This window comes from Papaver somniferum, chromosome 11 (genome assembly GCF_003573695.1).
Source record: "Papaver somniferum cultivar HN1 chromosome 11, ASM357369v1, whole genome shotgun sequence".
Lineage (NCBI taxonomy): Eukaryota > Viridiplantae > Streptophyta > Magnoliopsida > Ranunculales > Papaveraceae > Papaver > Papaver somniferum.
This window is the reverse complement of record NC_039368.1, coordinates 118,889,675-118,961,763: the sequence shown is the minus strand read 5'-3', so window position 1 is coordinate 118,961,763 and position 72,089 is coordinate 118,889,675. Positions and strand designations below refer to the sequence as shown.

The 72,089-nt window shown below is 36.4% G+C and overlaps 3 protein-coding genes and 3 pseudogenes across 10 annotated transcripts; 2 read left to right on the top strand and 4 right to left on the bottom strand.

Annotated features, from left to right (window-relative positions):
* Positions 1-24,660: 24,660 nt before the first annotated feature.
* Positions 24,661-31,727, bottom strand: LOC113325006 (annotated as a pseudogene).
* LOC113322838 (DNA-binding protein BIN4-like) lies at positions 31,677-37,332 on the top strand. Of its 6 annotated transcripts, XR_003347306.1 has the most exons (13): positions 31,677-31,859; positions 32,384-32,823; positions 32,924-32,985; positions 33,092-33,142; positions 33,610-33,727; positions 34,226-34,272; positions 34,636-34,662; positions 35,185-35,260; positions 35,428-35,555; positions 35,673-35,782; positions 36,306-36,370; positions 36,503-36,572; positions 37,007-37,332. XR_003347306.1 is itself a non-coding variant. In XM_026571000.1 (12 exons), exons 5-11 carry the CDS (start codon positions 33,113-33,115, stop codon positions 35,769-35,771), a joined length of 525 nt encoding a protein of 174 aa, XP_026426785.1. In that variant the 5' UTR covers positions 31,677-31,859; positions 32,384-32,612; positions 32,712-32,823; positions 32,924-32,985; positions 33,092-33,112; the 3' UTR covers positions 35,772-35,782; positions 37,007-37,332. The 6 variants fall into 6 exon arrangements, 3 of the variants coding, with proteins under 3 accessions (XP_026426785.1, XP_026426783.1, XP_026426786.1); XR_003347305.1 differs by lacking the exon at positions 36,503-36,572; XR_003347304.1 differs by having other exon boundaries at positions 36,503-37,332.
* A 15-nt stretch (positions 37,333-37,347) lies between these two features.
* LOC113325005 lies at positions 37,348-43,397 on the bottom strand (annotated as a pseudogene).
* Positions 43,398-43,644: 247 nt separating this feature from the next.
* LOC113320748 (DNA-binding protein BIN4-like) lies at positions 43,645-49,761 on the top strand. Of its 3 annotated transcripts, XM_026568640.1 has the most exons (14): positions 43,645-43,822; positions 44,347-44,575; positions 44,664-44,786; positions 44,887-44,948; positions 45,055-45,105; positions 45,573-45,690; positions 46,188-46,234; positions 46,598-46,624; positions 47,148-47,223; positions 47,391-47,518; positions 47,636-47,745; positions 48,268-48,332; positions 48,466-48,535; positions 48,990-49,208. In XM_026568640.1, the coding sequence occupies exons 1-11, from the start codon at positions 43,664-43,666 to the stop codon at positions 47,732-47,734; spliced, it is 1,119 nt and encodes a 372-aa protein (XP_026424425.1). In that variant the 5' UTR covers positions 43,645-43,663; the 3' UTR covers positions 47,735-47,745; positions 48,268-48,332; positions 48,466-48,535; positions 48,990-49,208. The 3 variants fall into 3 exon arrangements, with proteins under 3 accessions (XP_026424425.1, XP_026424426.1, XP_026424424.1); XM_026568641.1 differs by lacking the exons at positions 48,268-48,332; positions 48,466-48,535 and adding an exon at positions 49,329-49,761 and having other exon boundaries at positions 48,990-49,214; XM_026568639.1 differs by lacking the exon at positions 48,466-48,535.
* Positions 49,310-50,719, bottom strand: LOC113320750 (annotated as a pseudogene).
* On the bottom strand, positions 50,530-52,868 carry LOC113320751 (30S ribosomal protein S16-2, chloroplastic/mitochondrial-like). Its single transcript, XM_026568642.1, has 4 exons — positions 52,496-52,868; positions 52,281-52,326; positions 51,175-51,317; positions 50,530-50,968 (listed from the first exon to the last, which is right to left on the bottom strand). Exons 1-4 carry the CDS (start codon positions 52,626-52,628, stop codon positions 50,958-50,960), a joined length of 333 nt encoding a protein of 110 aa, XP_026424427.1. The 5' UTR covers positions 52,629-52,868; the 3' UTR covers positions 50,530-50,957.
* Between the last annotated feature and the right edge of the window lie 19,221 nt (positions 52,869-72,089).

The following is a 72,089-nucleotide window of genomic DNA, read 5'->3' as shown; positions in this document are numbered from 1 at the left end:
AAGCAAAGGGAAGAAAATATTATGTGTTGAAGTAAAATAGGTTTGCCCATTATGTTTCATGGATAACCATAGTCTGATGCAGTGCCCTTGGATGTATTCAAAATGTCCATAAGAAGGTTGTTCATGCATCATAATGGTCATTGAATCACAACCAGAAAATCTCAGGTATTTGCAATTTCAAGATCCCAACTGTCCACGAGGAACCACATATGCCAGATGATGCTATGAAGGTTAAAGAAGAAGAAGAAAAGTTTGCAAAATTGTGCAGAAACTTCAAACTTAAACCTACACTGAAAAGGAGATTACAAATTCAAAGATTGACCACAGAGAATTAGTGGATGATCAAAGCCCGGTTGCATGACTTTTATGCATTTTTACACTTCTACAGAAAAAGATAGAAAGCACTTTTGGAAATGTCCTAGGTGTTTCTTGGTGGAGTTGACTGATTAAAGTGTTTCTTGGCCAACCCTGTTTTGGCTAATCGAATCAACGCGCTGGGCGCTGATTTGAATAAGCCGTTCATCCATGTGCAAAGACGGGCCACTCGTGAGCACGCTGACATCTCCTGAACCATCTAAAATTAGATCTAAGCCACTCGATTCGGCTGGCAAAGATGGGTGGTCATGATCGATTTACGACAGTAGTGTGTTTCCGCAAAGCATTTTTAGGGTTTTCAAGCAGCACGTTCACCCTACTTTGGGCCGGCGATTTGATGCGCTCTGGTCTTGCTATGAGCAAGTCGATCAACCAAGTGTGGAGTTGGGTCGACGGTGAACACGTTAGCACTTTTTTAATCATTCGAAAGAAGATCTAAGCCGTCCAACTAGGATAGCTAAGTGGACGGTCGTGATGTTTCTGAGACCGTTTTGGCCGGTCTTAGCTCGTTTGAGATTTCTTCTTCAACAACGCGATTACCCATGTTTGGGGTTAGCGTTCGATGACGTTAGAGTTTGCTAGGTAGATTCCGACCAGTTGGGGGTATTAATGGGCCCGCAGGTGGTCATCCTGGTGATCCCCTAGTTCCGCTAGGAGTAGACTAGGCATATTGAATTGTGCGGCCAAATCGTGCGGCCTTGATCGTTTTTTAAGACTGATATACAGTCTAGATTTCCCTTAAGGAATCTAAACGCGTTCGATTACGCTAACTTTCAATTAAAAGGTGTGTGAACACGCTGATCTCTTTGTCAGAGGGTGATGTAGCCTATGTGAGTGTTTTCATGCAGGTCTCAATATTGACACTCAGGGAGATTTATGCTACTCCGTTGCGAGTGAACATTATTCGTCATGTCATGTAAATATTGAGAGTTCAACTGAGAACATAACATAGGAAAATACTGCAGGCTCCGGCATTAGTGAGTAATGCAACTAGGAGCTTAAATACTCATTAGGCTCTATACTAGTGAACCATTCATCTAGGAGCTTGAGTTTCAATATAATGTGAAGAGAGACATAGGCACTCATCAGATTCTGATATATTCTCCAAATTATTCCTTGTGAAATATAGATATATCAAGGTCTACTACTTCTGATGTCGGGTCAGGTAGACATACTTTTACAGTTTTCGTCCTAAGCTAAAAACCACCATCAACAACAAAGTTGATTTATATTTTGTATAGCGGCTTAATCCGGAGAGTATTCAATTATGTACAAGGTCCCTGGGTTTTTCTGCATTTTCTGTTTCCACGTTAACAAAATCTTGCTGTGCCTTTTACTTTTCTATTTCCGCAATTATAATTAGAAGTAAAATACACAAACGTTAATTCATAATTACTTGATAGCAATCCTATTGTGTTTGGTTAATTTCGAACCTATTATCAAGTAATCATACTTCGTTGTTTGATGTAATTTGTAGTGGTAAGTAAAGTGTTCGTTTCTCGGACTTGTTGAAATTCGATTTTAGACTTAATATAATATGTACAAGGAAAGCTGTCACAGTATCGAGAGGTACTGAGATTCAGGATTCCACCAAATTCCATTCATGTGACTCAATTAATAACTCCAATCAATTATAGCTCAAATATTAAAAATATGGACTTATTCTTTGCCAAAAATAGATTTTTAAAACTTTAGATGTAAATCACAAGCATGGTGTATCAAAAGCTCTTACGTCTAAGCATACACCATCAAACGAAATCACAACTAATTAGTGAAAATCATGAATCAATTAAAATAAGTGCAAAAAGTCATAAAGAATTATTAAAATTACCAGATGCGTGAAATAGGGTTTCCTCCGTCATCCCAGTGTTGGGGTTTAGCTCCTCATATTAATCATGATCTCAAAATACATGTATAAAGCTCAAAAGTTGATTAAAAGGGAGTAAAACAATTGAACAGAAAAATCGTAACAGAAATAACTGTTGCAAAGGCGTTGTTCACTGTTACAAGAAGAACGATATATACGAAGTGCTGTTGAGACTGCAGCTGCGACCCCCAAAACTTTGTCGTAAACACTGTTGAAGAACGACTGTCTTCGGACGTCCGTTCTTCGTGTTCTTCAGCAGCAGCAGCAGCAGAAACAGAGTTTGATCGAACTCTGATTTCTTCTTCTCTGGCTCTCCTCAGGTTCCCAAACTCTCGACACCCCTTCTATATGATCCAGCCAATCTATTTATATCAAAAAGGCCGATTAAATCTCTCCAAAATCTTCCAAAATCTCTTCCTTTCTCTTCACGGCAAAGTTGCGGCAATTTCTTGTTTTAGAATTTATACGCGTTTCTGAGCTTTCCTTTTGATCCTAAACTCTTCCTTAGATATATACAAATCTTTGGGAAGGTTTATAGCACTTTAATCTCTCTAAAATTCCCCAAAAAAGGTCACACACGCGACTTTTCATATTTTGTTGTTGTGATAAAAATCCGTTGATTTAGCCCAGTATAATCGATTTCAACACCCGTATTAGATTCCTAGACCCATAAGGAGTCTATCCTATGAAAATCAGAGGTTTAATCGACCTCAAACTCCTCCAAATCACGATTTCCAAAACTTCCAGGAGAGTTTCTATTTTCCCGCCCAAATTCAGAATTTGAACTGAAGGGGAAAGGTTACCCCTTATCCAGTGGTCGCCCCTTATCCGCTTCTGGAGTCCGTATAACACTTGTCCCTTTGGTGCGTTTAGTAATTTTTCTGGGATGTTTTCAACACTTTTCTCGGGGTTCCTCCGGGGTATTTCTGGGATGTCACTGGTACGTCTGCTACGGAGGTTCAAATGCCACGTTTTGAGCCAATTTCGCCGCAAAAGCTTATTTCTCCAAAAACACCTACAAAGAGATAAAATACCAAAATAAATACAAGAATGAGAACTATCAATGTATAGAATCGAGACAAATTAGACACAAAAATGTGTCTATCATTGTTATATTGTCTCGATCTTGTATCCATAGTCAATCACACAAGTTATCTTGTTGTCATATTGTCTCGATCTCGATCCATAGACGATCATACGAAATGTGAACCGATTAGTTGTATTTCCTCGACTCAGTCCATAGACAATCACTTTCGGATAAAGGACTTATAGGTGGAAAAGTTTTAGATTGAGGTATATTTGGGTACCCTCGTCTTTTCAATTGGTATCAGAGCAGGCAAACACGAAAAGATCTAACAATCTGTGTTTGGTGCGATCCAACCTATAAGATATGAGTCAAAATAAGAAAAGCAAAGCTAAACTTATGAAAAACTCAGTTATCGTATGTAAAGATAATGAGAATAAGATCTCAGAGAAGGTCAATGGAAATTGGTCTCGTAAGTCTTTTCGAAAATCCAGGAAAAAAGTCTATGACTAATAACTTGATCGAGATTCAGGTTCCTGATCAGAAAGGAATGTGAAAAAGCGGGGGTCTAACAATACCACCCAATAATTCGATTAGAAATCTTTATGGACCAACTCCTAAATACTTTGATAGAGAATCAACTAGACAATAAGACTCAATCTAGATTAAAGTATCTCAAGGAGTTAATATCTCTCACTTGTTTTGATTTACTCAAGCTAAAACAATAGCGAGTCTTTAATCAAACACAAGGAATAACTTGGACGGTACCAAAGACCAATGTCCAAGGATCAATCAATATTAATCAACAACCAAAGGTTGGATTCCCAATTGATGATCTTGACGCACAACCTGTATAATTTCAATTATATAAAATATAATGCGGAAAAGAAATAACACAGACACCAGAAGTTTTGTTAACGAGAAACTGCAAATGCAGAAAAACCCAGGGACCTAGTCCAGATTGAATACACACTGTATTAAGCCGCTACAGACACTAGCCTACTACAAATTAACTTAGGACTGGACTATAGTTGAACCCCAATCAGTCTCCCACCGATCCAAGGTACAGTTGCACTCCCTACTCCTCTGATCCCAGCAGGATACTGCGTACTTGATTCCCTTAGCTAATCTCACTCACAACTAAGAGTTGCTACGACCCAAAATCGCAGGCTTTGATAATAAACAAATTTGTCTCACACAGAGAAGTCTATCAAAAGATAAATCTGTCTCCCACAGATAAACCCTAGGTTTTGTTCCGTCTTATGATATGAAATCAAGGTGAACAGGAACCAATTGATAATCCGATCTTATATTCCCTAAGAACAGCCTAGATTAGTCAATCACCTCACAAAAAACTTAATCGACTAGCGAAAGAAGATGTTGCGGAATCACAAACGATGAGACGAAGGCGTTTGTGATTACTTTTATATCTTGCCTATCGGATAACTCTCACGATCTCAATCCAATCAATATGATTGTACTCGTATGATAGAAGATACAAGATCAGATCACACAACTACGATAAAAGTAGTATCGTTCTGGCTTCACAATCCCAATGAAGTCTTTAAGTCGTTAACCTGGTTTTAGAAGAAGAAAACCAAAGGTTAAAGGAGAATCGACTCTAGCGAGCGTACTAGTATCACACAGACGTGTGGGGATTAGTTTTGCTCAATGTTAGATGTCTCCTTTATATTGTCTTCAAATCAGGGTTTTTCCTTAGTTACAAAGCAATCCATATTCACCGTTAGATGAAAACCTGATTTTGATTCAAGCTAATATTTCTCAACCGTTAGATCGAAAACGTAGCTTGTCACACACACTTAAGGTATACGTTTACTGGGTTCGTGAAAACCATGCCCAAACGTTACGTGTATGTTGGTTAAACATAGTAACCCAAAAGGTTAACCATATGAGATTTTCATATTAACCTTGTTCTTCTTCACAATAACTAGTTCAATTGACTTCAAATGAACTAGTTAGAGAGTTATTCAATTTCTATGAGATCTAATGTAACTACACAAGACAGAATTGAAACAAAGATGATTCGATTCGATTGAATCGGCTCATGGAGAAATTCTGCTGGAGTTGACAAACTAGTTGCGTGAATGCCAGTCCGCGAACCCATACCAGGAACCCAGTCCGCGAACCGGCGGAATGTCTTTGCCGAAATTTTCTACTGGAGTTTGTAACTCTGCCCGGTTACTTAAGTCCGCGAACCTAGTGTGTGAACTTAAAAAGGTTATATATCTGAAGATGATTTCTGAACTTAAACTTATAAAGACTAAGGAATGCAGTATCCAAACCGTGGCTATAAATTTCATGAACTGATTCAAGTGAATCAAATCATCTTTGCTTCAATTGTGTCTTGTGTAGTTACATAAGATTTCCTTGCAATTGAACAACTCTCTAACTAGTTCATATTGAAGTCATTTGAACTAGTTATGGTGAAGAAGAACATGTATGATATGAAATGCTCATATGGATAACCTTTAGTTAACTATTGTTTAACCAACAATGTACACGTTTGAGTACGGTTACACAAACCTAGAAGCGTACATATCAAGTGTGTGTAACAAGCTAAGTTTTCGATCTAACGGTTGAGAAATATTAGCTTGAATCTAAATCAGGTTTTCATCTTCTGAACTGTCTGATTACTTTAATAAGATTCTGTGTACAATCGGCGAATTCAGGTACCCAATCCTCCTTATTATTATGAGATTTTGCTTCGGTGTAATCTTTGAATATTTGCATGAAGGATATCTCGAGTTCATCTGGTGTTTTAGCTTTAGGAGGATATGTAGTTGCAGGAAATCCTACAACCACACCCTTGATGAAATTTATAGAACAATTCAAGTAATCATCATAACATTCATAAGAACATCTACTGGATCTTTATTTGAATACAAAATAACAAGAAAACTCCAACTTGGAGAACAAAAAATCTTTCTCTCTCCTAAATTTCTTGTCTAAATTCTCCAAAAAGATCCCTCTCACTACGAGGTCGCCCGGTCCCTTATATATGGTTTTACATAGTGGATGACAGGTAATAAATCCTTCATTTTCGGATCTGGTGTGCGTCATTAACGCACGCTTACATTGACTCTTTTCTCACGTGCTCTATAACATCGCATGGCTCTTCACACTTTTCTCGTGACTAGGTTGACGTCATCTGCTGCGTCATTCTGGATACACTGTATGTGGTTGCCTTCACTCAGTCTTGATGGTCGTTACTTCGCATGACTAATAGGTGTAGTATTTTACTCCTACATTTTGCCTATTCTCATGTCGTTTCTTTGAAAAAGAGTGCGATATGAGAAATTTCAATTTATTCTATCGCACCCATTCACCCTTTCATATTCTTGTCTACTGACATATCTCCGTGATTTCAGTATAATCGTCTACACATGCTAATTTTATCTCCTTTTTACTGGCACGTTCGAATTTAACCGGTCACCTTTTTCATCTATTTATTAACCAAGCTTGAAGAGATATAATTTTTTCCTTTTTATTTCGTCTTCCCTTTTCGTTTCTGTGATTCCTCTGCAAATCTTCATCTTCTTTAAATTTCTTCATCTTCAACTTTTGATATCTCAGATTTGATTTTGTTGTTGTTTCTATGGATTCTCATGAAAGGTTTGATTTTGATTTTACTGATCTTATCTCTCTTTCTGTTCTGATTCTGCTGAAACTGATCTTATCTTTCTTTCTATTAAAATCATAGTGCTAAGAGCAACCACAGTCACGACCAAATTTGGGGACTAAACCCAAATTTGGTCTCAAAATGTGCCGCAACGGAAGGGACCAAACCCAAAATTGGTCGCCAAAATTAGGGTTTGAGACCAAATGTGGTCGTCAACCCAGACTAAACGAAGATATAGTGGGACGGAAGTATTAATATCGTATGAAAGCAGGCGAGATTTTAGTGACCGTATGAAATCAGACGAGAGTATAATTACCGTTTGAAGATGGTGCGTTGATACAATTAGCGTATGAATCAGGCGCATCTATAAACTCCGCCTAACCGAACGCATGTAATACATACGTCCCAACATAGGCGTAGTTATATTGTACGCCCCAATGGGACGTTGGTATATTGTACGCCCCAATGGGACGTTTTTTTAATGTACGCCCCAATGGAACGTTGGTATATTCACTCGTTTAGTGGGATAATACGTTATTAGAAGAAGATTAATGGGCTAATGCGTTATTAGAAGAAGATTAGTGGGCTAATATTTCTGTAAATTCACTAATCAGGCGGTCATTAAAGTGCGCCTGAATCAGGCGGTCATTAAAAGTGCGCCTGAAATTAGGCGGTCATTAAAAGTGCGCCTGAACTGGGGCGTTTGTTATACTTCCGCCTGAATAAAAAATAGTCTTCTATGACTGTGCTTGCACACTATAAATGCCAATTTTTTTTATCTTTTGGTCTGCTATTTGGCATTTGGTCGACTTTATGACTGTGGATGCTCTAATATGTTATATTAATTCCATATTGGTTTTGTTTCAGCAAAATTTCTTCCTCTGGCCATACCAAATTTACAATTCCCAATCCTAATTCTTCTTCAACTTTGAAAGACAAAGAGTCTCTCAAGATAAAATCATTGCATAACAAAGGAGTAAGAAATACTTTTTCTTCTATGAAACAATATTGTTTCCTCTGTTTCTTATCTGCGTTGTTATTCACAGGATTCCGAATGTGAGACGGTTGGCGGTAAGAAGTTGAAGATTAAAAGAGTTTGCAAATCCCCCACGCTCAACAAGAGTCTCATCATTCTGAGTTTGGCCATAAGAAAATCAAGGTCCCTTCTCGCGTTAATATTGACACTCGTCCACAAGGCTTGATTGCCTCTGCTACTTTACATATAACTGCTTCTCCAAACGAAGTTTTCGCTGCCAAGGAAAACGTGTCGATTGATCATGTGTTGAAGGAAATTTCTGCTCCTTCAGCTATGACCGCACCATCAGTTAATCAAGCTTTCTCTACCTTTGTGAAGGTTTCGTTGTTTTCGAACATTCCCGCTTCTGTGGAGAACATCACACCTGTGGAAAATATTACTCTTGTGAAGAGTATTACTGCCCCTGCATCTATGAGTATCGCTTCCTTTGCTTATATTTCTTGTTCTTATAAATTTATCTCCCCTTCGCTTGAGTCCATCTTTATTTATAAGGGATTCTTGGAGGGAGTAGATCCTGCTTATCAAGCTTTGTCTGATATTATCAATGTCGCTCAGTTGTCCATTACCGACCCATTTAAACTTCATATATGTGATGCTCTGAGTAAGTTATTATGCGGTTTTCCGCCTAACAAGGAAACAAGGAGCGGGATCTTCTCTTATTGACCCAAGTGTCCATATCGCTCTTGGACTCCTGGTGAATGTTCTTGTCCATATATATATATATATATTTATTTATTTTGCTTAGATCGTTTTACTACATATTCACGTTTGACTTGTTTCCCTTCCAAGAATCTCATGGTCAGATGATCTTAACTGGGGGATATTTTGAATCTAACAATTCTGCGCTACAACTCGCTTTAGAGAAAGAAGTTAATAAGTTGAAAGGGGAACTCCATACTGTAACTATAGAATGTGAAAGTCTTCATAGAAAGAATCAAGAACTTATAAGTGCAATTCTCTTCACTCTTACATCCTCTTTAAAAGTAATTTATATTTTTTGTCTATGTTTTTTGAATTTCCTCGTTCGCACTTTAAGATTTAAATCAGAAGCGCGTTTTGAAGAGATATGATTTTCAGTCTTCCGCTGAAGATGCTTGTGCTGATAATGAGAAGTTGCTGAACCAAATAAACCAGTTAAATAACGAGCATTCATATTCGCTTGACCATATTGAAAATCTAACAAATGAGGATGTCCATTTATCTCAACAGTGTGAGACATTGAGTTTCCAGATTTCCCATCTATCTAAATTGTTGTGTACCGCTGATTTAAGGCATCAAACTTTGTTAAATGAAAAGGTCTATCCATGGAGAAGCGGTCTTTCTTAAAGAAAGAAGCGATGTTTTCGCATCAATATATTGTTCTTCAGAAAATTTGTGATAACCAAGAGAAATCTCTTCATACATTAAGGAATCAGCTCGATAAATCAACAAAGACATTGACCGTTCAAAATGAAAAAAATTATTCAAAGTAAGATAAATTTGATGTGAAGATGAACCAACTTCAAGATTAGCATGCCCAGTTAAAAAATTCTCATGATTTCCTTATGAAAGAGAAGGCTCTTCTTTCTTTGGATTAGAAGAAAATTCGGTCTCGTCTTAAAGGTTTAGATGGTGATGATTTTCATAAGGCTATGGAAAATATGAAGAATAATGGTTTTGCATTAGCTCAATATCTCATTTCGCAGAGGGAAGGTAGTCACATGGAGATGGATGCCTCAATTTATTTGCCCTTTATTATTTAAATATTTTCTTTACGAAAACTTCGTTATGGTTATAATTCTGAAAACTTCGCTCTTGCAGAGTCTGAGAAGTTGCATCAATATACCATCTCTCGGTTGAGATCCGTTAAGGCTAAGTCTCGCAAAGAACGTACGAAATTCTCAACTGCTGTTACTTATTCTCGTGATCGATCAGAGAGGAGATGCTCGTATCTTCAAAGCTTCATGGAAATTGGTACAAGAAATTGTGAGAAGGCTATCGCTCGTGACGCTCATATTACGGCTCAAACTATTATGAACAATATTCTTCTTGAGAAATCACTTCCTTTGGTGACTGTTCCACCTCTTGATAGAAGCGATGACGAGCAGCTTCTTGATCTGACAGTGATTATGAGCATGTGAGCGATGAGGAGGAAGATCTTGAAGTTCCCCTTCAAGAAAATCAACTTGAAAAGGATGGATATGATGAAGGTTTTTCAAAGATCCTAACAACGAGATCCACGCTGAAGCTTTTGTGGTTTATCAAGGTGTGCCTTCCAATGATGCTTAAGTTTTTCTTTTACGTCTTTACAAGTGTATTTTGGTGCGCTCGAAACATGTCCCCTTTTTTATCGTTCATTTATTAATAAGGAAGATAATATATTATTTAAGTTAATTCCCATACTTTCCTCTTATTATATTCCTTGCAAGAAATGTGTAAGTGATTCTGTGCGTCTTACTTATTTTTTAATTTGTCCTGCAAAACAATGTTAGTGCGAAATATAATTTTCTCATGAGGTCTTATCTTGCCTTCCTAATTAAAGGTCTTATCTTGCCATCCTAATTTGTCCTGCAGGTTTTATTCCCGCATGGAGGGTGTCGTCCTTATATTTCCCCTGATTCCCTTTCAAGGAGGCTTACCCCTACCGGGTTAGGGTGGACTCCTCTCATCCAGTGATGCAACAACCAATTGTGTTCGTGGCCTCTTATCCATCTTCCAATATGAATTATGGTTACAAGACCGCACCCTAAGTGGGTTTTCTTCGGACCGATTGCATCATAGTCAAGAGTTGTCAAGAGCGGCCAAGTACGCTCCAGACGCCCCAGGCACTCTTGACTCAACCGTGTACCTCGCCGCCTTGACCGAGTTTATGCACTCCTTAGAAGAGACCTTATCACCTTAATATTTCAACTTAGGAACCTCTCCTGGATGGGCTTTTATTTCATCCCAAATCTCCATGACTCAAGCTCCAGGGTCGATGTAGCTTTCACTTGAGCCATGCTAACTAGGTTTTCCCAATTGTTATGCGCGTTAGGTCTTATTATTGCCTCTTGATGTATGCGAACTAAGGTGCACGCCACAATTGGATACCTAGCCTCCCTAATTGGAGTCTTTACTTCTGATGCCTTCTATTAAGGTCTTATTTTTTCCTTTTTGAGAATTATATTTAAAAGAACGAAATCTTCAAATTTATTCATATGTTTGAATATCATAATTCTGTAGAATCTTTATAAATTCGCATCTTTCATTTCGTACACTCTACTCTCAGTTACATTGGATTGCTTTCTGCTTGTGTGCGACCATTACCGCATGATTTATGGATAGTATTTCTTTAAATATAATGTGTTCCATGGATGTTCAAGCTTGAGACAAGTATTCTTCCCTTCAGGGTCCATCAATTCGTACGCTCCATTCCCAACTATTCTTTTTATTATTACGGTCCATCCCATCTTTTTTCCATCTTTCCATCTCTTCCTTTCTGATAAGGCGGTATTTCTCGCAACACTAGCTCTCCTGGTTGAAATTCTCTTTCTTTAACGCGCTTGTTATATTCTCGAGCTATCCTTTGATAATTTTCCATATGTTGCAAAGCAATTTCTCTACTTTCTTCTAGATCATCAAGTTTTGTTAAGATCAAATCCGCACTTAAAATCTTTTCCCATGCTTTTTTCTTAGTTGTAGGAATGATAACCTCAGTTGGTAAAACCGCCTCAACTCCATATGTCAGGCAAAAGGGTGACATTCTTGTATCTTCTCTCCTGGTTGTTCTGTATGCCCATGCTACATTATGCACTTGTTTGCACCACCCTTTGCTGTGTCCTTCCAATTTCTTCTTCAGTGTATCAGCGATTGTCTTGTTGGTTGTCTCTGCTTGTCCATCACTCTGTGGATACAAAAGGGCGGATTTTCCGCTTTTTATTTTGAATTCATTAAGTAGCATTTCTATGTTTTCTCCTTCAAACTTTTTTCCATTATCGGAAACTAGTTGTGCGGGGATGCCGAATCTACAAATGATATTCTCAAATATGAATGTGAATATATCTTTATCTCGAATATGCTGCACCGCTTTCACCTCTACCCATTTTGTAAAATAATCTGTTACTACTATCAAATATCTCCTCTGCCATGTTCCTATTATGAATTGACCTACAATGTATAAGCCCCATTTTCCAAATAGCCACACATTTGTTGATGAGATCAGCGCCGCTCCTGGTGCGTGCATGTATTTTCTTTCCATGACGTTGACATTCTTCGCATAGTCTTGATACTTCTTTCGCGTCTTCGTGCATGTAGGACCAGTAATATCCTTGTATTTTTGTTCTGTATGCCAAAGATATGCCTCCACTATGGTTCCCAACATCGCCATAGTGTAATGTATTCAAAATTTCCATCACCTCTTTTCGCGTTAAACACCTAAGCGATGGTCCATGGAATGATCTTCGATGTAATACACCATCTCTTAGTTCATAGTTTGTCGCTCGACTCTTTGGCCTACGTGCCTCCAATCTATTTCTTGGGACTTCTCCCTTTTCTAAGTATAAGTGGAGTTCGGTTCTCCAATCTGCGACTTTGTCCGCTTGCTCTTCTTCTGCATTTTCTATTATCATGACATATGCATCATTTTCTTCTTCTTTTTTTGATAGAGGGTGAAAAGAGCGTTTGTAATTATACACCTTGCGGTTGGATCTACCATCATAGATGGAATAAAATGCATATGCTAATCTATTATCTTTCCTTGATATGTGTCTCCAAGTTATTTTTGGAATTTGTGTTGATAGCTCTGCGACAAGTTTCTTGTACTTCTATAAGGATGGATCATTGGTGTTATATATTCCTTCTATTTGGCGGATAACTAATTGTGAGTCACTAGTTATCCGCGCATCTTCTAACTTTATTTCAATTTCCAACTGCAGCGCGTGCACCACCGCTTCATATTCGGTTTCATTATTGGTGGACGCGAACTCCAACCTAAATGAGTTGCCATTCTCACTCCCGCTGGTGAGATAAAAACTATTCCAATTCCATGCCTTCTCCATTGGATGACCCATCTACTAATATCTCCCACCTTCTATGATCTGTCAACAGGTATTTAGGATTCCCATGCCCTTCATCTACATCCATCATTTCTTCCACACCTTCGTCCTCTTCTAATAAGAATTCTGCCAAGAAATCTGCGATAACTTGCGACTTTGGTGAAGATAATATTTCATACTTGATCTCAAAGGGCCCTACTTGTGCATTCCATCTTTCGATTCTTCCTGATCTTTTTGAGTTTTTCATTACTGACTCAATTGGTACTCTCGTTAATACCTTAATCTTGTGGGCTTGAAAATAGATACGAAGCTTTTATGTTGCATAGACCAGTGCGAGGATTAACTTTTCAATCTTTGAATAATTTTTCTCTGCTGCATTATATGTTTTACTTATGTAGTATATCATCTTTTCCACTCCTTGGTCAAAACGTAGCAGTATATCACTTAATGCGTGTGATGTTGATGCCAAATATATCAGTAATTCTTCTCCTGTCTCCGCTTTCTGCAAGATAGATAAATTCATTAAGTGGTTCTTTATATTTTACAGCGCTTCATCACATTCATCTGTCCATTTGAACTTAGTCCCCTTCTTTAGGATGTTGAAGAAGTGTTTGCAGTTATCTGATGAACGCGAAATAAACCGCCCCAATGAAGCTAGGAGTCCATTCAATTTTTGTACATCTTTCACAGTTGCAGGTGTTGGCATATCACGAACCTCTTGTACCTTTTCTGGGTCGACTTCTGTTCCTTCTTTAGATACAATATATCCTAAGAATTTCCCTGATGCGACTCCAAAAATACACTTCTATGGATTTATCTTTATGTTGAATTGTCGCATCTGCTCAAAGATTTCTCTCAAATTGTCAACATGATCTTCGGCTTTTTTGCTTTTCACCAACATGTCATCAACGTATACTTCTAATGTTGTATGTATCCACTTTGCAAAAACTTTTTCTACCATTCTTTGATATGTTTCACCAGCCAAAAGGCATTTTCTTATAACAATATAATCCTCTGGGTGCGAAAAAAGAAGAATAATCTTGATTTTCTTCCGCCAGAGGAATTTGATTGTAACCTTTATATCCGTCCATCAGTGATAATCTGTCATTTCCTGACGCCGCTTCAACCATCTATGGTATATCTGGTAATGGAAAACTGTCCTTTGGACATGCCTTGTTTAAGTCACGGAAGTCGATGCAAATCCTTATGCCATCATTGTTCTTCGGCACCATCACTGATGTAGTTTTTAAAGTGGAAGTAAGAATTCGTTACTCGGACTTTTATAAAGATTTGGTTTAAGAAAATACTAAGAAAAGGAAAAATACTAAACACAAATTGGTAAAATAGACCAAAAGATTGATATGGTGATTTTGTATTCAAATAGGGTGCTAGGACTTCGAGATTCCACCGCTATTATGTATACTATAATGTTAAATAATTTTCTACCAATAATCTCGAGACGATTTAGGACACAAAATACGTCTCGGAAATTTATCTTTTAAATCAATGAAAATTCTTAAATGGCTAATAATTATCTTCACTTAAATGATGGTCTCCAAATTAGATAGATAAATTGTTATTCAAGCACGAGGACACATAAAGATTAATTATTATTGTTAATGCACAAGAATGTAAAGGCAATGGAGAATTGCTAATATAGAAAATAATTTAAAGCAATCTGTCATACATAATAAAGCTTCCTCTTTAATCATAGAAAAAGATTTAGCTACTCATAATCGAAAAAAAAAGACACATAAAAAATTATGGAATTGTTATTCAACTCAAAAGGACTTACAGAGCTCAGGACTTTGTTCACAATTTCTTGTTTCTTCTCTTTCAATTACACCAAACAATAAAGTGGACAGCCAAAATTAATAAAACGGAATACAATGTTCTCTGGACCCAAAACAAAAAGATCCCCCTTCCACGAACACCACACCCCTTTATATACTCACCACTTCCTCATACTTCCCTGATTAGAAAAGTATGCATTTAACTCCAAATCTTGCGTACACAGCAAAATAATTCTTATGATGTCGACGTACTAATCTTCATACCCCATAGAAATGATGTTAATATTATATTCTTTCCTTACAAAAAAGGTTATGCCTTGGGTGTAAATGAATTTGGACAATTGTGATTGGCATCTCCATTCAAAACTTGACTTAATTATTTAATCCACCGAATATTTAATTCAATGCAAATAATTGAGTATGTATAGCCTTCCAAATTTGTCTGGCTTTGGATTGCATGTCTTTGTAGATTTGAGAAGAATATATTCTCACTTGACTGTCCAATATACTATTTCTTTAATTAGTTTTCTCATTTCATTCTTTAGCTGCATGATCAAGCTGGTGGACCACAATTGGCTGTGAGAGCTCAAGCTTTGAACGATGGTTGCACACGTTCGCATCTTTCTACATTAATCTCATACGGGTGCCCGTAGTAATTCCAATTTTTCCATTCTTATTATGCAATTCTGCAAAATTCAAATAAAACCATCAAAGTGTACGAAATAAAGAACTAAACAAATATAAATTAATATGTAAAAATGACCTGTTTGCACATTCATCAAATACCCCCAGACCTATATTTTGTTAGTCCCGAACAAACCTTTCGGGAGGGTTTAACAGAGGTGTACCCACAAAACCATTTACTCCAAATTGGTCATAAGTATTCAAAGAGCTATGATGACATACATATTCTCAACCTATCGCCAAATAACTAAAATGCTAGAGAAATCAAAAATATCCGCTTTAAAGCTAAATAAAGAAAAGGGGAGACACATCCGATACACAACTAGATAAAGAGATATCCGCTACACAGCTAGATAAACATTGTAAGATGCATCCGCTTTACAGCTGGATAAGATTAGGAGAGAGATAAAGATGAGAGGGACATCCGTTACACAGCTGGACAAATTACGTTGATGAATTGAACCAGTGCTATAAAGATCTTGTGCCAGATGGAAAGCGGACTAACAGAGAAACCAATATGCATCTTTTCGAATCTTTCATAGTGCTCAGTAGAAATTCTTCGGCTTCAACTGTTGATGATAAACTCTCGAACCTTGTAGAACCTTGACAATTAACTCTTCTCTTTAATTCTTCAATTTCTTGCTCGAAACTTCCTTAAATATTTCTACTTCCCTATGGCCTTTTTGGAAAAAAAAAACTAACAATATATATATCTTTTCATCATTTTTTCTTCTTTTTCATACAATAATAACAAGACTAAAATTTACATGGCCAGGAGAGAAGGACTTTAGCACTTGGATCTTTTCGACTTGTAATGTCTTGGTATCATGTACTTCAACAACTTTCATCGTTTGATTTTCTTTGCTCTTGTAACTAAGTCTTCAACTTTGATTTTTGAATTCTTCTTCCTATTGTTTCTTCTAAACCATTAACTCTTCAACTTTCTTCATATATTTTGATGTCGCTCCGCTTGTTGATGATGATAAGTTTCTACTGAGAGAGAGTCGTAATCCAGTAACTACGATTACACGGGAGGTTGCTTTGTCTTTCTGGCACTTCTTTCTGGTTTATTGTATTTCCATCATGGATGGTTAAGTACATCACGATTACCCTCTAAAAGGTACATGTTCTCTCCTGAGTGTCAATGATCTCAATGTCTTTTTCTCTAATGTCTCAATAGAATGTTATCCCTAGCAATTCGAATTTCCATATTTTCGGTGAGAAACAATATGTAAACTTAGCTAACTGAATACTATGTGACTCTAAATGTTGGAGATTCTTGGTACAACTAAATTTTTTCTCCCTTACCCCTAAACCTAAATTGAACATAGTCCCCGATGTTCCAGATATAAATATATGAATGCATGAACAAAAAGAAATGATAATCAAAAGGAAAGAGATAGGGAAAGATGTTATCAGGACCATGTACCACAAAGATGGGTTTCCTCCCAGAAAGCGCTAAGTTTAATGTCTTCAGCCAGACATGAATGTACCTGCAGAATATTAGTCGTGATAAACGGGATCTTGTAAATTTGTATTTTCCACTTCAGGGTTGGTCAATTCGATGAATGGTTTCAACCACTGACCGTTGACTTTAAAAGTCTCTCCACTATCATGGTTCCTAACTTCAATAGCACCGTGCGGATACACGGTCTTGATATAAAATGGGCAAGTCCAACGAGATCTAAGCTTACCAGGAAAAAGGTGAAGACGAGAATTATACAAGAGAACTTTCTGTCCGTGTAAACGACTTTCGAGGAATCGATTTATCGTGACAAACTTTAGTTATCTCCTTGTAAATTTTCGCATTTTGGTAAGAATCATTACAAATTTCTTATAACTCATTGAGTTGAAGTTCTATGGTTATCACCAGCAGTAGGTAGGTCAAAGTTTAGCCTTTTAATGACCCAATAAGCTCGGTGTTCTAATTCTATACGGAGACATCCCAAGTGGAGTCTTAAAAGCGGTTCGGTAAGCCCACAAAGCTTCTATTAAGCGCAAAGACCAATCCTTTCGGGTAGGGTTTACGGTCTTCTCTAAATTTGTTTGATCTGCCTATTAAACACTTCTACTTGGCCAAAAGTTTGTGGGTGGTAAGGTGTAAAAACCTTATGGGTAATGAAGTAGTTCTTCATGAGCGTCTCGAAAGATCGGCTACAAAGATGGGATCCTCTATCACTAATGATTGCTCTAGGCATACCAAATCGAGAGAAAATATTGTCTCTAAAAAACTTCATCACAACGTGGCGATCGTTTGTCTTGGTAGCTATTTCTTCAACCCACTTAGACACATAGTCAACAACTACTAAGATGTAAAAGTTTCCGTAGGAATTGAAAAAAGGACCCATAAATTCTATATACACACTACTGTATCAACAACTCTTGTTGATCCCTTCTGTCTTCTTCATAGTATCTTGGTTTATTCTTCAACATCCTCCCTTAAACCAAGATACTCTTTGCTAATCATCCCCAACTTTCCACGCAAGTAAATGAAAGTGTTAGACTTCAAAAACTTGGTGAAAATATCTGTCACTTGCTCTTCACTCTCAACAAACTCAACATCTATCTCCTTATTGCTTACAAGATCTATGATGTAATGATATGTGTTATCAATATGCTTACTTCTTCCATGAAGTACTGGATTATTAGTTAGTGAAATTGTTGTTGGTGTCTTTTGTTCTTGAAACAATGACTTCAGCATCATTCTCAACCATACAGCTTGTATAGCACAGTTGTAGCATCTATATACTCAGCTTCCGTTGTTGATAATGCAACAACATGTTGCTTCTTAGATGACCAAGAGAAAAAACCAGTTCCCAACTGAAAACCATAACCTGATGTACTTTTTCTACCTTCTGTATCTCCATCCCAATCACTATCAGTGAAACCAACCGACTTTGGATATTCTGAAACAGTATAAAATATTTCCATGCTTGTTGTTCCTTTTATGTACTTCAGAATACGTTTTGCAGCTTGTAAATGTGATTGTCTAGGAGATTCCATAAACCTACTAACCAACCCAAGTGCATACATGATATCAGGTCTTGTAGCAGTCAAATATATTAAACATCCAACAAGACCTTTAAAGTCTGTTGAATTCACAAGCTCTCCTGATCCATCTTTTGTGAACTTCAGTCCCTCTTATACTAGTGTTAAAATTGTATTACAATTATCCATCTTGAAACGCTTTAAAATTCCTTCAGCATACCTTTGTTGATTAATAAAAATTCCTCTCTCAGTTTGTTGTACTTCAATACCTAGAAAGTAAGACATCAAACCAAGATTTGTCATCTCAAACTCCTTCTCCATATCCTCCCTGAATTAATTGATCATCTCAGAACTGTTTCCAGTAAATATGAGATCATCCACATATAAACATACTATAATATGATTGCCAAGACCATCAACTTTCAAATACAAAGTATGCTCATGTGGAAATCTTGTAAAACCTTTCTTGAGAAAATAAGAATCTATTCTTGTATGCCAAGCTCTTGGTGCTTGTTTCAAACAATACAAAGTTTTTTTTAGCTTGTATACTTCATTCTCCTTCCCCTCCATAATGTATCCAGATGGTTGCTTTACATAAACATCTTCTTCCAATACTCCATTCAAGAATACTGACTTTACATCCATCTGAAATATCTTCCAATGCTTTTGTGCAGCTAAAGTAATGATCATACTTACTGTATCAAGTCTTGCAACTGGTGCAAATACTTCTGAATAATCAACTCCTTGTCTCTGTCTATAACCCTTAGCAACTAACCTTGCTTTCAGTCTATTTCATCATTTGACTTGTATTTTGTTTTGTAAACCCACTTAACACCAATAGGCTTCTTACCTAGTGGAAGTGTTGTTAGTTTCCAAGTATTATTCTTATCAATTGACTCCAATTCTTCATTCATGGCTTGAATCCAACCTTGTTCTTTAGAAGCTTCTTCATAAGCTACAAAATCACAATCTCCAAATAGTGCAAAATTCACCACTTCATCATCAATATCTTTATCATATCTTGATACAACATAATCATTTAACTAGAAGGTATGATATATTTTCTTCTTGGTCTTGTAATTTCTTGTTGTGTTATTGCTTCTGCTCTGCTTCTTCATATTGTTCTTAAACATTATCTCGAGCATGTACTTCTTCTTCAACCACAATTGGAATAGTTCTGATAGTAGTAGATGGATCAACATTCCTTGTTGAACCAATATTATGAGGATCAACATCCATTGTTGATCCATTATTCCAATTCTATTGTGAATCTTCATCAAATATCACATCTCTACTTATAACTATCTTTCTAGTTTCTGGGTTATATAGCTTGTATTCTTTAGTCACTGAACTGTAACCAACCATAATACATTTTTCACTCTTATCATCCAGCTTCTTCCTTAATTCTTTTGGCACATGTGCATATTCAATGCCCCCAAAAATTCTAAGATGTCTTACACTTGGTCTTACTTCTCTCCATGCTTCTTCTGGTGTCTTGTTATTCAAATTATTTGTAGGACACTTGTTAAGTAGATACACTGCTGTATCAACTCATAACCCCAGAAATTCTTTGGTAAATCTTTTGTTCTTCTTATAGTTCTTGCCGTCTCCATTATGGTTTTGTTCTTTCTTTTGGCTACACCATTCTGTTGAGGTGTATATCTTGTTGTTAGCTGATATAAAATACCATGTTCTTCCATGAAACTATCAACAACAATATATTATGTTCCTGTATCAGTTCTTAATATCTTTATGTTTTTACCAATTTGTTTCTCAGCATATGCTTTGAAACTTATAAAAGCATGAAAAACATCACTCTTTTGTTTAAGCAAATATACCCATGCTTTCATACTAAAGTCATCAATGAAAGTTATGAAATAGTTATTACCTCCACGTGATGGAACTTCTATAGGACCACACAAATCACAATGAATGATCTCCAACTGTTGTTCAGCTCTTCTTGCTTTGTTAACTGGAAATGGATCTCTATGTTGTTTGCCAAAGATACAATTCTCACTTCTTTATTCTGGAATTTGAATGAAAGGTAATCCTGACACCATTTCTTTCTTTTCTAAAATTTGCAAACTGTTAAAGTTCACATGTCTCATTCTCTTGTGCCATAACCAAGTATCATTATAAACACTGCTACTATAACATCTTTCCTTTTGATGTTGAATGTTCAAAGGAAATAGTCTGTTTTTAGTCATCTCCACCCTTGCTATCAATCTTCTTCTTCTATCTCTGATGAAGCATAAACCATTGTAAATATTCATAGAATATCCTCTTTCAGACAACTGACCCATACTTAGCAAGTTCTGATGTAAAACTGGAACATAAAATACATCAATGATGTATGCTTTAGAACCATTCTTGAGAACAATTCCTATTTTTCCTTTTCCCATAAATGGAATAGTTGAACAATTCCCAAACTTTATTGTGGGTCTTACAGACTCATCCAAGCTTTCAAACAAATCTTTTCTGCCACACATATGATTTCCGCAACCTGTATCCAAGTACCACTTAAGTTGAGGTTGTTCTTCTGTTGTATGACATGCTAGTAACATGTTTTCAGTCTTCTACTCTTATGTTTCTTCTTCTTCTTGACTTTCAGCAATATTAGCTTTGAAATTTTCTTTATAGTTATTAGCAACTGTCTTTCGTGGTTTTGAATACTCAGTAGCAATGTGTCCAAAATCTCCACAATTATAACATTGTATCTTTCATATATCAAATGGCTTCCTATAACTCCCATTATTTGATCTTCCTCCATTATTGTATCCTCCTTGAGAACCTCCAGCATTAGATTTCCTTGATTGTTTCTCCAACTAACTTGACTTTGAAGTGCTTCTTCAACTTGTTTTTCAGCAACTGTATTCTCTAGCAATCTGTGTTCATAGGCATGTAATGAACCCAATAACTCATTAAGAGTCATAGTTGCAGCTGTGTTGTATTCATCTATATCAGTCACCTTTGATTCAAATTTCTCAGGCAAACTTCTTAATATCTTCTCAACAACTGTTGAATCTTCTACAGTATCACCATTAGCCTTCATCTCATTGACAAGATTCAAAGTCTTTGAGAAAAAATCTGATATAGTTTCAGTACTTTCCATCTGCAATAATTCATACTTTCTCATTAGGGTTTGCAATATAACCTTCTTGACCTTGTCAGACCCTGTGTAGTAGCTAACCAAACCATCCCATGATGCTTTAGCTTGCTTAATATAGATAACTATGTACATGAGAAATTCGTGAACACCTTGATGAAGAATATATGTAGCTTTAGAATTCTTCTTTTTGTTTTCAGTTAATAGAGTTTGCGCAGCTCCTTCAACTACAGCTCCTTCTGCTGGTTCTACATAACCATCTTTCACAATATCCCATACTTCTTAATATGTAAAAATATTCTCCATCTGTAACCTCCAATGTTAAAAGTTTTTTCCTTCAAACACTGGCACCTTGATTGAACTTAAACTTGTCATCTTCTTCAACTTCTCATACCCACATCCCTATAATCTGATACCAGTGCTCTGATGCCAGATGTAGAAAATATGATATCAAAAACTTAAAAGAACGCAAAACTAAACTCAAACAAACTTCTCTTAATTGATGTAATTAAAACTCACGGCCTTAACAGCCTATTTATATGCTTACAAACTTGACTCTCAAGTAATAAACACTTTCCTAACATAATCAAACTCTAACAAAGACTCTTCTAGAAAATACTCCTGTAAACAAACTCTAAAACCAGCTATATACTTGCAACCCAAGTAAACTTCTAAAAACTGTACCATGCGTCAAAAACTCTTGTTGATCGATTCACTTCATATCAACTGTATCAGTTGATCCAACCATACTCTGTCAACTCTCATAGTTGATCCACACTACTGTATCAACAACTCTTGTTTATCCCTTCTGTCTTCTTCATAGTATCTTGGTTTATTCTTCAACACATATGATACTCTTGTTTTTCTTGACGAGTTCAGGGAACAAGCGAATAGTTTGAAATACTTGCTTCTTTTATTTGAGTTGGCTTCTGTTCTTCGCATAAACTTTGCAAAATCTAGTATGTATGGGTTGCATGAGCAACAAACTTACAAGATCTATCCAGCATGTTGGGGTGTTCTTTTGATTTCTTACCTGCCACTTATCTGGGCCTTCCTCTTGGGGATCATGCTTTGGGGGTTAGAAAGTGGGAGTTGATTATTGAGAAGATCAAGTGAGATTAGCTTCATGAAAAAGATCTATCCTTAATAAAGAGGGAAAAATCACTCTTATAAAAAGTGTCTTGTCGAGTATCTCCATCTATATGTTCTCGTTGTTTACATCTCCTATTAAAGTGATAGAAGCGATTGAGAAAGTGATGAGAGATTTTCTTTGGGATCCTAACGAGTTTAAGAAAGACCATGATGCAGTTCGTTGGAAGAAAGTTTGTACTCCCATTTCCAAAGGAGGCCTGAGAATCAAGTCACTTCGCACATTCAAACTAAAAGTAATTTATGATGTTACAGGGCAGTATGCTAAATTGCTCATTCTATGTCTTTGTGCAGGGCGTCAAAAAGAAGGAAAAAATAACCGCTAAGCCACCAGCTAAGAGAGTAAAAAAGAAATCCCCAGTTTCTAAGAAAGGCAAGGGCTCCAAGAAATGAAAGTCAAATATGTATGTATCCTCATCCGTCTGATTTAGCTTTTGATTGGAAACTCTATTGCTGAACTCTGAGATATTGAACAGTGTTAAGAAAGACGTCACCCGTCATAAATTGATAGAAGCAGGCCAGAAACACTCCCACAGCTTTAGGTTGAGCTTAGTCCCACAAGTTGTTTCACATCTATTTGATACACTGGGCTATGGTTACATGTAAGAAACGGACCCATAATTTGATGGGTATCGCCTTAGTGATAACAAAGGAGTTGTAATTTATTCATCGAATATTAACTCGACTCTTAAAACTCCACTGCTTAGAAATTTAGTTCTTATATTTGTAGTTGGGTTTCCTTTTCCACCAAAGGGTACTGCATTTGGTGGGTGGGGAATAGGAAATTCCAAATCGACATCCGAAGCTAAAAAATGAAGCAGATAGAACGGGAAATAATTAGAGTCGGCATATTTGTATTTTCTTCTTTGTGGTCCACCTACTTGGTTTTCAGGCATTGTCCAACTCAACTGGTGTGTCTTACATAGGTCGCCGCATCGGACACTCTGTACAAGGTCGGATACCTTAAACGCTCGTATGCGAGCCATTTACAATGAGTGTTGGTTGTTTATCCATTCTGGTAGTAAGTCAGGTCAATAAAGTTAAAACTTGAAATGTTAGAGTTCTTTGTAGGAACTTCATATGATCAATAATCAAGACCCATTTTATATCTGTCAATCATTCAGTTGCATTGTTGTCGGGCAAAAGGCTTTCATATGATCTTTGGCATCTTTGATCGCCTAAGTCGTGCTAGTGGTAGGTCAATAAAGTCAAAACTCCAAATCTTAGAGTTTCTTTGTGCCTTCTTGGGACCTTGTTATCAATTTTAATCTTCTTCAAACAAACAAAAAATGATCAGTTATGAAGACCCATTTCACATTTTGTCAATCATTCGTTTGCATTGTTGTCGGGCGAAAGGTTTTCATATGATTTTTGGCATCTTTGATCTCTCAAGTCCTTAAATTTTATAATTTTGTTGTCAGTATTTTTCAAATTAAGCACAATTTTGTAGAACAGTAAATAAATACTTTACAAAGAAACCAAGATATTTACTTATACCATTTTCTATACGTTACATCGGCTTCTTACATTCTCCACATATTTACAAGAAGGATTACGCAATCCACTCCTTTGTCTCTATGTTAGATAAATTTGAATTATGTGCTAATAAGATTCTTTATGAAATGCAGTTCCTATAACTGCAGTGCAGATGTCAGAGCTCGGATGGGCTAGAAAAATGTAAGGATGAGTAGAAGAATGATCGACTTGGGGAATGCTAGATTGTTTGAAGAGGAGGGAACCACTGCCATAACCTCTCCATAACTGTTTTCACGTATAGGCTTAGAATTGACTCCATCATCTTGCCTCCCCACTCTGCATGGGAACAGAAAAAGATACAGAAATTACAAGTTATAGTTAGGCAAAACCCTTTTTCATTTTTGGGTTCTATTTCACAGATGATGATAAGAAGAAAATTACATTGTATTCTATTTCAATGAAAATAATTATGTTTATATTTTTTTTCCAGAAAAAGGTCCTATTGATCAAGATTGAACCTTACCCAATCTGTGTAGGGCAGAAAGTGATGTTATATTCGATTGCTTTGCAAGTGAAAGTATTGGTGCCGTCATCAAAAGCATAGCTGTATGTGTTGGTAGGATGGTCAAGGACTAGATTAGGAAATCTAGTTGGTTAAGGAAAACAAGTACTTGTGTCCTAAGTATAGAATCTTAAGAGGTTTGTTCTTAGAGCTAAGATTAGGAAACCCCTATACTTGTAGGAAAGTATTCCTTGTTAAGGAATGTGTCCACTCCTATTGATGTGTATAAATATCCATAGAGAGAACTAGAGAAAACACACCAGAACTAAGTAAGAGTTCTCTTCTTCTCGTCTAAAGGATTTGTATATTCCAACCTATACGATGATATATAAAATTGCTTATTCCTTCCCGAGGATTAAACCTCGTTAAAGGCTTGTTCTTCTTGTGTATGTGATTGTGTTCTTGGCGATATTGAGATACCTCGTAGTAGTGCAAACCTAACGCTTCCGCAGGCTTTGGCGCAACAATTGGTATCAGAGCAAGGAGACGCTCTTGGATACGGGTACTCAAATTGAAGTTGAAGTGAAGGTTTTTTTTTTTCTGAAGATTGTTTGAGGTAATACTAATCTCAAAGGTTCTGTTTTTTATCTATATTTGGTTGTTTAAGAACAATGGTTGACGGAGATAAACCAGTTGATCCGAAAGATCTTTTAAGAGAACATTCGGAGTCCACAAGTAAAGATAAAGAAACAAAAGAAGAAATACTTCATTCACATAGATCACAACTCAAGGTAGAGAAGTTTACAGGAACCAATAACTTTGGTTTATGGAGATCAGACGTAATGGATGCTCTTGTTCATCTTGACCTAGAAGAAGCTCTAGAAGGTCATCCAGTGGAGATGTCTGATAAGCAGTGGAACAAGTTGAATAAATTATGTCTTGCTTCAATACGAGGGTGTTTAGCAACTGCATTAAGAGTTAATTATCAGCACGAGACTTCAGCTAAGGATCTCTGGGAAAAGCTAGAGAAGGAATACCTTGTGAAAAACGTGGCCAATAGGATACATCTTAAAAGGAATTTGTATCGATATAACATGAAGAGAGGTGCAACCCTAACCGAGCACCTAAATTCATATAATAAGCTTCTTGCTGAGTTGGTTAACTACGATGAGAAGATCAACGACGAGGAACAAGCTTTGTGTTTGATAAACTCTCTTCCTGAAAAGTATGAACCCGTGATTAAAGCTTTAATGCACGGAAAGGATAAGATGACATACGCTGATGTCACTACAACATTGCGTAGTGAGGAGTTCAGGAAGATGGATCGTGAAGACCTTGCAAGTGAAACTAATAATGATTTGCTTCTTGCAAGAGGTCGTTCATCAGACAGGAGAAAGAAGAATGGTGGTTATGGTAAAGGTAGATGACGTTCTAAGCGCGACTGCAGAAAGATGAGTGTGCTTGGTGCCACGACTTTGGTCATTGGGCTAAGGATTGTACCAAGCGTAAGGCAAGAGAAGGAGATAATAGTAATACCGAGGTGAACATTGCTAAAGGTAATGAAGAATCAGATGATGCTTCTGATTTCTCGCTAAGTGTGACACCATCAGCTTGTACTATTACATATGGTACATGGGTATTAGATACTGGAGCAACGTATCATATATGTCCATATCGGGACTGGTTCTCAAGTTTTGAAAAGCTTGATGGAGAAGTACGTATGGGAAACAATCATACTTGCAGGGTGATTGGGATTGGTAGTGTTCGTATCAATATGCATGATGGTATGGTTAGAGAACTGAAGGAGGTAAGATTTGTTCCTTCCATAAATAAGAATTTGATTTCACTCGGAACTTTGGAAGCTAAGGGCTATAAGATAGTCGCTGAAAATGGTGTTCTAAAGGTAATCTTTGGATCTATGGTAATCATGAAGGGCACACGTCATCATAACTTGTACTACTTGATTGGGAGTACAACAACATGGGATGTGTCTATTTCTGAACACATCGAGAGTGCATCTACGGGGAAGACAAAGCTATGGCACATGAGACTTGCACATCCAGGTGAGAAGTCGTTGCATGGGTTGATTCAACAAGATTTGTTGAAAGGTGCTATTGCCTGCAAGTTAGCATTTTGTAAACATTGTGTTAAGGGCAAGAAAACAAGAACAAGCTTTGGCACAACTATCTACAATACTAGTGGAGTTCTTGACTATGTTCACTCAGATGTTTGGGGTCCTTCCAAGAATGCATCATTGGGAGGGAAACATTGGTTTGTGTAGTTCATTGATGATTATTCTAGGTGTGTATGGGTGTACACCATGAGGCATAAGGATGAAGTCCTAGAAATCTTTGTGAGGTGGAAAAAGGCAAATGAGACTCAAACCGGCAGAAAGATCAAAGTACTACGTTCAGACAATGGTGCAGAGTACAAGAGTGATCCATTCTTGCAAGTATGTCAGGATGAGGGGATAAAGAGGCACTTCACAATTAAGAAGACACCGCAACAGAATGGGGTAGCTGAACGCATGAATCATACTTTGATGGAGAAGGTACGATGTATGTTATCTAATGTTGGATTAGGTAAGGCGTTTTGGGCTGAGGCAGTTACGTATGCGTGCTTCCTCATTAATAGGTTGCCATCAGCTGCATTAGAAGGTAAAACTCCTATGGAGAAATGGTTTGGTAAACCAGCTTATGATTATCAATTCATATCTTTAGTTGTCCTGCGTGGTATCATGTTAGTGAAAACAAGCTTGATAGCCATGCCGTGAAAGGAATCTTTGTGGGTATGAAGAATGGAGTAAAATGGTTCAAGATTTGGAATCCAGTTGAGAAGAAGATAGTCATGAGTAGAGATATCACAATTGATGAGATGTATATGGTAAAGTCTTGGGGTTATCGGTAGGTGGAGAACAGAAACACCAGTACTAGTGAGCCTTTGCAGCAGGTGTAGATTGATGCAACTCCACCAATTCCAGTTAAGTATGTATCTGGTGAGAATACTTCTGAAGACATTGGGTCCGCAAGAGAAGTATCTACTGAAGTTCCAAATGATAGTGACGTTGTTGAGGAAGAGGAACAAGAGTCAGTAGAAGATACAGAAGCTACGGTCATGGAAACCATAGCAACCAGCAAACCAAGAAGATCAACCAGGAAGCCTGGTTGGATGAATGATTACATTACTTATGCATTACCAGTTGTTGAAGATGGTACTCCTACTTCCTATTTAGAAGTTGTACGTAGTGCAGAGTGTAAAGAATGGGAAGGTGCAATGTAGGACGAGATGGAGTCTCTTTACAAGAATGGCACATGGATTCTTATGAAGCTTCCGAACGGTAAGAAGGCCATAGGGTGCAAGTGGGTATATGCTAAGAAAGAAGGATCTTCGGTGAATCAAGTTCGCTACAAGACAAGGTTAGTTGCAAAAGGTTATGCCCAAATAGAAGGGATTGACTACAATGAGGTGTTCTCTCCGGTGGTAAAACACTCATCAATCCGTATTTTGTTGGCCTTGGAAGCACAATATGATTTATACCTAGTTCAGCTAGATGTTAAGACGGCGCTCTTACATGGGGATCTAGAAGAGGAGATCTATATGACTCAGCCGAGTGGGTTCAAGGTTGCTGGAATAGAAGATTGTGTATGTAAACTGAAGAGATCGTTGTATGGGCTAAAACAGTCTCCAAGACAATGGTACAAGCGATTTGACCAGTTTATGATAGGCCAAACATACAAAAGAAGTCATTATGACCATTGTGTATACTTTAAGAAGATACGTGATGGGTCTTTCATATATTTGCTCTTGTATGTCGATGATATGCTGATTGCATTGAATAACAAGAAAGAGATTGATAATTTGAAGAACAATTTGTCATCTGAGTTTGAGATGAAAGATCTGGGAGAAGCTAAGAAGATTCTTGGCATGGAGATTTAACGTGACAAAGAGAAGGGTAAATTATTTTTGTCTCAAAAGGCATATTTGAAGAAAGTGTTACAGAAGTTTGGTGTCTACGAAGGAACTAAATCTGTAAGTACTCCCTTTGCTGCTCATTTTAAGTTGAATGCTCGTATGTCTCCCACTACTGAACAAGAGCAAAAGTATATGGCCCAAGTCCCATATGCTGAAGCTGTTGGTAGTTTGATATATACGATGGTATGTACAAGGCCGGACATTTCACATGCAGTTAGTATGGTCAGCCGTTATATGCATTGTCCTGGTAAGGGACATTGGCATGCTGTGAAATGGATTTTGAGGTATCTTTATGGTACGGTTAATGTTGGCATGGAGTTTGTGAAGGATAGAAGTAACAATCAGTTGTGTGTTGGGTATGTGGATTCTGACTATGCTGGTGATTTGGAAAAAAGACGTTCAACTACAGGGTATGTATTTACCGTAGCAGGGCACCAATAAGTTGGAAATCAATCTTGCAGTCTACTGTGGCGTTTTCAACTACGGAGGCGGAGTATATGGCAGTGACTGAGGCATTTAAGGAGGCTATATGGTTACAAGGTTTTCCAGATGACTTAGGAGTTGTGCAAGACCAACTGCCTGTGTATTGTGATAGTCTAAGTGCAATTTATTTGGCTAAGAATCAAGTGCATCATGCTAGAACCAAACATATAGACGTACGATTTCACTTTGTGAGAGAAATTCTTGAAGAAGAAGACATTCTACTTGTGAAGATCAATACCAAAGACAATCCAGCTGATATGTTGACTAAAGTAGTATCTGGGATCAAGTTTCGACATTGTTTGAAATTGATCCACATCCTTCCAGTTTGGTGAAAGGCCCTATTTGGGGTAAAGGTTCTTATGAACCTGGTGGAGGTCTTCTAGCAAGGCCATTTAAGAGAACTACGGTTGGGTTTGATTCCTATTGAGGATATGTAGGCAGCCAATGATGGTTCAATCGATGTTGGAAGATGGAGGTGATTTTGTCTATTGATCGTCTCATGCATGAATGCATGTTCCGAGGTGGAGAATTGTTGGTAGGATGGTCAAGGACTAGATTAGGAAATCTAATTGGTTAAGGAAACCAAGTACTTGTGTCCTAAGTATAAAAGCTTAAGAGGTTTGTTCTTAGAACTAAAATTAGGAAACCCTATACTTGTAGGAAAGTATTCCTTGTTAAGGAATGTGTCCACTCCTATTGATGTGTATAAATAGCCATAGAGAGAACTATAGAAAACACACTAGAACTAAGTAAGAGTTCTTTTCTTCTCGTCTAAAGGCTTTGTATATTCCAACCTATACGATGATATATAAAATTGCTTATTCCTTCCCGAGGATTAAACCTCGTTAAATACTTGTTCTTCTTGTGTATGTGATTGTGTTCTTGGCGATATTGAGATACCTCGTAGTAGTGCAAACCTAACGCTTCCACAGGCTTTGGCGCAACAATATGCTATGGGGCAAGCCCTTTTGAAGATTGTGGAGTATACAAAAGGTATGCAAGTGTTTGGATTTGCAAACTCACCAGCACAGCAGTACTGATCTAATCCAAATGCCTCACATGCACTCTTACAACCAATAACACCAGCCTCATTCAGACGCTGCAGCTCTTTCGGGCATCCTGAAAGCAATACAGATTTTGATATAAGATGTTAGTTGCTGATCTTTAAATTTTAAAAAGCAGATTCAGAATTTTTCAAATAGGATACGCTAAATGAAATTGAGATTTAGTTTTATATTCAATGTATTATACAAAATTTACCTAGATTGAGATCATAAACACAACCAGTTGCATCGCATCCACTTATGTCTGTCTGAGGTGTAGCAATGAGAGGCAGATTATATCCATCTACGGTGCTAACTCTTTGTCGTCTCCCTTCCCCATAGTTATCTCGAAAAGGGATGCTGGAGGTGTTGCACCAGCTCCGCTGCACTATATAGCCTTCCGCCGCAATCTCCTGTTTGACAGACACCAAGTCCTTAGAGAAGGCCAAATCCGTTGGACATTAACGAGACTTTATAATTAAATGAATGTGTGATAAATTGAATGAAAATGGACTATGTGAAGAACACGCTTGGAACATTTTTATCTTTGGAATGACTGAGCCGGCATTTCAAGAATATTACGCGAAACATGCTCACTTTGTCGAAAAAATGCTTAATGGTGCAGAAGCAATTAATGGGCCTAATCTAGCAAGTAGTGGGCCTAATGAAGCTGGTGGTTCAAGTACTGCTGAAATGGTCGGGTCGGATAATGAAGACCCGGATTCGAGATTCGGGAATTGAAGATAATTATGTGTAGGGCTGAACATAGTGTCGGTTAACCGTTCGAAACCGACCAAACCAGACCAATAAGCAAGAAACCGAACCAAACCATTTAGATTTGGATTGGTTTGGTAAAAAAAGTTGAAAAACCGACATTACTGGTTTGGTTTTGGTTTGACCTGAAAACTGAACCAAAAACCATTGGGGAACCGATTAATTTTTAAACTTAGTTTCTACCGTCGATTTAAAAGTATTAGATTATATCCATTGATTTAGAGGATAGATAGAAACCCTAAATCTAATATTTCATTATGATACTCTCCCTCTTTCTTTTTCTCCTTCTCTCAGCCGCCTCCCTTCTCCACCCCCAACAACAGCTGCTGCTACTCGACTTTTTTCTTCCCGTCTTCCTTCTTTTTTATTTGTCAATAACTAAATTAAGATATATTATATATCTTCTTTTGATCTCTAGAATTAGAGTAAGCTTTAACTATTCTTGATTTTTTTTTTTGTCTGTATATTTGTGTAAACCAATACTATCGGCAACTACGATTTTTTTATCTGTAAATTTGTGTATTTTTTTTTTGGTTTGACATAATTACTGGTTAACCAAAAACCACTGGGATAAACCGAAACCAACTAGAACCATTTGGAAACCGAACCAATGGTTAATAGATTGGTTTGGTTTAGATTTTTAGAAACCAATAATATTGGTTTCGGTTTTGGTTTGGCTAGAAACCGAACCAAAACCGACCATGAACAGCCCTAATTATGTCCTCCTCGACACAATCTCTTCCACTCGAAACCCTAATATCAACTCTCACTCTTGTATGATAGTTAACGGTAGAGGAGATCATTCCGAGATCGATGTTATGAGTCAAGGTGGTGGTGATTTGAACATGGTTGATGTAGAAAATGGAGTTAGAGAATCAAACTATTTGGTGTTCCATCCCCCTGCTACAGATCAATCTAGGAGTGCAGCAAATCAGGTTCCTTTCTCCACTCTTTACTTGCCTAAATCTTATTTACAAATTAATTCCCTTGATTTGCCTTCTGTTTCTATTGATTTGTGTGTGAATTTAAATTTTAGGGCTTTTCAAATTTCTGTAGTTCCAAACATTATTTCCGATAAAAACACTATAGAGACTCACAATAAGCATCTTGTCTGTCTTGGTTTGCATAATTGGTCTGTTAATTGTTATTTGAATACCCTGTCTCCTTGCTATTGTGCTCAGTTTGATTTGTTCTGGTTCAATAAGCTCAATTTTATTTCTTCTTGTTGCTTTCATTTAAACATTTCTGGTAGTAAACTAAAGCTCTGCTTTACTACTTCTCACTATCCTATAATGAGAATTCTGTCGTGGGCTTTTGGGAGAGCAAGATGTGTTCTTCTATACATCTGATCGTTGGGTGTAATGGAAATTATGCAGTTCAGTATATTGTCACTTATATACTATGAGTAGCTCATATACTTAAACTCAGTGATGGCTGATGTGTTGCATTTAATGAACAGGCTCCCAAGCAACCGCTTATAGCATTATCATCAGATGAGGATGACGAGGATGATTTCCGTCCTATAAGCGAAACTTTGGGTCTATCATCGAAATCACGAAAGGAAGATAACAATCAAGACGTTCTTCTCATTGACGGTTCAGAAGAACCTTTGGTTAGTAAAGCTTCCAAATCTGTGTCCAAGACTAAGAAGGCTCGAGCGGAAGTGGAAACTCAAGTCCTAGAAGAAGGTAAGTCAGACCACTAGATAATGTTTCTAAATTACAGGATTTATAATCAGATAGTAAGTCTCAGAAACCTTATTATTAATTCATGCGGCCGGAGAGAAGAGTCAAGGGGCAGATGTTGACAAAAACTTAGAAGATTAAAAAGTTAAAAAGTCTCCCAAATCGAAGTCTCCAAAAAAGAAACTGAAAGTAGAGACTCAAAGCCATAAAGAAGGTATGTTAGATTGCTTGATGGCATAGTTGAATTGAAGGATATATAATCAGATAAAATAGTTGATGATTTTAATTTATCTATTCCTTCGTCTCTGATATAGAGACTGATATTGAAGAGGAAGCTGTGAAGGCAGAAGTAACTGAGAAGAGTGCAATACCTCATGTAAGAAGTTCTAACAGCTTCTATGTTCCCATCTCATACTCCTAGCTAGTAACTCACCTGTGAAACTGGAACCTTAATATATTGGCTTTTGTTTCTTTTTTGGCAGGGCTCTTCAAGATTGCCTTTGATGATGGCAGAGAAAGTCCAGCGGTCAAAGGTACCTTATTCTTTTTTTGGTAGTAAGTTAAACTTTATTCATGTTCTGTCCCTAGAAGTATTTCACTGGCCAGTCAGTTGAGCTTACACACGCGACTATCATCGTGGTTGTTAATTTTTGCTGAGATTGTCGTAGACCTGATCATGTTGGCTTCGCATGTAAAAAATGCTACATAACTAAAACGCATACCAAAGTGACTAGAAATAGGGATAATTGTTAAAGAAATCAATAAAAGTGTAAGAGCTAAGGAGAAAGGATGTGTTCATCTTACTCGACTTACCTTATACTGCAATAGCGCATGGTTGCATTTATGTATTAGCTTCATTGATGCATCAAATACAATTTTGCTGGACTGCATTTCAAAGGAACTATTTTCACTGGTTGTTATGTTTAGTGCCGTTTAGGTACCACATGTCTTTAGTTTTCCTTGTAGAAGACTTAATTTGTTGGTGTATATGTTAGTGCAGGCACTTGTTGAATGTGAAGGAGACTCCATAGATATGAGTGGAGATATTGGTACTGTTGGACGATTAGTAATTTCAGACACGCCATGTGGTAGCAGTGAACTGCTTTTGGATTTAAAAGGTATAGCGTATCTTGCTGCTTTCAAATCATTCATGCTTCTCACTAAAGATATAAAACAAATTAAACTTTCCAGTCCTCCATATAATATTTTATCTATCTATTCTGAGTTTTTTACTCTCTAGGCTTTAAATTTATATAGGTTAGACATCTGAGTTCAACTTGTTAAATTACTACTTTTTGAGCTTAACAACTCAAATGCTTGTACTGTTTTTTTCCCTACCTGGAGTCAGCATTTCGAAGTGGGCAGTCTACTAAATGATTAGTCCAATTGTTCTCTTAACGACTTTTCTAAGCTCAATTATCCCAGACAATTTAGTGTCAATTTCCCAAGAATCAGATTCAGGCCCCCTAGAAGAACCACAGTACCAGTATGCATGGATTTACATTTTACAGCAGTTGTCGTTAGTTGGAAGATATCTGTCCAAGCTTGTCAATATTACTATCTATTCTGTAGGTTTTTGTATACTGTTGTTTATCGATTTTGTTTTGTTTTTTCAGGAACCATATACAAAACAACAATAGTTCCATCGAGAACATTTTGTGTTGTATGTCCTCTACTCCCTTTTTCTCCTTCCATTTCTCTTGCTGTGTAAATAAGTGTTCGGCCCACTAAATTTGTCTAAGACAGACTTTGAGATGATATCTCAGAATGAAGATTATTCTCACTGAAATGAAACTCAGAGACCTCTAACCCTATTTAATGGACCATATTTTTCCCATCCACTGTTTTATTTATTCATTATTGTGATGCACTTGGTAGAGTATCATGGTGTTAAAAATTGTTTACCAGTAATGCACTCGAACCGAATCTTTATACAACCTTTCTTTGTTTGGTGTTGTAAATTTTAGCACATAAATTGATTTTAAGTTACCGCAGATTTGAAAATAACACTCCTCTTCTTATTCAGGTCAACTTTGGTCAAACGGAAGCAAAGGTACGTTCATGACTTACTTAGGCTTTTATTGCTGTCAAGCTAAGTATATATATTATTTCTTTTGCTTTGATGTCTAGTCTTAGCGATGAAATTTGTTTTGATTGAGATATAGGTCACCTCAACTTTGTTGAATTTAGCATATGATGCTTTCATGTAAAGGATGTGATGTCAACACTGTTACACGATATGTGATTCCACCACCAGTAGGTCCAGCATTTTTGGTGGTTTTGGAAAAAAAGTGATTAGAATTGGAAGACATTGAAGTCTATTCAGGATTTGAATTGGAGTATCAAGTAGGTAGCTGGTAGCTTGATCGACGAAAATATGGAATTTGACCTTGACATTTTCACAAACTTGCAGTAACCAAACTTCTTAACTCAAAAGACTTGAGTGTATCGGATTTGAATCCCCTATGCTTGTGGATATTCTGTTCTATCTGCTATACTGATGAGATTCGTTTTGCTTTATCTTGCTCTCCACATTTACTTAGTTTGTTGATTCAAGTTGTGTTTTCATGACCAGATAGAAGCTATCATGGATGACTTCATTCAACTGAAACCACACTCCAATGTTTATGAGTCGGAGACAACGATTGAAGGTTAAATTTCTTGCGGGATATATTCTCATCATGATTTGAACTCGTTTGATCTTTTGTGTTTGGCATTCGATGTTAACTTGAAGCAAGTCATATTGAAGCTTCTATGAAGTACCAGTATTGTGCTTCTGATTACTGTAACATATTTTAATTTCATCTACCGCGAGCAGGGACACTAGAGGGATACTCATTTGATTCTGACGAAGAGGCAGATAAAATTCCAAAGCCTAAAATACAAGGAGAAGACGGTGAAGAACAAGCCAATGGAAAGGTCAAGGGAAAAGCTGATAAAGCATTGGTAAGTTCATGAAGCCTATTTGAAAAAAATAATAATAATCTCCCACATTCAAACTTAAAGTAATTTATGATGTTACAGGGCAGTATGCTAAATTGCTCATTCTATGTCTTTGTGCAGGGCGTCAAAAAGAAGGGCAAAATAACCGCTAAGCCACCAGCTAAGAGAGTAAAAAAGAAAGCCTCAGTTTCCAAGAAAGGCAAGGGCTCCAAGAAATGAAAGTCAAATATGTATGTATCCTCATCCGTCTGATTTAACTTTTGATTGGAAACTCTATTGCTGAACTCTGAGATATTGAACAGTGTTAAGAAAGACGTCACCCGTCATAAATTGATAGAAGCAGGCCAGAAACACTCCCACAGCTTTAGGTTGAGCTTTGTCCCACAAGTTGTTTCACGTCTATTTGATACACTGGGCATATGGTTACATGTAAGAAACGGACCCATTTGATGGGTATCGCCTTAGTGCTAAAGTCAAAGGAGTTGTAATTTATTCATCGAGTATTCACTCGACTCTTAAAACTCCACTGCTTAGAAATTTAGTTCTTATATTTGTAGTTGGGTTTCCTTTTCCACCAAAGGGTACTGCATTTGGTGGGTGGGGAATAGGAAATTCCAAATCGACATCCGAAGCTAAAAAATGAAGCAGACAGAACGGGACATAATTAGAGTCGGCATATTTGTATTTTCTTCTTTGTGGTCCACCTACTTCGTTTTCAGGCATTGTCCAACTCAACTGGTGTGTGTTACATAGGTCGCCGCATCGGACACTCTGTACAAGGTCGGATACCTTAAACGCTCGTATGCGAGCCATTTACAGTGAGTGTTGGTTGTTTATCCATTCTGGTAGTAAGTCAGGTCAATAAAGTTAAAACTTGAAATGTTAGAGTTCTTTGTAGGAACTTCATATGATCAATAATCAAGACCCATTTTTATCTGTCAATCATTCAGTTGCATTGCTGTCGGGCAAAAGGCTTTCATATGATCTTTGGCATCTTTGATCGCCTAAGTCGTGCTAGTGGTAGGTCAATAAAGTCAAAACTCCAAATGTTAGAGTTCCTTTGTGCCTTCTTGGGACCTTGTTATCAATTTTAATCTTCTTCAAACAAACAAAAAATGATCAGTTATGAAGACCCATTTCACATTTTGTCAATCATTCAGTTGCATTGTTGTCGGGCGAAAGGCTTTCATATGATTTTTGGCATCTTTGATCTCTCAAGTCCTTAAATTTTATACTTTTGCTGTCAGTATTTTTCAAATTAAGCACAATTTTGTAGAACAGTAAATAAATACTTTACAAAGAAACCAAGATATTTACTTATACCATTTTCTATACGCTACATCGGCTTCTTACATTCTCCACATATTTACAAGAAGGATTACGCAATCCACTCCTTTGTCTCTATGTTAGATAAATTTGAATTATGTGCTAATAAGATTCTTTATGAAATGCAGTTCCTATAACTGCAGTGCAGATGTCAGAGCTCGGACGGGCTAGAAAAATGTAAGGATGAGTAGAAGAATGATCGACTTGGGGAATGCTAGATTGTTCGAAGAGGAGGGAACCACTGCCATAACCTCTCCATAACTGTTTTCACGTATAGGCTCAGAATTGACTCCATCATCTTGCCTCCCCACTCTGCATGGGAACAGAAAAAGATACAGAAATTACAAGTTATAGTTAGGCAAAACCCTTTTTCATTTTTGGGTTCTATTTCACAGATGATGATAAGAAGAAAATTACATTATATTCTATTTCAATGAAAATAACTATGTTTATATTTTTTTTCCAGAAAAAAGTCCTATTGATCAAGATTGAACCTTACCCAATCTGTGTAGGGCAGAAAGTGATGTTATATTCGATTGCTTTGCAAGTGAAAGTATTGGTGCCGTCATCAAAAGCATAGTTGTATGTGTTGGTAGGATGGTCAAGGACTAGATTAGGAAATCTAGTTGGTTAAGGAAAACAAGTACTTGTGTCCTAAGTATAGAATCTTAAGAGGTTTGTTCTTAGAGCTAAGATTAGGAAACCCCTATACTTGTAGGAAAGTATTCCTTGTTAAGGAATGTGTCCACTCCTTTTGATGTGTATAAATATCCATAGAGAGAACTAGAGAAAACACACCAGAACTAAGTAAGAGTTCTCTTCTTCTCGTCTAAAGGATTTGTATATTTCAACCTATACGGTGATATATAAAATTGCTTATTCCTTCCCGAGGATTAAACCTCGTTAAAGGCTGTTCTTCTTGTGTATGTGATTGTTTTCTTGGCGATATTGAGATACCTCGTAGTAGTGCAAACCTAACGCTTCCGCAGGCTTTGGCGCAACAATTGGTATCAGAGCAAGGAGACGCTCTTGGATACGGGTACTCAAATTGAAGTTGAAGTGAAGGTATTTTTTTTTCTGAAGATTGTTTGAGGTAATACTAATCTCAAAGGTTCTGTTTTTTATCTATATTTGGTTGTTTAAGAACAATGGTTGACGGAGATAAACCAGTTGATCCGAAAGATCTTTTAGGAGAACATTCGGAGTCCACAAGTAAAGATAAAGAAACAAAAGAAGAAATACTTCATTCACATAGATCACAACTCAAGGTATAAAAGTTTACAGGAACCAATAACTTTGGTTTATGGAGAACAGACGTAATGGATGCTCTTGTTCATTTTGACCTAGAAGAAGCTCTAGAAGGTCAGCCAGTGGAGATGTCTGATAAGCAGTGGAACAAGATGAATAAATTATGTCTTGCTTCGATACGAGGGTGTTTAGCAACTGCAGTAAGAGTTAATTATCAGCACGAGACTTCAGCTAAGGATCTCTGGGAAAAGCTAGAGAAGGAATACCTTGTGAAAAACGTGGCCAATAGGATACATATTAAAAGGAATTTGTATCGCTATAACATGAAGAGAGGTGCAACCCTAACCGAGCACCTAAATTCATATAATAAGCTTCTTGCTGAGTTGGTTAACTACGATGAGAAGATCAACGACGAGGAACAAGCTTTGTGTTTGATAAACTCTCTTCCTGAAAAGTATGAACCCGTGATTAAAGCTTTAATGCACGGCAAGGATAAGATGACATACGCTGAGGTCACTACAACATTGCGTAGTGAGGAGTTCAGGAAGATGGATCGTGAATACCTTGAAAGTGAAACTAATAATGATTTGCTTCTTGCAAGAGGTCGTTCATCAGACAGGAGAAAGAAGAATGGTGGTTATGGTAAAGGTAGATGACGTTCTAAGAGTAGAACGCGACTGCAGAAAGATGAGTGTGCTTGGTGCCACGACTTTGGTCATTGGGCTAAGGATTGTACCAAGCATAAGTCAAGAGAAGGAGATAATAGTAATACCGAGGTGAACATTGCTAAAGGTAATGAAGAATCAGATGATGCTTCTGATTTCTCGCTAAGTGTGACACCATCAGCTTGTACTCTTACATATGGTACATGGGTATTAGATACTGGAGCAACGTATCATATATGTCCATATCGGGACTGGTTCTCAAGTTTTGAAAAGCTTGATGGAGAAGTACGTATGGGAAACAATCATACTTGCAGGGTGATTGGGATTGGTAGTGTTCGTATCAAGATGCATGATGGTATGGTTAAAGAACTGAAGGAGGTAAGATTTGTTCCTTCCATAAAGAAGAATCTGATTTCACTCGGAACTTTGGAAGCTAAGGGCTATAAGATAGTCGCTGAAAATGGTGTTCAAAAGGTAATCTTTGGATCTATGGTAATCATGAAGGGCACACGTCATCATAACTTGTACTACTTGATTGGGAGTACAACAACATGGGATGTGTCTATTTCTGAACACATCGAGAGTGCATCTACCGAGAAGACAAAGCTATGGCACATGAGATTTGCACATCCAGGTGAGAAGTCGTTGCATAGGTTGATTCAACAAGATTTGTTGAAAGGTGCTATTGCCTGCAAGTTAGCATTTTGTAAACATTGTGTTAAGGGCAAGAAAACAAGAACAAGCTTTGGCACAACTATCTACAATACTAGTGGAGTTCTTGACTATGTTCACTCAGATGTTTGGGGTCCTTCCAAGAATGCATCATTGGGAGGGAAACATTGGTTTGTGTAGTTCATTGATGATTATTCTAGGCGCGTATGGGTGTACACCATGAGGCATAAGGATGAAGTCCTAGAAATCTTTGTGAGGTGGAAAAAGGAAAATGAGACTCAAACCGGCAGAAAGATCAAAGTACTACGTTCAGACAATGGTGGAGAGTACAAGAGTGATCCATTCTTGCAAGTATGTCAGGATGAGGGGATAAAGAGGCACTTCACAATTAAGAAGACACCGCAACAGAATGGGGTAGCTGAACGCATGAATCATACTTTGATGGAGAAGGTACGATGTATGTTATCTAATGTTGGATTAGGTAATGCGTTTTGGGTTGAGGCAGTTACGTATGCGTGCTTCCTATAATAGGTTGCCATCAGCTGCATTAGAAGGTAAAACTCCTATGGAGAAATGGTTTGGTAAACCAGCTTATGATTATCAATTCATATCTTTAGTTGTCCTGCGTGGTATCATGTTAGTGAAAACAAGCTTGATAGCCATGCCGTGAAAGGAATCTTTGTGGGTATGAAGAATGGAGTAAAATGGTTCAAGATTTGGAATCCAGTTGAGAAGAAGATAGTCATGAGTAGAGATATCACAATTGATGAGATATATATGGTAAAGTCTTGGGGTTATCGGTAGGTGGAGAACAGAAACACCAGTACTAGTGAGCCTTTGCAGCAGGTGTAGATTGATGCAACTCCACCAATTCCAGTTAAGTATGTATCTGGTGAGAATACTTCTGAAGACATTGGGTCCGCAAGAGAAGTATCTACTAAAGTTCCAAATGATAGTGACGTTGTTGAGGAAGAGGAACAAGAGTCAGTAGAAGATACAGAAGCTACGGTCATGGAAACCATAGCAACCAGCAAACCAAGAAGATCAACCAGGAAGCCTGGTTGGATGAATGATTACATTACTTATGCATTACCAGTTGTTGAAGATGGTACTCCTACTTCCTATTTAGAAGTTGTACGTAGTGCAGAGTGTAAAGAATTGGAAGGTGCAATGTAGGACGAGATGGAGTCTCTTTACAAGAATGGCACATGGATTCTTATGAAGCTTCCGAACGGTAAGAAGGCCATAGGGTGCAAGTGGGTATATGCTAAGAAAGAAGGATCTTCGGTGAATCAAGTTCGCTACAAGACAAGGTTAGTTGCAAAAGGTTATGCCCAAATAGAAGGGATTGACTACAATGAGGTGTTCTCTCCGGTGGTAAAACACTCATCAATCCGTATTTTGTTGGCCTTGGAAGCACAATATGATTTATACCTAGTTCAGCTAGATGTTAAGACGGCGCTCTTACATGGGGATCTAGAAGAGGAGATCTATATGACTCAGCCGAGTGGGTTCAAGGTTTCTGGAAAAGAAGATTGTGTATGTAAACTGAAGAGATCGTTGTATGGGCTAAAACAGTCTCCAAGACAATGGTACAAGCGATTTGACCAGTTTATGATAGTCCAAACATACACAAGAAGTCATTATGACCATTGTGTATACTTTAAGAAGATACGTGATGGGTCTTTCATATATTTTCTCTTGTATGTCGATGATATGCTGATTGCATCGAATAACAAGAAAGAGATTGATAATTTGAAGAACAAGTTGTCATCTGAGTTTGAGATGAAAGATCTGGGAGAAGCTAAGAAGATTCTTGGCATGGAGATTCAACGTGACAAAGAGAAGGGTAAATTATTTTTGTCTCAAAAGGCATATTTGAAGAAAGTGTTACAGAAGTTTGGTGTCTACGAAGGAACTAAATCTGTAAGTACTCCCTTTGATGCTCATTTTAAGTTGAATGCTCGTATGTCTCCTACTACTGAACAAGAGCAAAAGTATATGGCCCAAGTCCCATATGCTGAAGCTGTTGGTAGTTTGATATATACGATGGTATGTACAAGGCCGGACATTTCACATGCAGTTAGTATGGTCAGCCGTTATATGCATTGTCCTTGTAAGGGACATTGGCATGCTGTGAAATGGATTTTGAGGTATCTTTATGGTACGGTTAATGTTGGCTTGGAGTTTGTGAAGGATAGAAGTAACAATCAGTTGTGTGTTGGGTATGTGGATTCTGACTATGCTGGTGATTTGGACAAAAGACGTTCAACTACAAGGTATGTATTTACCGTAGCAGGGCGCCAATAAGTTGGAAATCAATCTTGCAGTCTACTGTGGCGTTTTTAACTACGGAGGCGGAGTATATGGAAGTGACTGAGGCATTTAAGGAGGCTATATGGTTACAAGGTTTTCCAGATGACTTAGGAGTTGTGCAAGACTAACTGCCTGTGTATTGTGATAGTCTAAGTGCAATTTATTTGGCTAAGAATCAAGTGCATCATGCTAGAACCAAACATATAGACGTACGATTTCACTCTGTGAGAGAAATTCTTGAAGAAGAAGACATTCTACTTGTGAATATCAATACCAAAGACAATCCAGCTGATATGTTGACTAAAGTAGTATCTGGGATCAAGTTTCGACATTGTTTGAAATTGATCCACATCCTTCCAGTTTGGTGAAAGGCCCTATTTGGGGTAAAGGTTCTTATGAACCTGGTGGAGGTCTTCTAGCAAGGCCATTTAAGAGAACTACGGTTGGGTTTGATTCCTATTGAGGATATGTAGGAAGCCAATGATGGTTCAATCGATGTTGGAAGATGGAGGTGATTTTGTCTATTGATCGTCTCATGCATGAATGCATGTTCCGAGGTGGAGAATTGTTGGTAGGATGGTCAAGGACTAGATTAGGAAATCTAGTTGGTTAAGGAAACCAAGTACTCGTGTCCTAAGTATAGAAGCTTAAGAGGTTTGTTCTTAGAACTAAAATTAGGAAACCCTATACTTGTAGGAAAGTATTCCTTGTTAAGGAATGTGTCCACTCCTATTGATGTGTATAAATAGCCATAGAGAGAACTATAGAAAACACACCAGAACTAAGTAAGAGTTCTTTTCTTCTCGTCTAAAGGCTTTGTATATTCCAACCTAAACGATGATATATAAAATTGCTTATTCCTTCCCGAGGATTAAACCTCGTTAAATACTTGTTCTTCTTGTGTATGTGATTGTGTTCTTGGCGATATTGAGATACCTTGTAGTAGTGCAAACCTAACGCTGCCGCAGGCTTTGGCGCAACAATATGCTATGGGGCAAGCCCTTTTGAAGATTGTGGAGTATACAAAAGGTCTGCAAGTGTTCGGATTTGAAAACTCACCAGCACAGCAGTACTGATCTAATCCAAATGCCTCACATGCACTCTTACAACCAATAACACCAGCCTCATTCAGACGCTGCAGCTCTTTCGGGCATCCTGAAAGCAATACAGATTTTGATATAAAATGTTAGTTGCTGATCTTTAAATTTTAAAAAGCAGATTCAGAATTTTTCAAATAGGAGACGCTAAATGCAATTGAGATTTAGTTTTATATTCAATGGATTATACAAAATTTACCTAGATTGAGATCATAAACACAACCAGTTGCATCGCATCCACTTATGTCTGTCTGAGGTGTAGCAATGAGAGGCAGATTATATCCATCTACGGTGCTAACTCTTTGTCATCTTCCTTCCCCATAGTTATCTCGAAAAGGGATGCTGGAGGTGTTGCACCAGCTCCGCTGCACTATATAGCCTTCCGCCGCAATCTCCTGTTTGACAAACACCAAGTCCTTAGAGAAGGCCAAATCCGTTGGACATTAACGAGACTTTATAATTAAATGAATGTGTGATAAATTGAATGAAAATGGACTATGTGAAGAACGCGCTTGGAACATTTTTATCTTTGGAATGACTCAGCCGGCATTTCAAGAATATTACGCGAAACATGCTCACTTTGTCGAAAAAATGCTTAATGGTGCAGAAGCAATTAATGGGCCTAATGTAGCAAGTAGTGGGCCTAATGAAGCTGGTGGTTGTACCGCTGAAATGGTCGGGTCGGATAGTGAAGACCCGGATCCGAGATTCGGGAATTGAAGATAATTATGTCCTCCTCGACACAATCTCTTCCACTCGAAACCCTAATATCAACTCTCACTCTTGTATGATGGTTAACGGTAGAGGAGATCATTCCGAGATCGATGTTATGAGTCAAGGTGGTGGCGATTTGAACATGGTTGATGTAGAAAATGGAGTTAGAGAATCAAACTATTTGGTGTTCCATCCCCCTGCTACATATCAATCTAGGAGTGCAGCAAATCAGGTTCCTTTCTCCACTCTTTACTTGCCTAAATCTTATTTACAAATTAATTCCCTTGATTTGCCTTCTGTTTCTATTGATTTGTGTGTGAATTTAAATTTTAGGGCTTTTCAAATTTCTGTAGTTCCAAACATTATTTCCGATAAAAACACTATAGAGACTCACAATAAGCATCTTGTCTGTCTTGGTTTGCATAATTGGTCTGTTAATTGTTATTTGAATACCCTGTCTCCTTGCTATTGTGCTCAGTTTGATTTGTTCTGGTTCAATAAGCTCAATTTTATTTCTTCTTGTTGCTTTCATTTAAACATTTCTGGTAGTAAACTAAAGCTCTGCTTTACTACTTCTCACTATCCTATAATGAGAATTCTGTCGTGGGCTTTTGGGAGAGCAAGATGTGTTCTTCTATACATCTGATCGTTGGGTGTAATGGAAATTATGCAGTTCAGTATATTGTCACTTATATACTATGAGTAGCTCATATACTTAAACTCAGTGATGGCTGATGTGTTGCATTTAATGAACAGGCTCCCAAGCAACCGCTTATAGCATTATCATCAGATGAGGATGACGAGGATGATTTCCGTCCTATAAGCGAAACTTTGGGTCTATCATCGAAATCACGAAAGGAAGATAACAATCAAGACGTTCTTCTCATTGACGGTTCAGAAGAACCTTTGGTTAGTAAAGCTTCCAAATCTGTGTCCAAGACTAAGAAGGCTCGAGCGGAAGTGGAAACTCAAGTCCTAGAAGAAGGTAAGTCAGACCACTAGATAATGTTTCTAAATTACAGGATTTATAATCAGATAGTAAGTCTCAGAAACCTTATTATTAAATCATGCGGCCGGAGAGAAGAGTCAAGGGGCAGATGTTGACAAAAACTTAGAAGATTCAAAAGTTAAAAAGTCTCCCAAATCGAAGTCTCCAAAAAAGAAACTGAAAGTAGAGACTCAAAGCCATAAAGAAGGTATGTTAGATTGCTTGATGGCATAGTTGAATTGAAGGATATATAATCAGATAAAATAGTTGATGATTTTAATTTATCTATTCCTTCGTCTCTGATATAGAGACTGATATTGAAGAGGAAGCTGTGAAGGCAGAAGTAACTGAGAAGAGTGCAATACCTCATGTAAGAAGTTCTAACAGCTTCTATGTTCCCATCTCATACTCCTAGCTAGTAACTCACCTGTGAAACTGGAACCTTAATATATTGGCTTTTGTTTCTTTTTTGGCAGGGCTCTTCAAGATTGCCTTTGATGATGGCAGAGAAAGTCCAGCGGTCAAAGGTACCTTATTCTTTTTTTGGTAGTAAGTTAAACTGTATTCATGTTCTGTCCCTAGAAGTATTTCACTGGCCAGTCAGTTGAGCTTACACACGCGACTATCATCGTGGTTGTTAATTTTTGCTGAGATTGTCGTAGACCTGATCATGTTGGCTTCGCATGTAAAAAATGCTACATAACTAAAACGCATACCAAATTGACTAGAAATAGGGATAATTGTTAAAGAAATCAATAAAAGTGTAAGAGCTAAGGAGAAAGGATGTGTTCATCTTACTCGACTTACCTTATACTGCAATAGCGCATGGTTGCATTTATGTATTAGCTTCATTGATGCATCAAATACAATTTTGCTGGACTGCATTTCAAAGGAACGATTTTCACTGGTTGTTATGTTTAGTGCCGTTTAGGTACCACATGTCTTTAGTTTTCCTTGTAGAAGACTTAATTTGTTGGTGTATATGTTAGTGCAGGCACTTGTTGAATGTGAAGGAGACTCCATAGATATGAGTGGAGATATTGGTACTGTTGGACGATTAGTAATTTCAGACACGCCATGTGGTAGCAGTGAACTGCTTTTGGATTTAAAAGGTATAGCGAATCTTGCTGCTTTCAAATCATTCATGCTTCTCACTAAAGATATAAAACAAATTAAACTTTCCAGTCCTCCATATAATATTTTATCTATCTATTCTGAGTTTTTTACTTTCTAGGCTTTAAATTTATATAGGTTAGACATCTGAGTTCAACTTGTAAATTACTACTTTTTGAGCTTAACAACTCAAATGCTTGTACTGTTTTTTTCCCTACCTGGAGTCAGCATTTCGAAGTGGGCAGTCTACTAAATGATTAGTCCAATTGTTATCTTAACGACTTTTCTAAGCTCAATTATCCCAGACAATTTAGTGTCAATTTCCCAAGAATCAGATTCAGGCCCCCTAGAAGAACCACAGTACCAGTATGCATGGATTTACATTTTACAGCAGTTGTCGTTAGTTAGAAGATATCTGTCCAAGCTTGTCAATATTACTATCTATTCTGTAGGTTTTTGTATACTGTTGTTTATCGATTTTGTTTTGTTTTTTCAGGAACCATATACAAAACAACAATAGTTCCATCGAGAACATTTTGTGTTGTATGTCCTCTACTCCCTTTTTCTCCTTCCATTTCTCTTGCTGTGTAAATAAGTGTTCGGCCCACTAAATTTGTCTAAGACAGACTTTGAGATGATATCTCAGAATGAAGATTATTCTCACTGAAATGAAACTCAGAGACCTCTAACCCTATTTAATGGACCATATTTTTCCCATCCACTGTTTTATTTATTCATTATTGTGATGCACTTGGTAGAGTATCATGGTGTTAAAAATTGTTTACCAGTAATGCACTCGAACCGAATCTTTATACAACCTTTCTTTGTTTGGTGTTGTAAATTTTAGCACATAAATTGATTTTAAGTTACCGCAGATTTGAAAATAACACTCCTCTTCTTATTCAGGTCAACTTTGGTCAAACGGAAGCAAAGGTACGTTCATGACTTACTTAGGCTTTTATTGCTGTCAAGCCAAGTATATATATTATTTCTTTTGCTTTGATGTCTAGTCTTAGCGATTAAATTTGTTTTGATTGAGATATAGGTCACCTCAACTTTGTTGAATTTAGCATATGATGCTTTCATGTAAAGGATGTGATGTCAACACTGTTACACGATATGTGATTCCACCACCAGTAGGTCCAGCATTTTTGGTGGTTTTGGAAAAAAAGTGATTAGAATTGGAAGACATTGAAGTCCTATTCAGGATTTGAATTGGAGTATCAAGTAGGTAGCTGGTAGCTTGATCGACGAAAATATGGAATTTGACCTTGACATTTTCACAAACTTGCAGTAACCAAACTTCTTAACTCAAAAGACTTGAGTGTATCGGATTTGAATCCCCTATGCTTGTGGATATTCTGTTCTATCTGCTATACTGATGAGATTCGTTTTGCTTTATCTTGCTCTCCACATTTACTTAGTTTGTTGATTCAAGTTGTGTTTTCATGACCAGATAGAAGCTATCATGGATGACTTCATTCAACTGAAACCACACTCCAATGTTTATGAGTCGGAGACAATGATTGAAGGTTAAATTTCTTGCGGGATATATTCTCATCATGATTTGAACTCGTTTGATCTTTTGTGTTTGGCATTCGATGTTAACTTGAAGCAAGTCATATTGAAGCTTCTATGAAGTACCAGTATTGTGCTTCTGATTACTGTAACATATTTTAATTTCATCTACCGCGAGCAGGGACACTAGAGGGATACTCATTTGATTCTGACGAAGAGGCAGATAAAATTCCAAAGCCTAAAATACAAGGAGAAGAAGGTGAAGAACAAGCCAATGGAAAGGTCAAGGGAAAAGCTGATAAAGCATTGGTAAGTTCATGAAGCCTATTTGAAAAAAATAATAATAATCTCCCACATTCAAACTTAAAGTAATTTATGATGTTACAGGGCAGTATGCTAAATTGCTCATTCTATGTCTTTGTGCAGGGCGTCAAAAAGAAGGGCAAAATAACCGCTAAGCCACCAGCTAAGAGAGTAAAAAAGAAAGCCCCAGTTTCCAAGAAAGGCAAGGGCTCCAAGAAATGAAAGTCAAATATGTATGTATCCTCATCCGTCTGATTTAACTTTTGATTGGAAACTCTATTGCTGAACTCTGAGATATTGAACAGTGTTAAGAAAGACGTCACCCGTCATAAATTGATAGAAGCAGGCCAGAAACACTCCCACAGCTTTAGGTTGAGCTTTGTCCCACAAGTTGTTTCACGTCTATTTGATACACTGGGCATATGGTTACATGTAAGAAACGGACCCATTTGATGGGTATCGCCTTAGTGCTAAAGTCAAAGGAGTTGTAATTTATTCATCGAGTATTAACTCGACTCTTAAAACTCCACTGCTTAGATATTTAGTTCTTATATTTGTAGTTGGGTTTCCTTTTCCACCAAAGGGTACTGCATTTGGTGGGTGGGGAATAGGAAATTCCAAATCGACATCCGAAGCTAAAAAATGAAGCAGACAGAACGGACATAATTAGAGTCGGCATATTTGTATTTTCTTCTTTGTGGTCCACCTACTTCGTTTTCAGGCATTGTCCAACTCAACTGGTGTGTGTTACATAGGTCGCCGCATCGGACACTCTGTACAAGGTCGGATACCTTAAACGCTCGTATGCGAGCCATTTACAGTGAGTGTTGGTTGTTTATCCATTCTGGTAGTAAGTCAGGTCAATAAAGTTAAAACTTGAAATGTTAGAGTTCTTTGTAGGAACTTCATATGATCAATAATCAAGACCCATTTTTTATCTGTCAATCATTCAGTTGCATTGCTGTCGGGCAAAAGGCTTTCATATGATCTTTGGCATCTTTGATCGCCTAAGTCGTGCTAGTGGTAGGTCAATAAAGTCAAAACTCCAAATGTTAGAGTTCCTTTGTGCCTTCTTGGGACCTTGTTATCAATTTTAATCTTCTTCAAACAAACAAAAAATGATTAGTTATGAAGACCCATTTCACATTTTGTCAATCATTCAGTTGCATTGTTGTCGGGCGAAAGGTTTTCATATGATTTTTGGCATCTTTGATCTCTCAAGTCCTTAAATTTTATACTTTTGCTGTCAGTATTTTTCAAATTAAGCACAATTTTGTAGAACAGTAAATAAATACTTTACAAAGAAACCAAGATATTTACTTATACCATTTTCTATACGCTACATCGGCTTCTTACATTCTCCACATATTTACAAGGTCCCAAGAAGGCACAAAGGAAGGATTACGCAATCCACTCCTTTGTCTCTATGTTAGATAAATTTGAATTATGTGCTAATAAGATTCTTTATGAAATGCAGTTCCTATAACTGCAGTGCAGATGTCAGAGCTCGGACGGGCTAGAAAAATGCAAGGATGAGTAGAAGAATGATCGACTTGGGGAATGCTAGATTGTTCGAAGAGGAGGGAACCACTGCCATAACCTCTCCATAACTGTTGTCACGTATAGGCTCAGAATTGACTCCATCATCTTGCCTCCCCACTCTGCATGGGAACAGAACAAGATACAGAAATTACAAGTTATAGTTAGGCAAAACCCTTTTTCATTTTTGGGTTCTATTTTACAGATGATGATAAGAAGAAAATTACATTGTATTCTATTTCAATGAAAATAATTATGTTTATAATTTTTTTTCCAGAAAAAAGTCCCAGTGATCAAGATTGAACCTTACCCAATCTGTGTAGGGCAGAAAGTGATGTTATATTCGATTGCTTTGCAAGTGAAAGTATTGGTGCCGTCATCAAAAGCATAGCTGTATGCTCTGGGGCAAGCCCTTTTGAAGATTATGGAGTATACAGAAGGTCTGCAAGTGTTTGGATTTGCAAACTCACCAGCACAGCAGTACTGATCTAATCCAAATGCCTCACAGGCACTCTTACAACCAATAACACCAGCCTCATTCAGACGCTGCAGCTCTTTCGGGCAACCTGAGAGCAATAAAGATTTTGATATAAGCTGTTAGTTGCTGATCTTTAAATTTTAAAAAGCAGATTCAGAATTTTTCAAATAGGATACGCCAGATGCAATTGAGATTTAGTTTTATATTCAATGGATTATACAATATTTACCTAGATTGAGATCATAAACACAACCAGTTGCATTGCATCCACCTATGTCTGTCTGAGGTGTAGCAGTGAGAGGCAGATTATATCCATCCACGATGCTAACTCTTTGTCGTCTCCCTTCCCCATAGTTATCTCGAAAAGGTATGCTGGAGGTGTTGCACCAGCTCCGCTGCACTATATACCCTTCCGCCGCAATCTCCTGTTTGACAGACACCACGTCCTGTCTGATCAAATGTACAGCCTGTTCTTGCCCAAATCCTACCTGACCATCCTGGAGTCGAGGGGATCCTGACATTTAGGCCAGAACCTAGTTCAAATCCGGTAGTCGGCAGTTGTGGTGTTCTTGCACCAGCCAGTGTACCAGGCCAAATTGTATAAGGGCAGTTGTTTGTTAAGGTGAACGTACAAGAATACGAGTGAGAAGAGAGGAGAACAACAAGGATGGCGAGAAAGAATCGAAAGGGTACAACGATTTTCATTTTCAGAATACTGGTAGTTTTCGGTTTCGTTGGTTTTCAGGTTACCCAGAGTTTGTGTATTTGAAGGTTTTCAAAATGAAGAGAGAAGAACTTACCTTCTCTTCTGTATATTGACATACTTGGGTTTAGCATTTTGTGGTTTGTCACATTTTGATGGCCTCAACAAGAAGTAATCCCTTTCTTTGCAATGTCACATAGATGCCGGTAGGGTTTTTTTCACAAAATACCAACCTATGATTGAATCAAAATCCATAAAATATATGGTTAACAGATTTGCCTTTAAATCTACAAAAAATTATAAGAAGAAACCAGAGCAATCTTTTCTGCAAATAAGAAAAACCAGAAACGAAACATACAATTATTCCTCACACATGGCCATATCCTGTTATGAATCAACATGACAGTTCAAAAGTCAGAAAGATTAAACCTTATATATGGAGGAAGGTATCAAATTCTTGCTAAACTCCTCTGCATAAAATGCTCATATGTGAGCTAGATTCTCTTTTTAAGAAACTAGATTACAATTTTTCTCCACCCCGACAAAAGTGAAACTAAATGAGTCAATAGCAGCTTCATTTTCTTGTAGCATGAGCAGGAATAATTTGGTTTTAACGCCCAAAATAGGACACGAAGACATGATTTTCTTGAGGTATTCATGGATTTAACTTTTAAACCTCTGACTTGTTCTCAGCACTTTCGGAGCTTGTAGATTGATCACTATTGTTACAAACTACCAGTCAAAGGATCAACAGTGAAACTAAATGAGTCAATAGCAGCTTCATTTTCTTGTAGCATGAGCAGGAATAATTTGGTTTTAACGCCCAAAATAGGACACGAAGACATGATTTTCTTGAGGTATTCATGGATTTAACTTTTAAACCTCTGACTTGTTCTCAGCACTTTCGGAGCTTGTAGATTGATCACTATTGTTACAAACTACCAGTCAAAGGATCAACAGGGCGAGTTTCACGGGGTCCTCCTTTATGTGCCATGGCAAGCATTGGCGGTGGAGGTAATACTCCAGCTCTGAAGAGAATACGTTGAACAGGATCAGATGGTTGGGCACCAACTGATAACCAGTATCTGCAAAATGCAAATAAGAGACGATATAGGTTGATCAGTAAAGAGATAACTTTCCATCTCAAGATAGAAATGTGGAGGTAATATCACGATAAACAAGTTTATACAAGGTCAAAGCTTATATTAAAGTATGATAGAGATTGCGCGGATATAAAGAGCAACTGAATACTGAAGTAACATAATATTTTCAATGATAGATCAAGCTAACAAAAAACCACATGAAAAATTCAACTATTTGCCAAAATGGACAGAACAACCTACAAGAGAGCAAAGAACATTTCTCAAAATCATTTCCTAGAGTTACAATGTTCATCCTCTAAATGTGACACGTCGTCTTTCTTATATAAACAAGTCTCCCCACACTAACAGACAATCCATTTCCTAAATCAAGATATATTAGAGTGAAACTACTCTGAACCTATGTAAAAAATAAAATAGAAAAAACAGCTTTTGATGCCTGTTCGTATTCATTTTTTCACATTACTAAGAATAAGAAATAAGCTAACTGCAAATACTTCCCCTACCTAAATAAGCTAAATGTATCTGTAAACCCTATAATCTATTGATTATCTGAGGATTCTTAAGATATGTTTGCTCTAACTGAGATGCTTCAAAACTACTACTGTGTCAAGGCAAAAGAAGCCGCATCAACTACAAACATTCTGGCAAACTCATATCATATAAAAACAAGCAAAAATCAAAACTGCAAACAAGGCACATAACATTTTCATTTGACATCTCCTGTCTTCTTCCCTAGCATTGCCATCTATAAGAGAGAAAGCCATACTAACAAAAGTGAAGAACATATCCCACACGACGTATTAAAAATGTGGTTGATAAACAATACCGAGATTATAAAGTTTACCTAAAAGCAATGTCAACTAGTTTTTATAGACAAATCATACCGAAAGAAAGAGACAATCAGTGATACAGTAATGGACCAGTTAACACAAAATTAGTACTTACTTGACTCTATCAAAATTGAGACCCATTCTCTTACCACCATCCTGCCCTAGAAAAAACCAACACCACAAAATCAACTAACTCATTAAAATTGAGAATTTTTCACTGTGAAAAACAAAAATCAAACGAAAGGGTATAAACAAAATACAAAATTGAAACAATTGGAGTGACAAAATAAGATTATTGTGTTGTTTTTTTTTATGAAAATGAATACATACCAGGTAACGGATTGTAATAACCTAAAACTTCAAGATGTTTTCCATCTCTTGGAGATCTACTGTCAGCAGCAAGGACTCGATAAAATGGCCTGTTTTTACAACCAAACCGAGCTAATCTTATTCGAACCACCATTTTCACACAAATTCAGGTACTCAAATTTGATTTCCTGGAGATTTGTTAGAGAGTGGAACTTTCTGTTTGAGTTTAGGGTTTTAGCTCAGTTTTACAATCGAAGAGGTATTGGACTGTGGTGTGGCCTGGGTGGGATGGGAAAGAAAACATTTTGGCTATTGGCACCAATTTTTGACATTAGAGTACACGTGTTTCTCTCCGGTAACCATTTAGGTAGTCCATTTTGTGTTTTCCCGATCACGAGACTTGGTTTGAAGAGCAATGGTTTTTGGTCGAACTCACAGGTTTTGGGACCTTAAATTTATTGTTAATATTAGGGATCACATAAGTTTAATATTATAATATTAGTAAAAATTGCGTAGAGGTTGGTTAAGGAATCTAATACCCTTTGAACTTAGATAGTTTCAAAGTATTTTAGGAACAAATCTCCGTTTAGAACTAAAAACTCAACAAGGAGTTCCTGGACTTAGAACTGTATTAGACAAAGATATTATATCTTGTTCAAAAATAAAGTATATGGGAATTAGGCAATGGCCAGAATATTAATGTTTGGAACGATAAATGGATATTGGAGCTAGGAGATACTATTAAAAATCTAAACAACACTAGTAATACCCATCTAGTTTGGATCTCAGACTTAATTAACCTAGAAACTGGCTCATGGAATCATCCTTTACTCGTATCGAATTTCCCAGTTGATATTATGTAAAAAAAATTAGTCAGATATATCTTTTTAAGGATAAAGATCGAACTCTTAGAGAAGGCCAGATCCTTTGGACATTAACTAGATCAGGAGACTTTATAACTAAATCTACATATGATAAATTGAATGAAAATGGACTCGACATAGTTAGTTTATCTATGACATAGTTAGTTTATCTATGTCATAGTCATTCTTGAAATCTTTGTGGAATTTAAATATTTCGAAGAGCATCAAACTCTTTTTATGGGAATGTTTAAGCAATGCTAAATTTATCGGGAAAATTAAAGATGTAGTTCCTAACTGTACCATGTGTAAAGTAGAAATATAAACAACTAAGCATCTTCTTTTTTCATTGTCATTATGCTAAGGAAGTATGTAATTATCATCTCCTAACCTTGTTTCTTTATCTTTCGATACCTCAAGTACGATCTTAGATCTCTGTAAAAAATGGACTGTTAACCCTAGAATAGACATATCTGTAAAATAACTTCCCACTAAAATGTGGTTTATCTGAAGGAAAAAAAAAGATGTGATATGGTGTTTGAAGATAAAGTTAAATCTGCTAATAACCTAGCATTGGAAATTCAGAGACACATTGATTTTTGGTTTACAAGAAAACGAAAAACTACCGAATCTAAATAGGTACAACGGAAGAAACCAACTCCCAAATGGAAGGCTCAAAGTGAAGATACTCTAAAGCTCAATGTTGATGCAGCATGGATTTCAGAATCATTATCATCCAATTATGCTTTAATTTTGAGGAATGATGCAGGAAATTGTGAAGGTAGAAGAGAAGGGCAGTCAACAGGCTCACCCACAAGAGGCAGAGGCTATAGGAGTGTTGCAGGCAGCAATCTGGGCCAAATAGAAGCAGATGCAAAATCAGTATTGAAGGGGACTGTGAGAGTATTTTCAACTTCTTTCATGGTCATAACTCAGATATTTCTTGGCGTGCCAAATCATGTCTCAATGAGGCAAACAAAATATCTAATAGATTTTTTGGGATTTCATTTTGTTTCTAGATTTGGAAATCAAGTTATGGATATTTTAGCCAAGTTTGTTAGACCCTTAAACTCAATTGTAGAATTGGAAACTTCACCTAGCTTATGTAATTTAAAACAACTTTTAGTAGATAAATCTAATATTGGGAACTCCCATCATCCCAGATTAGATGGCTATACTCCTTTTGTAACAGTGACTCATTTTGAGTCTTAGTTCTTTTAATGAAATATCTTATTTACAAACAAACAAACAAAAAAGTTTCTTGTCAATATTAGATGCGCAAAATTATATTTTCATTTATAATCAACTAGAGTCAAGTCTCGGACTAGGAGTAAAGTATGGTAGTTGAGTATCAGACATCACTGATTAATCCTCGAAGATTGAAAACTAAAGATCAAACGAAGATATTTGTAGAACTTCATCAACAAAAAGGTATGTGAAGATTGAACCATCCTATTTAGTCACGACATTTACCATTTTATCTTTTGAGACTATGTCCTATGATTTAGTAGATTTTATACCGCAAAGAAGAAATTTTGAGTCAAGCTTGTCTTGATAAATCTCTCAAAATATGATTCAATCAATGGATGTTCTAAATCCTTGATAATTTCGGTTAAGAATAATTTATTATTCATGAACTATTTTTGTTTCAAGTTGATCATTTGGAAATTTCCCAAGCAATGGTATTCATTATCTATGAGGATTGGGAATGCTTCATACTATCTAAAGAGAGTTTTAAGAACTATTGAAATTCTGGACACATGGTAGGTATGCATACCAAGTACGCGTACCCTAGTGGTCCGGGTTCTGGAATGTGCAAGGGTACACATACCTAGTACGCGTACCCTGAGGTTCTAAGTTCATGAATATGAAGTACATACACATACCCAGTACGCGTACCCCAAGGACCTGAGTACAAGAACGGCTAAGGGTATACATGCCGGAGTCCACGGACTGGCGTACCCCTGCACATACCTACCGAGTATCAAACTAAGAAGATGATCATAAACTATTTTACAAATATGTTTGGCATTGCTACAACTCTCATAAATACGTCAGGAAAAAATCACTGAATCACTATGTCTTTGTGAACCATGGTTTAAGTCTTGAGTGTTAATGAACACGAGCTATGCTTGAAAGTTCATAACGCATTTTTGTCAACACAAACGGTTCTAGTACCCTGTTCCATAGCGTATATTCTTTTGTGTTTCAAGCGAACTTTGAAAAAGAAGGGGTCTAACAACCACACCCAATATTTTGTTTAGGCAATCTGTATGGACTAACTCCAATATAATTCCAAGAGAATCAACTAGACAGTTAGACTCAATCAAGGAAAATATATCCAAAAGTTATATCTCTGTTTCTCAATGTAATCAGCAAATCAAACAGATAGAAATCCGCGAGCCTGATTAATATGAGAAACAACTTGAACGTACCAAAGACCAATGTTCAAGTGTCGATCAATTTCAATCAACAACCAAAGGTTGGATTTCCCAATTGATCGAACTACGCATAACCTGTGATATTTAAATTATATAAACAAATATAATGCGAAAAAGAAATAACACAGACATCAGAAGTTTTGTTAACGAGGAAACAACAAATGCAAAAAAACCTCGGGACCTAGTCCAGATTTGAACACTACACTGTATTAAGCCGTTACAGACTCTAGCCTACTACAATTTAACTTCGGAAAGGAATGTAGTTGAGCCCTAACCAATCTCACACTGATTAAGGTACAGTCGCGTTCCTTACGTCTCTGAATCCCAGCAGGACTCTACGCACTTGATTCCCTTAGCTGATATCACCTACAACTAAGAGTTTTTACGAAAAGTCAAAGACTTGATAAACAAATTTGTTGCCCACAAAAAAGTCTATTAGAATAGATAAATATGTCTCCCACGGAAATACCTACGAAGTTTTTGTTCCATCTTTTGATATATCAAGGTGAACATGAACCAATTGATAATCCGGTCTTATATTCCTGAAGAACAGCCTAGAAATATCAATCACCTAAAAATAACTTAACTATATGGTAGTAGAACAAGTTATTGTGGAATCAAAAAGAATGAAAGTAAGAGCTTTGTGATTACTTTTTATATTTTACCTATCGGAGATAAATATCGAGCAAATCTTAGAGAAGATAGTACTCAATACGAGAGAACAAAGTAAGATCAGAACACGGAACTATAGAGAAAATAGTTGGGTCTGGCTTTAGCATCCCAATGAAGTCGTTAAGTCGTTAACCTATAATGGTTTTAGGAAAAAACTAGGTTAAAGGAGAATCGACTCTAGTCGCAACTAGAATCATACAGGAGGTGTGGGGATTAGGTTTCCCAGTTGCTAGAGTTCTCCCTTATATAGTCTTCAAATCAGGGTTTGATAACTTTGGAACAAAGCAATCAATATTCACCGTTATATTAAACCTGATTTCAGATTCAAATTAATATCTTTCCACCGTTAGATGGTCTTAGCTTGTTACACACAAATCAAATATACTTTCATTTAGATATGGGTAACCGTACCTAAACGTTTCTATTGAGTTGGCTCAATAACAGATAACCGAAGTTATCCATATAGAAACTTTTGTATTAACCATGTTCATCTTAACACTTATTGATCAATTGATAACCAAATGAATCTAATTTTATTACTCATAAAGTTTTTCAATTGTTTATATTCTCATAGAAGTATACAAGACACAATTGAACCAAAAATCGGATTGATTCAAAAGAATCAGTTCATGAACATTTTAGCCACGGTTTGCGAATATTGCACTCCTTATTATATAAATGTATTTTATCATGAGTATGAAATCATACTTAACCGATTTAAGAACTTGAACCACTTAAGTTTGCAAACGGGTACACAAACTTAAGTTCTGGATATTGGTCACAGGCAGACAGTTTGTAAACGGGTACGCAACTTTAGCTTCGTACTTCAACAATTAAATTAGTTTGCAAACGGGTACACAAACTTAAGTTCTGGATATTGGTCACAGGCAGACAGTTTGTAAACGGGTACGCAACTTTAGCTTCGTACTTAAACAATTAAATTAGTTTGTGAATGGGTATGCAATCTTAAGTACCCTGACTTAACAGTTGAATAAGTTTGTGAACGGGTATGCAAACTTCCGGTCCCGAATTCCATCAAAACAGTTCGTACACTAAGTACACAAACCGTAATGTATCCAGACATGGGTTTTAGCTCTTAAATCCCATTTGAATCGTTGAAACATTTTAGAAGAAGACAATAGCTGTCTCACACAAACTATTAACTTATAAGCAATTTTCAAGTCATCGAATGATCAATACGAAACATTCTGAGTCTACATCAAATAAATGTCTCACAAAAATCATGTAAGATATTACCAGGTGATTTTCACATGATCATCTTTTGACTTTCGTCAAGAATAATGATGAACGTAGTTAAAGCAGAAATCTATCTAACACATATTTCGAGAAAGATATAAGAAAGTTAAACTCAGCTCGAAATATCATGTGTGTATAATGTAAAGTCTATATAGCTATACGAATTTGTCTCAATAGGAGATAGAAAGATTAGACTTATGAGTGATAGATGAGTTCAACTCTCCACATACCTTTTGTCGATGAAGCTCCACAAGCTCCCCTTAGTAGTTCTTCGTCTTCAATCGATGAACGCCGTGAAGTCAAAAGCTCAACTAAATATTCTATCCTAATCCGAGACATAGCTATAAGTAGACTAGAAATAAAGACTTATAGTTTTGGAAACTAAACTTGACAAACAAGCTTGAGATAGCAACGCTTGCGATTTCGACCGAGCAGTGCTCTAACAATCTCCCTCTTTGTCAATTTTAGTGACAAAACTATCAATACATATGGATTACAAAATAAATAAACTTTGTAGCTTCTCATCCAAATGCTTGATTTCCTTGGTTCTTCAACATTTCTTGAATTCTTCGTCACTCCAAGTACTCCAGTGATTTTGAACGTGTTCAACTCAGCATCATAGTTGTTGAAGATCTGTAGCCATAAAAATAAGAAAACATCAACTATTGTTAGTCATAGTATTATTACACAATATAAAATTTCAATTGTATGATCACTCCCCCTTAGTCAATACTTTATCTGACAGTGAAAACCACTCTCCCTTACATAGTGATCCGTAAACCATATGCATATGTAGTGTGAACTACAAAATAATTCTCCCCCTTTTGTCAATATAAATTTGAAATGGTACGAAAAATAGCGGGATCATAATGAAATTCTCAAAGAGATACTTCATGACTAAATGAGAACATATCAACTTTGTTTAGATGACTTCACATAGTCGAAACTTAGTGTATTCATAAAGGAGTTTATAAAGATACAAGATAACTCCTACAATATTCCACAGCCAGACTCCCCACAAAGATTTGGCAATTAAGCACAAGTTCGATTAAGAACTCTCCCCCATAAAATGTCATTCCTGAAAGAAAAACAAGAGCGACCTTACTTTTACAAGAAAAGAAGGATTTCTTTGGACATTAAAAAATCACTTGAAACATAAATTTGTATCCAGAAAACTCAATCAAATTAACCACAAAGGAACCTCAATGATTAATTTAATCGGAAATGCTCAACATAAGAAAACTTACGGATCCCTACAGTACTTTCACATAGAAGTGGATCAGGGAAAGATCAATACTGCAGAATATTCAAAAGTTCAATATATCTTTTATCAATATTTGCATAATTACATAATAGACTTAACTTTTGACATATATGGGACAATCATAATTCACGGACGTAAACACACATATCCCATAACATTTTTTGAAATATATGAAACCAATAAAGATTAATACTGCAAAATCATCTTCCAAATAGCTTTAGAATTTAAATAAATAAATCTATAACATTGCAAGATGAAAATCGTTGACAATAGCTATGTGTAATCACAATAGATGCAATTCCAAACCCTAGTTATCCTTCTTAAAACACAAGAATAAATTCTCATAAGAAGTTTCCTAGACATTAAGACCTTTCAAAAATTATGTATTGTCCCGAATTCCTTATCGTCAACAGCCATTGGAGCATAAGGTTCATGAGGAAAAGAGTCAATTCCAACAAACCTTCTTGACTGATGCCGAACCAAGGCCTTCTGAATTTAAAGAGTCCTTAGAACAATAGACTTTTTTTGTTGAATCTGCTTTTTTGTTTCCTTCAACTCTTCAAGAACACCAGAAAACTTCTGAAGATAAGAGGGGATAGCCCTTGGTTTATTCATATTCTTCCCTTTTCTCTTTAAAGTTATAGAGGAATGAGATTTATCTTTTTCCTTCATGATTGATGGATTAAAAAATCATATTAAAATCTTTTCCATCAGAAGATATGATGCTCGGAGTTTCCATTCAAATATGAAATTGTGAGAGAAATACACAATTAAAGCTCTACAAGCAATCCTGTGATAAAAAGAGTTTTCATGGAAGGAGAAAGGAATGTAGCGTTACGGAACCTATATACAGAGTAGGATTCACGTTCGACCAATTCATAACCCTAAAGAAGGTTGAATTATCGATTTTAACCCTCTTTTAATGAAACAAGGAAAACCTTTTCAATACCAATTTATGATATGAAAAGATCAACAAAATTCCAAAAAACAAAGAAGGAGAAAAATAAAACAAGAATTTTCTTTTCTCAAAGCCTGATCTGTGCACATATCTTGTCTCTTTGAAATCAGGCACATGAGACAAGATGCACCTTCAACCCAATTAAGCTGTGTTGGGGTGAACAATAATCTGTCCACCATACACTTCTTGTATGGAATTCTTAATATCATTTTGACATAATGTTTAGACCTTTTCATTTCTGTGGAGGTCTAATTTTTTTTTTAGAAATTAACTTTTTCGGAGAAGTATTGAGTTTACATACCTCAGATGAATTAGACTTCTGAACAAGTTTGAGCTTGTTTGCTAATCGATGTGCTCTCCGTTAAAGTTTGTTGGCATATATTATTTTATGTTTGTACTTGAAACACTTAGAGAGTTAATGACCTTTAAAAGTACAATAAGAAAATGTCAATGTGGAGGATGGTTCAAACACCATAGCTGAGCATGCTGCTAAACAAATTGAGGTACCTGAAACATGTGAGACAGAATTTTCAGTAGACAGGGAAAAATCCATTTTATCCGTCAAAGTGGTTGAAGAAGTTTCTCCAGGAAGAATATCAAAATTGATGTACGTATTACTACAATTATCAAAATCAATATTTTCACAAAGGAGCGCAACACTTGAATTTTCATCTTCAATTGAATCATAGTGATAAAACATTTCATCAAGAGTGCAGCAAGACCTTTGTTTCCAGTGTATTTTCTACGATTTGGACACTCATTAGCAAAATGACCAAAACCTTTACACTTATGGCATTGTGACATATCCTCATCGTCAGTATCGACGGTGTACCTGTTTTTAGGAGGTGCACGGTCATGAGTTTTGACAGATGACCTAGGTATATCTCTGATGAACCGTTTACTTGTTTTAAAAAGAATATCTCTAAACTGTCTTGTGATCAATGAGACTGAATTGTCAATATCTTCATTTGATTAATCAGTCTCAATAGGATCAACAACATAGGTGCCAACACTTTTACTTGTGTCAAGCAATTTAGTGTTCTTTTGTGCTTTGAAACTAATATCCTTTCCAGATTTGAAAGTATGCTCATGAGTCATGATCAAAGATCTTTAATTCCCCAACAAGAGTGTTTCTGGAAAGTATATCAAGGTTATTTCCTTCAACGATGGCATGTTTCTTAGAACCTTATCTAGCTAGCAACAATCTGAGAATTTTCATCACAATGTCTTTTTCAGGAATAATCTTACCCAATGCAAAAGATGCATTAACAATTTCAGACAATTTGTGATTAAACTCATCAAATGAATCTTTATCAGCCATACGAATGTTCTCCCAATCAGAATTTAGGTTTTGAAGCCTAGCTTCTTTCTCAGAGGAATTTCTTTCGAATACAGTTTCTAAGATATCCCAAGCATATTTAGACTTAGTGCACGTAGTCACATGGTGCTGAATATTTGGGGTAATGGCATGAATGATAGCATTTAATCCGTCAGAATTTTTCTTTGCAGCGAGAATCTCGGCAGGATCATATGCACCAATATCCTTAGGAACAATTACATCGCCTTCTATAACAACCGGAGGCTCATAGCCATTAACTACCCAAACCCATGATTGAAAATCACGTGCTTGGAGAAAGGCAAACATAGAAATTTTCCACCACAAGTAATTTGAGCCATCGAAGATTAACGGTAAGTTTATAGAGATAGTATTTCTGTCCATAGTCATATTACTACAAACACATACTTATGAGGTCTTAAACGTGTTTGCCTGCTTTGATACCAATTGAAAAAGCGGGGGGGTCTAACAACCACACCCAATATTCCATTTAGGCAATCTGTATGGACTAACCCCCAATATAATTCCAAGAGAATCAACTATACAGTCATACTCAATCAAGGAAAATATATCCAAGAGTTATATTTTTGTTCTCAATGTAACCAACAAATCAAACAGATAGAAATCCGCGAGCCTAATTTATATGAGAAACAACTTGAACGGTACCTGATGTAGTTTTTACAGTGATAAGTAGGGAATTCGTTTCTCGGACTTGGGAAAATATTGATTTTAGACTTAATAAAATAAAATATTAAAACTAGCAAAAATATGCAAAATAAGGTAACAAGATTAAGAGTTACTAGGACTCAGAATTCCACCAAACTCATATTCTATGGTTCAATTATTAATTCTTTGACCATTATAGCTCCAAAAATAATAATTATTGACTCTAAATCTTTGCCAAGGTAGATTTTATAAAACATGAATTGTAAATGGTAAGCATGAGTTACCAAAACACCTAAGTTAAGCATAACCCATCAAACTAAATCACAACTAATTAATTTAAAATCATAATTCAAATTATATTAATGCAAAAGTCGTAAAAAGAATTTAATAAAATTACCATGGTGAAAACACGCTCAAAATATTTATTCATAGATAAAGAGTGTGTTTACAATGGTGAAAAGAGAGAAGAATAATAAAAACAGGAAACTGCAACATTTATAAGAGTTGTGAATTAATAGTTACAATAAGTTACACTGTAGCAAGAACGACAGTTCTGATTTGTAGCAAATTGCGCGACTGTCTTATGCAGGCTTTTGTTCTTCAGCTTCTTCTTCACCAGCAGCAGCAGGGAACTTTTCCTGCGAACTATGGTTTATTCTCTGCAACTCTCCGTTCTATCCCCAATCACTTGCTAGCTCTTCTACAGCTCCACAACAAAATCTTTATACATAACAGCCTCCTCAAATCTTTGCAATTACTGCAAAATCTTCCTCCTTTACTCGGGAATATTTTTTTCTTTTTTTTTTTTAACTCACCCATGCGTCTGCAGCTATAGAACATGAGCACTGTCTCCTTTTTTTATCTCCTCCACGATTTTACTGCACCTAACACACTCCAAACACGGTTCTTACACGTTTAATCTTCTCTGCAACACACGAAATCACAGCAAATCCCGTGTCTATCTTCTCCGTGAACATACATCCATGTTTTATTAATCAGTGATTATCCAACCCAATTCTCTCGAATCAAACAATAAGAATCAGCTATTTAATCTCACTTAAACCGCTTAAAATCTCAACCCTAATTCTGCCTGTTTTAACACCATTCTCCCGTCAAAATCCAGAATTTGAATGTGGGTGGGTGCCCCTTATCCTGCACATGTGTCCCTTTAGTAGATAGAATGGGGTGGATATAGAATTTTCTGGGTGTAAATAGTAATTTTCATGGGTGCCAATATCAACTCCTCCGAGTGCCTTCAACATATTTCTGGGGTGCCTTTAATACATCTGCTGGGTGCCTTTAGTGATTTTCTCCAAAGGGTGCAAATATAACTTTTCGAGCCAATATCTCCATAAAAGATTATTTCTTCAAAAACACCTACAAATACATAAAATAGCAAAATAAGCATAAAATCGAGTACTAACATTACAGAATATTGAGAACAAAATAGACCCATAAATGCATCTATCAGTACCAAAGACCAACGTTCAAGTGTCAATCAATTTCAATCAACAACCAAAGGTTGGATTTACCAATTGATTGAACTACGCATAACCTGTGATATTTAAATTATATAAACAAATATAATGCGAAAAAGAAATAACACAAACATCAGAAGTTTTGTTAACGAGGAGACCGCAAATACAGAAAAACCCGGGACCTAGTCCAGATTTAAACACCACACTGTATTAAGACGCTACAGACTCTATCCTATTACAAGTTAACTTCGGACAGGAATGTAGTTGATCCCTAACCAATCTCACACTAATTAAGGTACAGTCGCGTTCCTTACGTCTCTAAATCCCAGCAGGACTCTACGCACTTGATTCCCTTAGCTGATCTCGCCCACAACTAAGAGTTGCTACGACCCAAAGTCGAAGAATTGATAAACAAATCTGTCTCCCACAGAAAAGTTTATTAGAATAGATAAATATGTATCCCACAGAAATATCTACGGAGTTTTTTTTCTGTCTTTTGACAGATCAAGGTGAACATGAACCAATTGATAATCCGGTCTTTTATTCCCGAAGAACAGCCTAGAAATATCAATCACCTCACAATAACTTAACTATATGGTAGTAGAACAAGTTATTGTGAAATCACAAAGAATGAGACGAATAGCTTTGTGATTACTTTTTATATCTTACCTATCGGAGATAAATTTCGAGCAAATCTTAGAGAAAGTAGTACTCAATAGGATAGAACAAAGTAAGATCAGAACACGTCACTACATAGAAAATAGTTGGGTCTGCCTTCAGAATACCAATGAAGTCTTTAAGTCGTTAACCTATAATGGTTTTAGGAAAAACCTAGGTTAAAGGAGAATCAACTCTAGTCGCAACTAGTATCACACAAGAGGTGTGGGGATTAAGTTTCTCAGTTGTTAGAGTTCTCCCTTATATAGTCTTCAAATCAGGGTTTGATAACTTTGGAACAAAGCAATCAATATTCACCGTTAGATGAAACCTGATTTAAGATTCAAGCTAATATTTTTCCACCGTTAGATGGTCTTAGCTTGTTACACACAAATGAAATATACGTTCATTTAGATATGGGTAACCGTACCTAAACGTGTATATTAAGTTGGCTCAATAACAGTTAACTGAAGTTAGCCATATGAACACATTTGTATTAACCATGTTCATCGTAACACTTCTAGATCGATTGATAATAAAATAAATCTAATTGTGTTACTCATAGAGTTGTTCATTGTTTATATTCTCATAGAAGTGTACAAGGCACAATTGAAACAAAATCAGATTGATTCAAAAGAATCAGTTCATGAACATTTTAGCCTCGGTTTGCAAAGATTGCATTCCTTATTATATAAATGTATTTGTTCAGAAGTATGAAATCATACTTAACCGATTTAAGAGCTTGAACCACTTAAGTTTGCAAACGGGTACGCAATTCCGGACATTGGTCACAAGCCGACAGTTTGCAAACAAGTATGCAAACTTTAGCTCCGGACCGAACTCAGTTGAAACCGTTTGCGAACGGGTATGCAAACTTGGTTCTCGGACTTCAACAGTTAAATTAGTTTGCAAACGGGTATGCAAACTTAAGTACCCTGACTTAACAGTTGAATAAGTTTGTGGACGGTATGCAAACTTCTGGTCCTGAATTCCGTCAAAACAGTTCGTACACTAAGTACACAAACCGTAATGTATCTAGACATGGATTTTAACTCTTAACTCCCATTTAAATCATTGAAACATTCTTAGAAGACGACAATAGCTGTCTCACACAAACTATTAGCTTATAAGAAATTTTCAAGTGATTGAATGATCAATATGAAACATTCTGAGTCTACATCAAATGATTGTCTTGCACAAATCATGTAAGATTTTACCTGGTGATTTTCACATGATCATCTCTTGACTTTCGTCAAGAATAATGATGAATGTAGTTAAATCAAAAAGATTTCCAACACATATTTCAAGAAAGATATAAGCGAGTTAAACTCAGCTCAAAATATCAAATGTGTATAATGTAAAGTCTATATAGCTATACGACTTTGTCTCAATGGGAGATGTAAAGAATAGACTTCTGAGTGATAGATGAGTTCAAGTCTCCACAAACCTTTTGTTGATGAAGTTACACAAGCTCCCCTTAGCAGTTATTCGTCATCAATAGATGAACAACGTGAAGTCTAAAGCTCACCTACACATTTTATCCTAATCCGAGACATAGCAATAAGTAGACCAGAAATCAAGACTTATAGTTTTGGCAACTAAACTTGACAAACAAGCTTGATATAGCAACACTTACGATTTCGATCGAGCAGTGCTCTAACAAACTTCTCACATGCTTACATGAATTCCTAATAAGAAATTTATCTAAACAGAGAAAGTGTTTGCTTGAATTTTAAGTTATCTTAGCTTGAATTCAAATCTACCTAGAGTCTTGAAAGTCTATAAATAAAAGAACTTATGCAACATGACTTCTTAATCCGTAACATTTCTGTGTGCCAGTTGCTTACTAGATTCCTTTATTAACCTAGGTTTCCTCCGTGAACAATAATTAGGTTTACGCATCGAAGACTTCACCAAGGAATTCTTGAAGCCAAGTCCGACTATCTTTACCTGATAGTTCGTGTATCCTAGTCTTGTTCTTATTGATCATTGAGGTTTTAGTTAATCTTCGATCATGAGCGAGATAGATAGAAATCGCAAAGTTCTGTTAGTCTCAAACTTTGTGATTCCTCAAGATAGATATCTAAAACTCTTCTCTATTAACACGTTTAGATTATTCTTGAGAGGTGATTAATAATCCAGTCTTCTCAGCTGACCGAGTTACTGTTCTAGATTCGTGAGATTTGCTAGCTTTTGTCTATTCCAAACAAATTTCCAATATCTAAAGATATAACGGGAAACCAAATAGAATTTCCTGTTAGAGCAATATTAATATCAAAGTCTTCACTTAGGTTAAAGAAACTCTTGGGTTGTAAAGGACATCAACTAAGGGAATCAATTTCCTAGAGCCTTGCCAGGTTCAAGAGACGTAAGGAGCACGACTACAGCTGAATTTCTTGGAAAATTAATTCGGTCTCAAATACATTCCAGTTCGATGTATAGTAGTAGGCTAGTGTATTTAGCGTCTTAATATAGTTTGGAGATCAGTCTTGGAGTTTTTCTGCAGGTACAATTTTCCTCGTTAACAAAACTTTAGGTGTCTCGTATTTTTCCTTTTCTGTATTATATTATTTTATTATATAATAGGAATGGCCAAGTAGTATGTATTCAATTTACGTAGGTTAAGTTCTTATTCAATAACGAGACTTGGTTTTGTTGAACTCGTATCTTGAAAGATATATTACAAGTTACATACTTGTCAGAATTCGGATCCTCTTGATTTGGATACGACTAGCTTGATCTTGGGTATTGATTTGTGAGATCGTCCAAGAACTACTCCACACAGTAAGGTTCACGACCTTATCAATCTAAACATATTGATTGTGGAAGAGAAAGATAAAAACTTTATATACATATTGTTAAAGGATCTTTAATTTAAATATACTTGTAATGGTTTTAGGTTTTGTCCATACATGTAGCCGAACAAAAAAGTTGGTGGTGTACTTGGTACCCTCTCATTTTCAATCTGTCAGAGCCAGCAATCATTGTTAGACCTAATAACTCGGTGTTTTTATTGTTCCTAAAAGTATTTTCCTAATGGGTGAATATATTTGGAGGCTTTTTCCATTCGCCGATAACGTATACCAAATTACCTTAAAGATTCTCCAGAGCCTTGTTCCTAGGGTATCAACTGATTGTTTAGTCTCTCTAGATGCTCTCAACTCAACCAAGATTTCTGATCTGATGGTTGGTAGAAAGAATCTGAAGAAAAAAAGTTCCCTCAAAAAGGGAAAAAGTCAAGAGTACTAGGCTTCATTTTATTAAAATGTTGTCTTTCAATCTTCTTAAGGTATGCGGTAAAGGATAGTGTATAGACGAATATCTCTTTAAAGCCATTAAAGATACTCTTGAACTCTTGCAACATCTGGTCTTGATCAAGAACAAGGTTAATTCCTTGTAAATTTTTGACTCTGATAAAATCTTTTATCATTACGGGAAAATTGGACATGTTAGGAAGTCCTGCACAATCCCTTCAAAGGAAGACTGCAAAGACGTTGACTACTCTGGTTATGGAACTCCAAGCACGGGAGAAGAAAACTATCATTTTGATATGGTTCATGAGCATATTCTTTCTCACCCAACTTCTTGGTAACAAGAGTTTGGCACAACCGCACCATGTATATAGCTTGAGATGGGGCAAGTAACAGATAAATAGTTCTTATTTAATTTTGTGCTTATTTTGGTTTATTGTGACCTTTCTGATTTATCTTTTATCGAGTGTCTCTAGTGGGATCTAATTATTTCTTACTATTCTACAACAGATAATGAAGAATGTGAATTCTTTTGTGTAGTGGATATTAAAAGATCTGCCTTGTCATGTTGAGCTCTGCTCCATAAAGATGTGTTTTACGACATAATTCCCTGTATGGTGTCATGCGTGTCTCATACACATGTATCTGCAAATGAAAATCAAATACGACTTGGGTGGTACCATATCACCAAAAGTGAGTAAAAAATGTAATGACTTGATATGGTATCAACAAATTTTATGCTCTTAAAAAATCACTATCCTTACAATCTGACACCTAAGAAAAAGACGAGAACATGATCCATGGGAATATTTGTTAACCAACCAATATGAGATATGGTCTTAGATATTATCTAATCATAATGTTGATATTTCAATTTAGGTTTGTGTTTGAAATAAAAACCGACCTTCTCAACGTTATCTCAATTGTTTATCAGAAATATTCGGGTAACGCCGTTCATCTTGGTAAAATACATACTATTGTCGGATTATGTATCAACTAACCAATTCTATATCACAATTTTTTTGAGTTTTCACTCATCACTTAAGACTTATTAGTGAGTCTCAGTGATATCATCTAAATTTTCTTATCGATTTTTATCGAGAAGAGTTTCCTCAAAAAGGGTACTTTTTATAGAAAAATTTAGATGTTGTAGTTATTTTCCCCAAAATAGAATTCGTTCCGCAACCGGATAAATCCCATGAGGAAAATATATAGTGTCCACTGGTTCGCGAACTACTTATTCATCTTCCTTTTCAACACTTCACGAACGGTTGGAGAAAGGAAACTTAGGGTTATGAAACTAGTTGTACTTTTCATGATCTTGAAGTTGATTTTCTTCAATTTTGATACCATCTTTCTTGGAGTCAAAATTATTCTTCAAGGAGAGTGTGAATCTGGGTGATTTACCTCTAGTAGGTCTCTTCCAAGTAAGTTCTTCCCTTTTTTCATTCTCAATTTACCATTTTAAGCAAGTATGGTTGGAATCGAAGGGATGCTAAATAATCTAAGAAAATGCCTGAGGTCTTTTCTCAAAAGGCTATTACCCTTAAGGAAAAAGGAGAATCAAGTAATAAAATATCTTGTAGAAAATTACTTTTGTTGATGAAGAATGCTCCAAAACCTATGATAAAATTCTCTCTAGAGGTTTTATATTTGAAAAGAATTTGGTCAAGGAGTATGTGGATATTGATGAATTATCTTGTTTTAAAAAGTACTAATCTTTGTGACATATTTGATGGACATGGTGAAGGACTTGATGTTCCCACAAGATTTTATGCTAACATTCATGATGTTGATCTTGAGAAATTGTTCTTTAGAACTAATATTGGATAAAGAGTCATTTAAATTGATAGGGATTTGCTAGCAAGCCTTACAAGTATACCTATGGTAAACTTCTCCTTTCCTGGAAAAAGGGAAGATAAGCCCTTCTTGTAAAAGTATTTCATATAAGCTCATTGGTAGAAGTGTTGGTTGGAAAGATAGAAATTTTCCACTTTCCATGTCTTTGAAGATTTTTGGGAAAGTTGGGATTCCAAAGATTTGTCTTTCGACCAATGATTATTCTCGTTGGAGGTGAGACTTCATGGAAATAGTTTACTTCCTTGACTAGGAAATTCAAGGTCTTGAAATTTGTGGTTGGATCATACAACAAATGACCACCATAACTCTTTATGACAAGAAATTGGGTTTTCCTTGTTTAATCGAGAGTATTTGTAAAGCCTTCAAGATTGCTCTAATTGATACTTCTCTTAGTAATCTCTCTTCCATTTTCAAGTCTACTGTTCGAGGGATGAGAGTGCATGATTATTAAAGAAAATGAGTTCATCTCTGCCCTCGATCGGTTCTTGTGATCCTACCTCCTTGGGTTTTTCACGAAGTTCTCAGGAATATAACAAAAAGGTGCAGCAACAATTGGGATTGTTTGCTACAAAATTCTCGAGATCGAAGATGATACTGAAAATATTCGAGACTCATGGATTGACTCTGAAAGTGAAGATGATGCTTAGCTCCATTAATTACTTCTCCCTTTTATTTTCTAGTTAACTGCTTGTAGGAATATTTATTCTTATTGTTTTAAGGAGGAACACTAGCTTTTTGAGTAGCACATTTATGTGTTTTACATTAGTTATTCTAAATACTATTGATTAAAGGTTATATATTTAAATTTTATTTTGGAGATGGTTGCAATACCTAATATTTATCGACTATCATGTGTATTGCTTATTATGTAAGATTGGTTCTTTGCTAACAAGTTTATGGTAATTCGGACGAATATTTCATATGCTCTCATAGGTTAAGCTCTTAAATCTTCGTGTTTATTGCTAAAAAGGGAGTAAACTATTTTGAGAATTGAGATATTGATCTTCCCACGATTACACTTTGTGAATATTATAGGGACTCCATATAATATTCTTAGTTGTCGTCTTTCCTCCCTGAAACCATAACTGGGAGAGAATAAGATCGAGAACTTTAATCTCTACGTCTGTACATGGATAAAGAGGATACCATCATCACATTGATTCATATCGCTAAAATTGTAGTCCTTGTTCATAACTGGCCCAGAGAATATTTTTGTCGATGATTATTTTTCTCACGAAACTAATATATCTTAGTGCCTCTGACATTAAGATCGTTGGTTATAATTTCTTTATTCATAATTGACGAGAAAAGAAAAAAAATATATTTAGGAAAATAATTTTACTTGTAAATTTGTTAATGTCTAAGAAAATTATTTTCTTGTAGTTAGAGAAAGGTTGTTCATGTTGTTCTTTTAGGAATGACATCAAATGGGAGAGAGTTCATTTTGAACTTCTGCTTAATTGATATATCTTTGTGGTGAGTGTGGTTGTGGAATTGTAGGTGATGATTGTAACTTTATGTCTCCTTGATAAAGACGCTAAGTTTACTTGGTGAAATCGTCTAAATAAAGATCTGGTATGTTGTCTCTAGTCTCGATAATTCTTTTGTGTAGTTTATTATGATCCATTGTTATTCACCTTTATCAATTTGTTGAAAAAAATGGGAGAATCATTTAATACTATTATATTATAACATATGAATTTTCGGAGCATTTTGTAAGGGGGAGTGGATTATCAACTATATGTTTTACCTATTATGCAAAAAAGGTAAGTAAAGATTAAGGGAATATGATAAGTGCATAATTCATATGATTTTAGTGTCCATTCCATACTTGTTTTAGCTATTATTCTTGCATATTTTCGTATTATTACTCTTGTTTGCTCTTATTTGCCTCTATTAGGTGACTCATCCAAAATGAGATACAAAAGATCTATGAAGAGAAGTATTCCAAGTATCCAAGTGCCTAAATCCAAGAGTAGTGGAAGAAGTGCGACGAATAGGAGAACAACGCTCAAAATCAAGAGAAGGTCCAAAGACCAATCTTACCTCATTCAAATTAATGATTTATCATCATTATCTTTAAGATAATTGAAATATAAAAAGAATACAAAAATAATGAGGTCATTCCGAGTTCGGATGAAGAACTTGTGGCCAAAACAAGCTTTTATTGAATACGAAGATAGTAAAGTTCGCGGACGGGTTTCATACTTTAATTCCAAAAATTTATATTGGAATTTGAATTCGCGTACTGGGTTCGCGAACTTAGCAAGTGGAAAACGTGTATTAATACCTTGGAAAGCCTAAGGGCACGTTTGGATTCGTTATTTTGTTATTTCAGGTCGGGTTCTTAAACCAAGCTAAATACGTGAAGGCCAAGCAACGTAAACCTATAAAAAGGTATTAGGTTATGTGAAATAATATCACATCATTAGGTCACGAAATTTTTACGATTTGGAGAGAAGAATCATCATACGGAGCGATTATCAATCTAACATTATCTCTTTATTTTTCTCATATGTATATCATGGATGTTTCTACATCCATGAGTAGCTAAACACCTATTGATTGAGGATGAATTCTAAGATGTAAACAAAATTTGAGTTATTATATTAATCCACTTTGAAGTTCTTCATATGATTATCGTTTGTTTATACTATTATGAATATTTATTATTGATGATAGATTGTTTAAATGGCCAACTAAATTGATTTTTTGATTCAATCTATTGCTAGTATTAAGTTAGGAGATAAGTAATCGTCGAATAACTTGTACGCAAGTAGAGAACACAAAAACTTGCAGAGGGATTCCGTGGAGCAATTGTGTGTATAAACAACACTAAAAATTCAATCTTGATCTAAGAGTCTAACTAGTAAAATCAACCTATAAATTCACAAAAGATAAAGCATTCAATTGGA

What these genes read in the sequence shown, in the direction of transcription:
- LOC113322838 (XM_026571000.1), top strand. Translation starts at nt 33,113, where the DNA reads ATGATGGCAGAGAAAGTCCAGCGGTCAAAG. An exon ending in AGAAAGTCCAGCGGTCAAAG is followed by an intron (nt 33,143 to 33,609) that starts GTACCTTATTCT and finishes ATGTTAGTGCAG; the next exon opens with GCACTTGTTGAATGTGAAGG. An exon ending in ACTGCTTTTGGATTTAAAAG is followed by an intron (nt 33,728 to 34,225) that starts GTATAGCGTATC and finishes TTGTTTTTTCAG; the next exon opens with GAACCATATACAAAACAACA.
- LOC113320748 (XM_026568641.1), top strand. Translation starts at nt 43,664, where the DNA reads ATGATGGTTAACGGTAGAGGAGATCATTCCGAGATCGATGTTATGAGT. An exon ending in GACTCAAAGCCATAAAGAAG is followed by an intron (nt 44,787 to 44,886) that starts GTATGTTAGATT and finishes TCTCTGATATAG; the next exon opens with AGACTGATATTGAAGAGGAA. An exon ending in ACTGCTTTTGGATTTAAAAG is followed by an intron (nt 45,691 to 46,187) that starts GTATAGCGAATC and finishes TTGTTTTTTCAG; the next exon opens with GAACCATATACAAAACAACA.
- LOC113320751 (XM_026568642.1), bottom strand. Translation starts at nt 52,628, where the DNA reads ATGGTGGTTCGAATAAGATTAGCTCGGTTTGGTTGTAAAAACAGGCCA. An exon ending in TTATTACAATCCGTTACCTG is followed by an intron (nt 52,327 to 52,495) that starts GTATGTATTCAT and finishes GGTTTTTTCTAG; the next exon opens with GGCAGGATGGTGGTAAGAGA. An exon ending in CTCAATTTTGATAGAGTCAA is followed by an intron (nt 51,318 to 52,280) that starts GTAAGTACTAAT and finishes TGCATTTTGCAG; the next exon opens with ATACTGGTTATCAGTTGGTG.